The sequence below is a fragment of the Daphnia carinata genome, chromosome 4, assembly GCF_022539665.2.
Source record: "Daphnia carinata strain CSIRO-1 chromosome 4, CSIRO_AGI_Dcar_HiC_V3, whole genome shotgun sequence".
In the NCBI taxonomy this organism is placed as follows: Eukaryota; Metazoa; Arthropoda; class Branchiopoda; order Diplostraca; family Daphniidae; genus Daphnia; species Daphnia carinata.
This window is the reverse complement of record NC_081334.1, coordinates 241,231-311,321: the sequence shown is the minus strand read 5'-3', so window position 1 is coordinate 311,321 and position 70,091 is coordinate 241,231. Positions and strand designations below refer to the sequence as shown.

At 41.9% G+C, this 70,091-nt stretch overlaps 8 protein-coding genes, 1 long non-coding RNA gene and 1 pseudogene across 9 annotated transcripts; 4 read left to right on the top strand and 6 right to left on the bottom strand.

The window, feature by feature from the left end:
* Positions 1-3,771: 3,771 nt before the first annotated feature.
* On the bottom strand, positions 3,772-4,266 carry LOC130695282 (uncharacterized protein K02A2.6-like). The gene has a single exon (XM_057518396.1). The coding sequence runs from the start codon at positions 4,264-4,266 to the stop codon at positions 3,772-3,774; it is 495 nt and encodes a 164-aa protein (XP_057374379.1).
* A 13,461-nt stretch (positions 4,267-17,727) lies between these two features.
* Positions 17,728-22,109, bottom strand: LOC132087722 (adhesive plaque matrix protein-like). The gene is made up of 2 exons (XM_059494970.1): positions 21,589-22,109; positions 17,728-18,715 (listed from the first exon to the last, which is right to left on the bottom strand). Exons 1-2 carry the CDS (start codon positions 22,107-22,109, stop codon positions 17,728-17,730), a joined length of 1,509 nt encoding a protein of 502 aa, XP_059350953.1.
* Positions 22,110-25,501: 3,392 nt separating this feature from the next.
* LOC132087901 (uncharacterized) lies at positions 25,502-26,209 on the top strand. The gene has a single exon (XM_059494969.1). It carries the CDS (start codon positions 25,502-25,504, stop codon positions 26,207-26,209), a length of 708 nt encoding a protein of 235 aa, XP_059350952.1.
* A 2,614-nt stretch (positions 26,210-28,823) lies between these two features.
* On the bottom strand, positions 28,824-31,997 carry LOC130695148 (neuroglian-like). The gene is made up of 5 exons (XM_057518278.2): positions 31,629-31,997; positions 31,247-31,338; positions 30,872-31,158; positions 30,304-30,786; positions 28,824-28,978 (listed from the first exon to the last, which is right to left on the bottom strand). Exons 3-5 carry the CDS (start codon positions 30,957-30,959, stop codon positions 28,824-28,826), a joined length of 726 nt encoding a protein of 241 aa, XP_057374261.2. The 5' UTR covers positions 30,960-31,158; positions 31,247-31,338; positions 31,629-31,997.
* Positions 31,998-34,648: 2,651 nt separating this feature from the next.
* On the top strand, positions 34,649-36,093 carry LOC130695152 (uncharacterized). Its single transcript, XR_009002280.2, has 6 exons — positions 34,649-34,705; positions 34,846-35,055; positions 35,142-35,213; positions 35,278-35,334; positions 35,461-35,635; positions 35,979-36,093. It is a non-coding gene; the product is annotated as an uncharacterized LOC130695152 (long non-coding RNA).
* A 193-nt stretch (positions 36,094-36,286) lies between these two features.
* LOC130695349 (trafficking protein particle complex subunit 10-like) lies at positions 36,287-40,528 on the bottom strand (annotated as a pseudogene).
* Positions 40,529-49,747: 9,219 nt separating this feature from the next.
* Positions 49,748-50,688, bottom strand: LOC130695350 (neuroglian-like). The gene is made up of 2 exons (XM_057518473.2): positions 50,483-50,688; positions 49,748-49,904 (listed from the first exon to the last, which is right to left on the bottom strand). The coding sequence occupies exons 1-2, from the start codon at positions 50,635-50,637 to the stop codon at positions 49,748-49,750; spliced, it is 312 nt and encodes a 103-aa protein (XP_057374456.1). The 5' UTR covers positions 50,638-50,688.
* A 2,892-nt stretch (positions 50,689-53,580) lies between these two features.
* Positions 53,581-54,923, bottom strand: LOC130695352 (neuroglian-like). Its single transcript, XM_057518474.2, has 3 exons — positions 54,880-54,923; positions 53,909-54,316; positions 53,581-53,617 (listed from the first exon to the last, which is right to left on the bottom strand). The coding sequence occupies exons 1-3, from the start codon at positions 54,921-54,923 to the stop codon at positions 53,581-53,583; spliced, it is 489 nt and encodes a 162-aa protein (XP_057374457.2).
* Positions 54,924-61,942: 7,019 nt separating this feature from the next.
* LOC130695149 (neuroglian-like) lies at positions 61,943-62,942 on the top strand. Its single transcript, XM_059494854.1, has 4 exons — positions 61,943-62,044; positions 62,118-62,284; positions 62,380-62,580; positions 62,665-62,942. The coding sequence occupies exons 3-4, from the start codon at positions 62,445-62,447 to the stop codon at positions 62,937-62,939; spliced, it is 411 nt and encodes a 136-aa protein (XP_059350837.1). The 5' UTR covers positions 61,943-62,044; positions 62,118-62,284; positions 62,380-62,444; the 3' UTR covers positions 62,940-62,942.
* A 71-nt stretch (positions 62,943-63,013) lies between these two features.
* On the top strand, positions 63,014-63,812 carry LOC130695146 (neuroglian-like). Its single transcript, XM_057518277.1, has 3 exons — positions 63,014-63,333; positions 63,409-63,619; positions 63,695-63,812. The coding sequence occupies exons 1-2, from the start codon at positions 63,096-63,098 to the stop codon at positions 63,522-63,524; spliced, it is 354 nt and encodes a 117-aa protein (XP_057374260.1). The 5' UTR covers positions 63,014-63,095; the 3' UTR covers positions 63,525-63,619; positions 63,695-63,812.
* The last annotated feature ends 6,279 nt before the right edge of the window (positions 63,813-70,091 follow it).

Here is a 70,091-nt window from a genome sequence, read left to right as displayed (position 1 = left end):
CCAGTACCAAATGGATGCGTGGCATGGAGTACCGTAATGCAGCTTGTATAGCCATGTCAACAATTCTGCAAACAAGAAATGATTGGAGTTACAGGAAACTCGTGTGCCTTCGTTTGTCCGTGTCTTATCCTACCAATGATTTTATCGCCTTTAGTCCAACCTTGCTTGACGTCATTGGCGAATTGGAATGAAGATTTTCAGCTCAAATATTCACATTTTCCAGAAAGCTTATGGCTAGAGATGGTCAATGAAACCCAAAAAATGTTCTATTTTGGATATGGTAACAATATGAATCTTGCCTTTCCCTTGGACGAGCTCAATCCTATATTTTGCAATGGAAGAGGTCCTGACTATGATAATCCGTAAGCAACAGAATTATCTTTTTAAGTCTTTATCAAATGACTGTGTTGTTAAATTTCAATGTTATACAGATCTAATATCAACATTAATGATGTCCTTGGAAATTACTCTCTTACTTTGGTTGATTCATTAGACACCCTTTTGATAATGGGGAATATCTCAGAATTCAAAAAGGCAGTCCAGCTCGTCATTGAAAAGGTTTCTTTTGAACAAGATTCAACTCTTTTACCGTATACTACAATGGCGGCATCAGCAAAATAAATTCTCTTAGGTTTTCAATGAACTATAGCGACATGGGTATTCTCAAGCGATGGTAGATTTGCTCAATGCCATCCCTTGGCACACCAACAGTAGATCAACGTTAAACCTGGTGATAGCACAAAATCTATTGCCACACATTAAATGGATTTATGCCGAAATTGCTCTTCGCTTCTGCATCCAAAATCATTTTTAATGATAGCGGAGTGCTTAGTGCAATACAGCCGGTGTAAAAGCCGGTGGCGCCGCGATGATTCCATCCTGAGGTTAGTTGTTTTGTGCTTGTTGCTTCTTTATTTCTCTGCTTTCTTAAAGACTGGACCCAAGTGCATGGTGTATCAGTGTGAAGAAATTTGTTAAACCAAATATTTAGATAGCGAAATGCATTCAACAACTATAAAATAATTAAATGAATTTTTTTTATTTATATTGCTTTGAAATGAAAGGAAGAACATGGTCATCGCAAGTTTTCAGTGTTTTTGGCCTGGTGAACCGGACCAATAATTTGGTGGAATCGTGGCACCGGTGGCTGAATGACCGCATGGGAAAATCCCATCTTAATGTTTGGGATTTCATCTGTAAGTGTGGGCGTTAGCACATTTTGAAATGCATTTAATATGTACAATTCTGGAAGAGAATTTAAACAATTCATATTTTTCAGATTTTATCAAGGAAGCAGAGGATTCTAAAGCTCGTGATTACCTAGCCGAGTCAGAAAATCTACGAACAACCAGAAGACAACCCCTTTCGCAGCGAAAACGGAATGAGGTCATATAAAAAAACGAAAAGGATTTTATTGAGGGTTCCATCTCTATGCGGGATTTTCTAAAAAAATCCAGTCATTTAAGTGAGCCAGACGTAAGTTCGCATTTAATTGGTAACTTATAATTTATCTTAATGGCGTTGAATTATATTTTCAGCTGATTACACAAAACCAAGCCGACTCGACTGAAAGGGCAACAATTCAACCCAGAAGGCGATTCTTGGCTGGAACTGTTAGAGCGCCTGCAATTAACCACGCTTCTCCTACAGTCGAGCCAGCCGACAATGATCATGATCCTTCGGCTGAAGCCGAAATAACGCCTGTAACCAGTCGCCCACGCCGTATCGTTCACGTACCCCGTCACCTGTCAGCAGACGGTGATTCCCCAATTACGCCTCCCAGTCGACGATGTACCCGCAGAAGACAATAATAAAACCTGTTTTACTTATTGTCTGTCATATCGCATATGGAAGGGGGGCTATTGCTATGTTGAATAGGGGGCATTAGTTAAGGGGGCATTAGTTAGGGGGGGGGGGCAAAAGTCGGGGGGCAACTGTTGCAGAACCGGGGGGGCATTTGTTAAAGGGGGCAATCGTCGCTATCCCTTTTTAAAGTGGCTGCTACCAGTGGTTAGAAGAACTAACATATTGGAATCCATCTGAACATGGTGATATTGGTTACTAAACGTTCAAGCATATCAATATTACTAGTATTGTTACACAAATATCGCACATTTAAATTTCGTTATAGTGAACTTGGAATCTCTTACGTACATTCTGACAATCGGACAGTCGGAAGCCATGAGGCTGAATTGTCATTATCTTGCTCTAAAATGGTTTCGTATCCTTGTTTAAATCACTTGCATTCATGGTACACTTTCAAAGTTCATTTACTGCTAGCACAAATGTTTTAGTAATATTTGAAATTCGTTTTAGGTAAGAAAATCTTTTTTTGGACTATTGTGTTGCAGGATAAAGGCCCATAAGCCTCTTTTATTCAGACTATAGTTCTTTTTCACACGATGGAGCCTAGCACGGCACCCGTATTACAAAGAAATATCTCAGCAACAAGAGCGATGTTCCCAGTTTCACAGTCTTAACCAGAGTGTCCGCTCGAGAGATGGTGAGGGTAGGAGAAAAGGGGTGTCACCAGACGTGACATCTAGCAGGGGGAAAAGGGACTTGTCGTAATGTCAGCGGGGTATCTGGGGTATCCCCGCCACATTCGGCCTTTCCTGGCTGTGACCTTGTCACGATTCACATACATAATAAAGAATACATAACACCACAATAATTTCACCCGTGCTAAAAGGCACTGAACAATCATAACAAATTCCACACAAAATAAAGGTTCCTGCCACAATCTTACTCGCTCAAACGAAAAAAACAAAATCTGATAAACTAAACTAAACTTATACCTAAGCTATACCCAACCCATTCAACACATAAACCTTACCATTCCCTTCTCATGCATTCGATTCCTACATCTGGGTGTGAGTTCAAAATCAAGATCAACACAACTAAACAAAATAGCTCACGGATGGGGGAAACTATGGGTGGTTGGAGCAAAGCGCTATTTAAATTAACGGAAAACAAAACAAAAAAAAAAAAAAAAAAAAACAAAAAAAAAACAACAACAAAAAATAAATAAATAAATAAAACAAAAAAAAAAAAAATCGAATAGTGAATTCCGAAAACAGATGACGCAAAATCAATATCAACCATCAAAACTATTAATTCAGATCAAAACCTTCGAGGATAATGGGGAGACGGGAAATTCGTCCGCTTCTTGTCTTCACTGGCGGCCGATTTGGGAATTCAGGGACAGGTACATGCTGGGCCGGAATTTCTTCTATGACTGGATCAACGGCAACTTGAGTCATTTCAGTTTCACCTCTATTTTCATTGTCGTTTTCACTTTCGGTTGGTTCGTCGAGTTCGCTCACATGCCACTCGTCACTTCTCGCTCGAAATGGCTTTAATTGCACAACATGAGCGTTAAACCTTCGTACCACTTTCCTCCTCCTTCTAGATGGCAACTCTTCCATTAGATATGTGGTTTCTGCAACTTTCTTTACGATCTGGAATGGCCCAATATATTTTGGCAAGAACTTCTTTGTCAAACCTTTTTTTTTTAACATCCGACGCACTAGCACAAGGTCACCTTGATAATACGGCTTCGATGCCTTTCTGCGGGCGTCGCAGCAATTTTGTCCTGTCCTGACGATGGATAATGTTAAATCTGGCCGCCTTCCTCAATTGTTCCACACGTTTGATGAACTTTCTCCTTGACACTGGTCTATCTTCTGGCCACTCAAACAGATTGTTATCCGGTCTATTAAGGAGTCGTCCATAGACAAGCTGAAACGGCGAATGCTTCGTCGTTGACTGTTAAGCAGAGTTAATGGCGAATACAGCATCCGACAGCCGCTCGTCCCAATCTCGATGGGTAGGAGAAATAAACCCAGAAATGGCTCTGGCGGCTGTGCGGTTCAGCCTCTCCACCAATCCATTCGTCTGGGGATGCTCTGCAGTGGCGATGACGTGGCGAATCTTCCATTTGTCCAGCTCCATGGCTAGCTCACTGCTAGTAAACGCTGATCCAGGGTCAGAAATAATTCTGCTCGGCACCCCATGTCGATTTATGATCTGCTCCCTAAGTAGCTTTATCACGTAACAGGTGGCTGTACTTGGTACCGCTACAGCCTCCACCCATTTCGTGAGGTAGTCGATGGCAAACAGAATGTGGAGATTCCCGGACGGTGTCTCCAGCAGCGGGCCTTGATGATCGATGCCGATGAGGTCGAATGGTCTAGCCGGCGGGGGGATGGGATTCAAAAAGCCGACAGGGACACCGGGGGGAACATTATGAAATTGACAATGCATACACGACAATACATACGCTCGCACACTAGATTCCATCCGCGGCCACCAATAATTTTCTACTACACGGGCAAGAGTTTTTTCTACACCAAAATGAGATGCATCTGCTTTGTCGTGGCAGTTACTAATTAAATCCCTGCGTAAAATAGAGGGGACCAACAAAAGCAATTTTCTACCCACATTACTTTTACTTTTTTTGTACACTACCCCCTTTCTGACGGCGAAGTCAGGATCTTTTTTGTTAGTGAGAGCGCGATTAGTAATTGGGCGTAACTCTTTGTCGACTTGCTGTAAAAATGCAAGCTCTTTAGCTGTGTATCCATCAGATTTTAACACACAGCTTATGCGATGTTCTGTCGAGGATGTCCGGCATTCCTCCCTTCCGCCAAGATTCCTCGAGAGAGCATCAGCGACCAATTTAAATCATATTCTTATCAATTTTAAAGTCATATTCTTGTAGGCTCAAAATCCATCTTGAAAATTTACCACTCAACTCTTTTTTCTCCCACAACCATCTGACGGCTGAGTTGTCTGTGCGGACTGTAAAAGGCCGCCCATACAAATAACACCTGAATTTCTTTAAAGCCCACACTAGAGCCAAACACTCAAGCTCATTCGAATGATACTTGGCTTCCGCGTCAGAAAGCGCTCTACTGAGAAAAGCAACAGGTTTTACCTCACCGTCCGCTTTTTGAGCAAGGACGGCCCCTAATCCGAAATTACTTGCGTCCGTATGGATCTCAGTTGGAAGGTTTTCGTCGAAATGCACCAACACCGGTTCTGCCGACAATAGTCGGACAAGGGTACGAACGGCCTTTTTCTGCCTCTCCTCCCAATTCCACTTGGCGTTCTTTTTGAGCAGAGTCACAAGCGGAGCAGTCAGATGTGAAAATTCTGGGATAAATTTTCGATAGTATGATGCAAGGCCCAGGAATGCCCTTAGTGACTTCACCGAATTCACTTCCATCCTCTCCAAGGCACTTACTTTCTCCGGATCTGGCCTTATTCCATCCGCTTTGACGATGTGACCAAAATGACTTACCTCATCTGCTGCAAAAAGACACTTTTTCATATTAAGGACCAAGTTGGCCTCGCCCAGGGCTGTCAAAACCAAATTTAACCTAATCTGATGCTCGTCAAAATTTCTCCCAAAGACGAGAATATCGTCCAAATAAACCAGACATGCGGTCCATTTTAGCCTATTTAAAACCTGATCCATTAATCGCTGAAATGTGGCCGGCGCGTTTGCCAGACCAAAAGGCATTCTATTGAATTCAAATAAGCCATCGGGCGTTACGAAAGCTGTTTTTGGACGATCTCTTTCCGCGACTGGTACCTGCCAGTATCCGTTAGCTAGATCTAAGGTGGAAAAATATTTTGCACCGGCGAGTCTATCAAAAACATCGTCCATCCGCGGAAGCGGATAAACGTCTCTCTTTGTTACAGCATTAAGCCGTCTGTAGTCCACGCAAAATCTGTGCTCGCCGGATTTTTTTTTGACAAGGACGACCGGCGAAGACCAAGGGCTATTTGATGGCTGAATTATCCCACCCTTTAGCATCTCATTCACCTTTTCTGAGATTACCTTTCTTTCAAACTGTGAAATCCTATACGGACGGCTAGTGATTGGACGAGAGTTACCGGTATCGATGTTGTGCTGAATCTTCATCGCTCTGCCTAGCTGGGTCTTTTCAGTAGGGAGACAGCGACGATGCTGGTCCAGCAATGCGAAGACTTTTTCCTTCTCGGCTCCCGATAGATAAGGTCCCGTGTTGACGTCCTCACGAATGGCCGCTCGTAAATATCCGCTAACCGCAGCGCAACTCATTCGCACTGGCCTTGCTACTCCGTCATTTGAATCCTTTTCCTCTTTCTGTTCCGTTGGAACGACGGCAATTTGAGCGTCTAAATCGAGATCAATGGACATTACACAATTTCTCCGCTTTATTGTTACCGGCTTTGATTCCAAATTCATCAACGGGACTCTGGCCCTCCCATTCTTGAACGAAACTAAGGCGGAAGGCACCACCCAGGTTTTCGAGGGCTCTGCTGAAAATCCGAACCGCACCATGCCCGTTCCGGTGAAATTAATTGGGACTGATCCTTTTAACATCTGGAGCGATTCACCCGGAACTTCAACGGCTTTATTGATCCTAAATCTAACGGATCCTTTCCGTCGCACCACCGGCAAATCTCTAGCCAAATCCTGAAAAAATTCTTCTGATGGCAATGCTCTTTTTACTTCATCCGGAATTGATGTGTTGGTCTTGTCAGTATCAGCTTCCTCTTCTACATCTTTTATAAACACTGGAACAATTTGGTTATCCTTACAGACTAAATTTATATTGGCTTTCACCAGCCAATCTACGCCCAAAATCAAAGGAAAGGGGGCCATTTCGACAACTGCGACATTTTCAAGCAACACTGTAGTGTCTTTAAAACGAATTTGTAAAGGGATCTCATCTACAACTCTTACAGCCTTATTATCTATTCCCCTTATCCCTGGAAGAATACGAATACCTTTATTCTTGACAATTCGTCTTACTACTGGTAACCTTACTGTTGTTATGCTGGATCCTGTGTCCAGCAAGGCGTCTGTCTCACCAACTCCTTGAATGTAAACGCGGATGACAGGCAGTTAAGTTGGTCTGGACGACTCGTCAATGTGCTTCCCCGTCAACGCTGGCCTTGGCCAGCCGACGGGGCCTGGCCGTTTCCCGCCCCACGAGGGCAATTTCTTCTGATATGGCCGGTCGCTCCGCACTGAAAACAGGTACGATTGTCCGGCTGACGCTGTATTTAGCGCTGGCCTCCTCCCAGGGTCAATCCATTCAGTCGTTCCGTCAATCCAGCGATCTGGTTTCCCATTGACAGCAGTGCCGATCCGACATCAATTTGTGGTGCTGCAGGAGGAAGGGGTGTCGGAACCGGTGGTGGATGCATCGGCACTGGTGGCAACGTATACGGCTGAAAAAACGGATTATTTGGGGGAATGGGGGACACATTTGGCCGCAATGTAGAGAACAATGTCTCAAGGTTTCTTAACCTCGTCATGAACTCGTCGACGTCTGCCGGCGTGTCATTCATCATGGCCGCCACGTGTTGCCAATTCGCCAACCCACCTATCAGATACGAAACCTTCTGTGCATTTGTCAAGACATGGGGGGAAGATCAAGCAAACGAGATTTTTCTACTGCATACGCGATCCCTGGTTCCCCCGCTTTCTGGACCCTTTCCTCGATCAGCTTATACCACTCCGATGGTGATAGACGTTGTGTAAAGTTAGTCCCCAGCGCATTGGACCAGTTTTGCCAATTCGGATTATTGGCGCCCGATTGCAAATGCCACTGAAGGGCAATTCCTCCTAGACGCCTGACGGCGACTTGTCTCTTCTGAGCATTTGTCCACCCTTCCACATCGCCGGCCTGATTTATGATACGGACCCAATGTCTACCAGACTCTCCCAATTTACCCTCAAACATGGGGATTGACTCTACAACTGCATTATTTACATGTGCAAGCGCTGCACCTGCTTGTTGCTGCTGAGCAGTTACCAGTGCTCGCAAAGCTGCACTTTCTTGCTGCAAGGCCACTAGAAGATTCATTAATGCATCGTGACGCCCCTGATACTGTGCTCGATCCTGAGCAGCGCCATTCGCAAAATTTGCGAGAGCTTGGGCTAGGTCAGGATCCATGTTTAACTGTTCCGGTTCTTCTCTAACAGGCGAGATATCAAAATTCAATCGACGTGAAGGCCTCTCTTCACTTTCTGAATCGCTATCGGGGATCAATGCAACGACTCGAGGGGTGTCGACCACTGGGATCAAATTTCTTGAGGCACTTCGCGTCCTAATATGATAATCTACTGGGGCAACTACAGCAAGCCGTTTCGGCGGCATAAAATAAAATATAAAAAAAATTGCTTAAGTGTCTGGGCGACCACGCTATACCCACCGGCAACGAGGGAAGTTACGTAAGACCACGTTAATCCCAGGCGATGGTTCTGCTAGCAGTTCACAAGTGTGAATCTTTTCTGAGGCCTGTATCCCTCTTCTGACACCAATTGTTGCAGGATAAAGGCCCACAAGCCTCTTTTATTCAAACTATAGTTCTTTTTCACACGATGGAGCCTAGCACGGCACCCGTATTACAAAAAAATATCTCAGCAACAAGAGCGATGTTCCCAGTTTCACAGTCTTAACCAGACTTGCCGCGATCGCGATCAAAAATTGATCGCCGATCTGATCTCCGATCAAAAAATTGATCGCCGATCCGATCTTTTGAAAAAGATCGGAGATCGGATCGGCGATCCCAAAAAATTGATCGCGATCCGATCGTTTTTAGCGATCAAACTTTTCGCCATCTAGCTGTAGATTTTCAGCCGCAGGGTTCTATTTCACTGCTATTTTTGCGAATGCCAATTGAAGGAAACTGTTTAGTGTTCACCCTCAATGGCCGCCAGTGACTGTCGCTGTGACAGCCAATGCTATTTTCGCGAAACAGTGTAAATTTTTACCGTTAGATGCTGCACAAAAATGATCGCTAAAAATGATCGGCAAAATTTGATCGCCGATCCGATCTTTCGCAGTTTGATCGGATCGCCCGATCCGATCAAACTAAAAAGATCGGATCGGAGATCGCGATCGGAAAATTGATCGGCGCGGCAAGTCTGGTCTTAACCAGAGTGTCCGCTCGAGAGATGGTGAGGGTAGGAGAAAAGGGGTGTCACCAGACGTGACATCTAGCAGGGGGAAAATGGACTTGTCATAATGTCAGCGGGGTATCTGGGGGTATCCCCGCCACAATTGAGATCTTGAAAAAGAAAAACAAGGTTGATCCATCGCTCTGAGTTTCTTTACCATATAGATCTGGCTTTACTTGAAAGCCAACATTTTGTTTGTTTTGTAGTTTCAGTTCTGCAGCTTTTGCAGCTTTTTTTTTTTTCGGCCAATTAGTCAAATCATAACCGTCCTGTTCATTTTTTGGGGGGTTTTTCCCTACTTCTTTTTGTCATCGTCCACCGATTTTTATTCTTTCAATCGCCAGCTTTTGCCCTTCCACATATTGTGTATTGATCTTTGTATACCTTCCCGCGAAAAAAGAATTGTTTGTGAAAGAAAAGCAGGTCAGTTAATGGTCACCAACATTACAGTTTAACTTCAACATTAATAGTGCACTACTGATCTGTGTTTAAAAACGAGCATGAGGAAACAACATTATGTTATGTGAGAGAGCGCCTTGGTTCATTCTGAGGCCTGGATGACGCCATATAGCCGATGTATTTGCGAACATAACACAGCTGCCGAAAGTGGACGGGGAAACAGCTAATATTTTTATATGAAACCCTCTTTCCCCTTTCTCCGTGGAAATGAATTTGAATAAAAGCTCGACATGCACGTGTTAACAATAACCTCTTTTTTTTCCTTCTTCGAAGCCGATATTGTCATTCATTTGGTTTCTGGCTGCTTTGTTATTGCTTCTGCCCCTAACCGGGTATGGCACCCTCCCATTAATGGGATTATTGAATACTAGTAACCAAGAGTCTGTAAGCAATTACAACTCGAAACGTCAAGCGCTGGTATGGGAGTGGCCCCCCATTCCAATGCGAAACTGAGTAGAGATGTAAGAGCTATCAGCTGATGTCAGGATGGATCGAATCAATAGCTGTACTATATGATTCAGTCCATCATGGCAGGTCTGGAGGTTACGAATAGTGTGTCAGTTCAAGTGCTTAGCGCAACCTTTTTGGCTATTTTCCCTATAACTAAAATTAAAACTGGCAAAACGATACTGATATCTCTGCCGAATATTTTGAGCAAACCATAAAATTGAAATTTAACATCGGAAGTAATAATTGCCATCAGCGGAGCATATGCAACCTGAAAAAAAAATTTAAACTGCTATTCAATTACAAATGAAAATGGATTTTAACCACATAAACGAAACGATGCCTATGAAGTAACGCAATAAATCAATGCGGTTCTGCTAGTAACTGAATATAGCGTATTTAATGATGTAGTTCTTATTCATCCTAACGAATAATTTTGTTCAGAAATGGTAACAAAACTTGAATCGCCTTCATCCGCTTTATGTGATGCAGAATAAACAAATGAATTTTGTAACGACATTATACCTGTATTCAACATTTCATTTATAAACCACGTTCGTATTGTGACAAGTAGTTAAGGCATAAATACGTGGCAGGGATAAATACTCATTTTGAAACGAGGAAAGCAAATAATAAAACAAATTTCATGATTAGTAATACTTTGGTCGATCTGTGTAATAGCGGGGTGTGGCGTATGTTGTTGTGTAGTAAGCTGGAGCCTCGGTGTAGTAACTGGGAGCGCCGTAAGTGGTAGTGTAATACTCTGGCGCTTTGGTGGTGTAGTAGTTGGGGGCTGCAGTCTGGTAGTACCTTTGAGTAGCGTAGTACTTCGTTGCCTCGGTGTAGTAGATGGGAGTAGCATATGTTGTTGTGTAGTATGCGGGGGCTTCAGTGTAATAACTTGGTGCAGCATACGGTGTGGTGTAGTACTCGGGGGCCTTTGTAGCATAGTATTGGGGAGCCTCAGTGTAGTAAGCTGGGGCTGCGTAAGTTGTGGGGTAGTATTCCGCTTTCTTGGTGTAATATTCAGGGGCTTTAGTAGTGTAGTATTCGGCAGCCTTTGTGGTGTAGTATTGAGGGGCTTCAGTGTAGTAAACCGGAGCAGCATAAGTAGTGGTATAGTAGCGTAAAAGAGCGAATTGGGACAGCGTTTGGGCTAACAGCCTTTCTTATGGGGAATGCGTGTAAAGCCGATCTGCTAATTTCGGACAAAAACCCTAATTCATTGGACATTTCTACTAATTCTGGACAGTCTTATTTTTAAAAACTAATTTATTCATTCGATTCAGTTTTTAATTCTGAATCGAATAGCTTAAGACACCGAAGGGGGTGCAATAGAAAAATATTGCGAAATTTATGTTTCAACAACCAAAACAATGAGCTGTCAAAACGAGACTTCATTTTTCAGGCCTGGTAACTTGCAATTGAAATTCACCCCAAAAACATAAAATATGGATTTTTAAAATTGTATTAAACACTTCGCTCTTTAAGTAGCCAATAGGTTATAGGTTCCACGGTAAAAACGAAAAAATAAATGTGATTCAAATTTTCGAGAAAAAAGCATAAGCACTTCCCGTAAACACGCCGTAATGTCCGAAATTTTAAACCGAAAAAAATTGTTTTTAACTTGCCCTATCCTACCAAATATCGCCGTAAGAATGTTCGTCGACTGTTTCGTAACAATGCGTTAAAATTTGTTACTAACGTAGACATATACTATTCATTTAATTGCTGACTGATTTTAGTCTATTTTCCCATAAGTTCCCATGACGCTAAATCTGGACAGCAGACTATATTGATTTGTATAAGTTGTATACCAAAAATTACAAAACGTTCATAGCACAGTCATAAGGCTTTGGCGTGCAAGTTTGAAAGTCGGTGGTTCAACCCTACATAGTGACTGATTGTATTTCTTTGCTTATATATTTCAGCTCACTCTTTTTAACCATACGAAATTTTTTTTTTCAAGAGAGATTGTTAATTCATTTTAATCATCCAAAGCTAACATTTTTCCAATTATTATTACTTCCCTGGGTTCGCCTAAATTCCGGTTATAAATCAGAAACTTCATCACCTTAGCCAGCTTACAATATTCATCTAACCTGTGATTGCAATTTTCATATTTTTTACATAAGCTCCCATGGCACTAATTTGGGACATCAGACAATAAACTAAATAACGTTGGTAGGTTGTGTTTCTATTATCAATCAACAGTGGCTTAGTCGTACGGTGTTGGAACACCAACTCGAAGGTTGGTGGTTCAATACCAGTTGGGGCTCTTGTGCAAATGTTTTTTTATTACTTGTAATTTTTAATCTTATTTTGTGAGATTTTATACAATCGCCAAAGACACTTTAAACAAACGCAATATCAACAAATCTTGGTATTAATAGATTCGTTTAAATGTTCTCCACAGGGCTGTTAAATATTTTATGAAAATCATATGACAATATTCATCTAACCAATGATTTAAATTCTTATATTTTTTACATAAGCCCCCGTGACGCTAATTTGGGACAGTAGACTACATACAAGTAGACATGTTATGCTTTTCAATAGTTTTATACTAACCATGGCATAATCGTAAGATGTTGAATTGCCAACCAAAAGGCTAATGGTTCTATACCGTATGGAAACTATACAACAACTTGTATTTTCTTATTTTTGAATTTTTTCGTATTTGATGAGATATTTTAAAATCAATAAGAACATCTTAAACTAAAGCAATATCATCAATACTGGTATAAATAGATTCGTTTAAGTTTCCTCTACATGGCTGTTAAATATTTTATGAAAATCATATGAAAATATTTATATAATGGGTGATTTTAATTCTTATATTTTTTACGTAAGCTCCCGTGACGCTAATTTGGGACAGCAGACTACATAAAAAAAGACATGTTAAGCATTTTAGTTATTTTCTGTGAACCATGGCAGAGTCGTAAGATGTTCGATTGCCACCGTTAAGGTTAGTGGTTCTATACTGTCAAGGCACTATTTGTAAGTTTCGTTTTCCCCATTTCCTCATTTTTCCCTTTTTTGTGAGATATTTTGAAATCACTAAAAATACCTCACACTACTACAATATCAATAATATTAGGATCAATAGATACGTTTAAGCTTTCTCTACATGGCTGTTAAATATTTTATGAAAATCATGTGAAAATATGCATCTAATCGGTATTTGCAATTTTTATGTTTTTCACATAAGGCCCCCATGACGCTAATTTGGGACAGCAGACTACAAACAAAACGACACGTTATGCTTTTTGATTATATTTTGTTAACCGTGGCATAGTCGTAAGACGTTCGATTGCCACTCTGAAGGATAATGGTTCTATGCTGTCCACAAACTATTTTTAAGTTTCATTTTCCTCATTTTTCCTTTTTTTTGAGATATTTTAAAAGTCACTAACGATACATCGCACTACAAAAATATCAATAATATTATAATCATTAGATACGTTTAAGTTTTCTCTACATGGCTGTTGAATATTTTATGAAAATCATGTGAAAATATGCATCTAATTGGTAATTGCAATTTTTATATTTTTCCCATAAGGCCCCATGACGCTAATTTGGGACAGCAGACTACATACAAAAACACATGTTATACTTTTTAATAATACTTTATTAACCGTGGCATAGTCGTAAGACGTTCGATTGCGATTCCAAAGGTTAGTGGTTCGATACTGTCACGCACTATTTTTAAGTTTCGTTTTCCTAATTGCTCATTTTCCTTTTTTTGCGAGATTTTTTTTAAATCACTAAAGATACCTCACACCTCTACAATATCAATAATATTAGGATCAATAGATTCGTTTAAGTTTTCTCTACATGGCTATTGAATATTTTATAGAAATCATATGGAAATATCCATCTAATCGGTGATTGCAATTTTTATGTTGTTCACATAAGGCCCCATGACGCTAATTTGGGACAGCAGACTACATACAAAAAGATATTTTATGCTTTTTAACTACATTTTGTTAACCATACCGTAGTCGTAAGACGTTCGGTTGCCACCCTGAAGCACAATGGTTCTATACTGGCAACACACTATTTTCAATTTTCGTCTTCCTCATTACCTTATTTTTCCTTTTTTTGTGAGATATTTTGAAATCACTAAAGATATCTCACACTACTTCAATATCAATAAAATTAGGATCAATAGATTCGTTTAAGTTTTCTCTACAAGGCTGTTGAATATTTTATGAAAATCATGTGAAAATATGCATCTAGTCGGTAATTGCAATTTTTATGTTTTCACATAAGCCCCCATGACGCTAATTTGGGACAACAGACTACATACTAAATGACATGCTAGGCTTTTCTGTCAAGTTGTGTTAACCATGGCTTAGCTGTACGACGGTGGGTTACTGACATAAAGGTTGATGGATCTATACCGCATTGGCACCACATTTAATTTTTTTATTCTCGTTTTTGAAATTTTCCTATTTGGTGAGATATTTTTGAAATCACTAAGAACACCTTAAACTAAAGATATATCAATAATATTGGTGCCAATTGATTTGTTTTAGTTTTCTCTGCATGGCTGTTGAATATTTTGTGAAAATCATGTCACAATATTTATCTAATCAGTGATCGCAATTCTTATGTTTTTTACATAAGCTCCCATGACACTAATTTGGGACAGCAGACTACGTTTTAAGACACATGTTATGCTTTTCAAGATATTTTTATTCAGTATGGCATAATCGTACGATGTTGGATTGCCAACATAAAGGCTGAAGGATCTATACTCTATGGGAACTATATATAAGTTTTTTTTTTCCTTATTTTTGAATTTTTTGCCATTTGGTGAGATATTTTGAAATCACTTAGTACACCTTATACTAAAGCAATATCATCAATACTGGTATCAATAGATTCGTTTAAGTTTCCTTTACATGGCTGTTAAATATTTTATGAAAATCATGTGAGAATACTTATCTAATGTCTGATTGTAATTCTTATCTATTTTCCATAAGCTCCCGTGACGCTAATTTGGGACAGCAGCCTACATACAGAAAGACATGTTATGCTTTTGAACTTCTTTGTGTGAACCATGGCATAGTCGTAAGACGTTCGATTGCCAGACCAAAAGGTTAATGGTTCTATACTGTCAAGTCATTGTTTTAAATTTTTTAATCCTCCTTTCCTCATTTTCCCCGTTCTTGTTAGATTTTTTAAAATCACTTAAGATACCTTACACCACTGCAATATCAACAATATTGGGATCGATTGATTCGTTTAAGTTTTCTCTACATGGCTATTGAATGTCATATGAAAATCATGTAAAAATATGCATCTAATCGATGATTGCAATTCTTATGTGTTTTACATAAGCTCCCGTGACGCTAATTTCGGACAGCAGACTACATACTAGATGACATATTATGCTTTTGAAAAATGTTTAATTCAAGATGGCATAGTCGTAAGACGTTGGATTGCTAACCAATAGGATCGTGGTTCTATACTGACCAGTCACTACTATTTCATTTTTTGAATTTTCCCATTTTTTGTGAGATATTTTTAAATCACTTAAGATACCTTACACTAACACAATATAAAAATATTAGGATCAATGGATTCGTTGAAGTTTTCTCTCCATGGTTGTCGAATATTTTGTGAAAATCATGTTATAATATTCATCTAATCGGTGATTGCAAGTCTTGTGTTTTTTGCATAAGCTCCCATGAAGCTAATTTGGGACAGCACACTACATACTAAATGACTTATTATAGTTTTCTGTTACAATATGTCAAGGGTGGCATAGTCGTAAGACGTTGGATTGCCAACCTGAAGAATCATGGTTCAACTCCAGTTGTAGAAAATCAAAATTTACTTTTGCCTAAATTGTTCACTTTTTATCACATTTTGTGAGATTCTTTTAAATCTTCAATGACGCCTTGAGCTAACGCAATATCAACAAACACTGGTATCGATAGAATCGATAAGCTTTCCTCTACATGGCAGTTGAATTTATCATGAAAATCATGTGATAATATTAATCTAATTAGTCATTGCAATTCTTATGTTTTTTACATAAGCCCCCGTGACGCTAATTTGGGACAGCAGACTACATACTAAGTGACATATTATGCTTTTCAAAAAAATTTATTAGCCATGGCGTAGTGGTAAGACGTTGGATTGCTAACACCAAATGGTATGGTTCTATACCGACAGTGCACAACATGCGAAGTTCAATTAAATCGATTTGCAATTTTTCCCTATGTGTGAGATATTTTGAAATCACTAAAGACATATTCAACTAACGCAATATCAACAAACATTGCGATTAATAGATTCATATAAATTTTCCCTACATGGCTGTTGTTGTTTTTCGTTGTTGTTTTACATCATTCTTGATTTTTTCACATTTCGTGCGATATTGTTGAATCGCAGTTTGTAAGAAAAATTGCAGAAAAAAGAAAACTCATTAAGAATTTTTTACTTCGTCACTATATGTTTACTGCTGTATGATAGTTTCCTAGCGTTCTGCAAAATAGCTATTCAGTTTTAACTTCTATCTGGCATTGAACTGCAGTCCTTATTATCATGAGTCTAATGCTTTACCTCTGAGCTACCAAACTTCTGATGATAAAACTTCTATTTATAAATACTATTTAAATGTTACCCCAAAATGCAGACAAAAATATTACTTTTTGGGGATTTTATTTGACATGATAGGCAGATATCGTCTATCGTCCCTATAAATACATCGAATGTATTAATTAAACACAAGATTATATTTGAGCTGCTGAGAATTGAACCTCAGACCTCCGTCTCACCATCCAGGCATTCATCCACTGTGCCATGTCGTAAGATAAAATATGAAAATTACCGCCACCCCACGCCCTTCGAAAACAGTGTCCAGAATTAGCGCTTTCGCTTAAAGCACAATCAAATGGGACTATGACGAGAACAACAAAACAGTTTTTTTTTGATTTTTACTTAAAACCAATGACTTATTAACAAATTTCTTCTACGACAAGTAAAAGGAACATGAAAAGCGTGAAAAACCACTGAAATTTCTGAAAAAAACTACAAATAAACTTGTGTCCCAATAAGGGACAACAGTTTTCGAAAAATTTCTCGTTTAGTCACTGGTAAAATGAAATAAAAAATACGGAATTACCTTTAAAAATATAAAAAGTTTATTGGCTTTGAAGTTACGAAAAAAAAAGTGAAAGAATGTAAATTAATTTTTTAAAAAAGCTGCGTGGATGAACCCAGACTAGATTCTAAGTCCCTAAAGTATTTTTGCGTTATTTCTATGAAAATGATTCAAAAAACGGATAAATATCCTACATCAATCGATTTATTTTTGAATTCTGCGTCGATTGATGTAAAAATATTGAAAAAAAGTTTTTTTTTTTTTTTCGAAAATATCTGTGTCCTAAATTAGCGTCGGCTGTCCCAAATTAGCAGGAATGGGGGTTTTTTCTGGTTTGTAATATTAGAATAATACTAGCATTTAATGGGACAGACTTGTACTTAATCTGTAGAACTTAACTTGCTCTACTGTTTGATATAATTATTTAATGGGTTTCTTCAATTTTACCTTAGAAATTTCCTGTGCCGTCCAGGTGTCAGCTAACAAATCGTACGCTGTTTAGGTTTTTCGCCCGCAAGCAAAACGCACAGATTTCAATTACCGTTTTCTCGAATATTGTTATGTTTTAAATTTTGCCCTTTTGATAAATTGCGTAACCCCCCTTTTAGTTTATAATTCGCCTATAAGATGTCCCAATAGAACCCCTATCAGTATACCATTCGTGATGCGACGAAATGTATGTTTTTTGTCCCAAATTAGCAGGAACCGGGCCTGTGTCCCAATTCGCTCTTTTACCTTACTTGGTTGGCTCGGTATAGTAGCTTGGGGCAGCATACATTGTTGTGTACTCGGGAGCCTTTGTAGTGTAGTACTTGGGTTCCTCGGCGTAATATGCTGGAGCGGCGTAGGTTGTGGTGTAGTAAGGAGCAGCCGTTGTGGTGTAGTAACTAGGAGCCTCTGTGTAGTAAGACGGGGCACCATAAGTTGTGGTGTAGTAGGTAGGTTCCGCGTAGTACGAAGGAGCAGCCGTTGTGTAGTAACTTGGGGCAGCGTAAGGCTTCGGGGCTTCAGTATAGTATGTCGGCTCAGCGTAGTAAGACGGGGCAGCTGCGGTGTAGTATGCTGGAGCTACATAATATTTGCCTGCTTCTGTTGTCGTGTAGTAGGCAACTGTAGTGGTGGTATAGCTGGGCGCAGCATAATATGTAGGGGCAGCTTCAGCTGAATAGCTCGGTGTACCGTATGTCGTTGTGTAGTACGTCGGAGCAGCATACGTAGTTGTGTAGTAGGAGGCTGTAGTGTAGTATTCCGGCGATTTGGACGTGTAATACTGTGGAGGTTTTGTATAGTAGCTGGGAGCAGCATATGTTGTTGTATAATACTCGGCCTTCTTTGTTGTGTAGTACTCGGAAGCCTTGGTGGTGTAGTACTCGGAAGCCTTGGTGGTGTAGTACTCGGAAGCCTTGGTGGTGTAGTACTCGGAAGCCTTGGTGGTGTAGTACTCGGAAGCCTTGGTGGTGTAGTACTCGGAAGCCTTGGTGGTGTAGTACTCGGAAGCCTTGGTGGTGTAGTACTCGGAAGCCTTGGTGGTGTAGTACTCGGAAGCCTTGGTGGTGTAGTACTCGGAAGCCTTGGTGGTGTAGTACTCGGAAGCCTTGGTGGTGTAGTACTCAGGAGCCTTGGTGGTGTAGTACTCAGGAGCCTTGGTGGTGTAGTATTCAGGGGCCTTGGTGGTGTAGTAGCTGGCCGTGGTGTAGTATTCGGGAGCCTTGGTGGTGTAGTAGCTGGCCGCAGCATACGTCGTGGTGTAGTAAGGCGGCGGAGTGGTGTAGTACGCAGAAGAAGACGACCCCATTGGTCCACCCATGGCCTGTCCAGCCATCAGAGAGACAACGGCCAACAGCAGCATCGCGGCGTAGTTAGCTGAAACAAAATACATACACATAAATCTCATGCTCCAATCGGATACTGCGCAAACGCACACAAATTTATTACAATTGCTTGCAACCAAAATAAATCATAGGTTTATCCTACGACTATATAGAAAATGTAACATTGAATTACCCATAATTACAAAGCTGGAAAACACGAAGTGAACTACAACCGATGGAAATTGTAGTCCTGATGTTACTGAGTCCAAATGGTTTACTACACTGATCAAATTATGGTTGTCTCTCATTTTATATGCGTCCAAAGTTACCCTGTTTCGATTCATTAGCCCTGCGGTTACGACACGTGCACCTGGCAGGTAGTGACGTAACAGCTAATATTCTTACCCCACCTTACGGTTTGGCGTTTTTGTTGCTATGACACGCGCTAAAGGTGCGTGTTGTTCGTGAATTAACAATGTATGCTCATTCTATACTTAATACAATAAAAACGTCAACATTAATTTCTCGTTAATGCATAACGCATTAAAGAGAACACACAAGACAACACACATACACAAGAGAAGTGTAAATGTGTTCCAACAGAATTATCTTTAAAACAAGTTGAACGCTTATTTTATTAAACCCGTGTTGCGAGATGCTTCTCTCACTGATTCATTCCTATAATTTGGCTGACAACGAGGAAACCACAAATGGATGTGATTTGTGTAACGGCTAATGAATGATGTCATCTTTTCTTTTCCGTAGTCGGTGATTATAAGAAAAGCGTCCCATGTACATCCCCAGACCTAAATTATTTGAAAAATTCACGTTTCATCCATCCAGATGCAGATTCAGAAATTCATGTAGTGCAGGAAAAATCCAATAGGTAAACCAACGTTCAAAAATCCTTTGTGGAAATATTCATGGTGGCAACTGGGTGGGTTGTAATTACGAACAAACATTTGTCTACTAGACTTGATAAGTCCTGGGATGTGGCGTAGGTCATTGTTTTCCAAAGCGGAAATTTGGAAAGCGTGATTATTGAAGTATTATGGCCCACTAGACGCAATGAGCTGCATATACAGGGCTACTTATACGTGTATATGAATGCCAAAAATAACTAATGACGATCCTACATTGGCTTTAACTTAAATTTTCACCTGACAACTACAATAATACCCAGCCAATGCGGGAACACATTAGTGTCAATGTTGGCCGCCAGGTGATATGGAGTATTCTTGCATATCGTTCACGGTGCGTGATGCCACGCCCTAATTCGTGAGTGAGACATAATAATTGAAAATTTTAAAAATTTCCTTAAGTTTTTTGTTTTATAATTACCTTGGATGTCATTTATCGCTATTTTCTGAATACAGTTCATTTATTACATTGCGCAATAGTTTCACAGGATTTAAATGGGAGGTGTTTTATGACGGAAAATCCACGTTTGCGTTAGCAACCTGTTTTGGTGCCGTAATTCACGGTATATAATAGTTGCGTGAACATCTCACAGTAGCGGCACTTGAACAATGACTGGGTATGGCACCCTCCCAATGGTGGGACTAGTACCAAGAGCCTGTAAGCAATTACCAACTCGAAACGTCAAGTGTTGGTATGGGATTGGCCACCCATTCCAATGCAAAACTGAATAGAGATGTAAGAGCTCTCAGCTGATGTCACGATGGATTGAATCAATAGCTGTACTATACGATTCAGTCCATCCGGGCAGTTCTGGAGGATACCAGTATGTCGTTCAAGTGCTTAGCGCAACTTTTTTGGCTATATTTTCAATAATTAAAATCAAAACTGACAAACCGGAACTTCTTTTTGCCGAATATTTAATAAGCATTTCCTTGCCGTAGAAATGTCAGCGCGAAATTAAGAAATAGCCAATAACTGTGTAATTGCAAACTGAAAACAAAATTAACATTTCGTTTTGTTATTCAATTAAATACCGAAAGATAAATGGATTTGGACCACAACTCAACAATGCTTGTTGACTAACGCAATGAATAAATGCGACTTTGTGCTAAGCGTCTATATGAATACATTTATTGCAATCGTCTGAATAACTATGATATATTTCCCATAAATTTCTTAATGCATAACTGTATTCAGACATTACGATGTTGTACGAACACCAACGGAAATCGTCTTTATCCGCTTTATGTAATAGAAAATAAGAAAAAGTACAGATTGAATAACGACATATAGCTGTATTAAACATTCCATCTATAAACCACATTCGTACGGAACGACTAGTTAATGCATAAATAAATGGCTGTGGGAAATACTCTTTTTGGAACGAGGACAGCAAATAATAAAACAACATCTAATTATCTTTAACTATTGAGCCTGACCGACAAAACAATTTTCACGATTAATAATACTTTGGTCGCTCAGTGTAGTAGCTTGGCGCAGCATACGGTGTGGTGTAGTACTCGGGGGCCTTTGTAGTATAGTATTGGGGAGCCTCAGTGTAGTAAGTTGGAGCTGCGTAAGTTGCGGTGTAGTATTCCGCTTTCTTGGTGTAGTACTCCGGGGCTTTCGTCGTGTAGTATTCGGCAGCCTTTGTAGTGTAGTATTGCGGAGCCTCGGTGTAATAAGTCGGGGCAGCGTAGATTGCGGTGTAGTACTTCGGGGCCTCGGAACAGTAGCTCGGAGCAGCATACGTTGTAGTGTAGTATTCAGGAGCCTTTGTGGTGTAGTATTCAGGAGCCTTTGTGGTGTAGTAAGCCGGGGCAGTGTATGTTGTGGCGTAGTATTCAATCTTCTGCGTGTAATACTCCGGGGCTTTAGTCGTGTAGTATTCAGGAGCCTTTGTGGTGTAATATTGCGGAGCTTCCGTGTAGTAAACTGGAGCAGCATACATTGTGGTGTATTGTGGCGCCTCAGTCTGGTAATAGCTTGGGGCTGAATAATACTTGGTAGCTTCGGTGTAGTAAACTGGAGCGGCGTATGTTGTGGTATAGTACATGGGAGGCTCGGTATAGTAGCCTGGCGCAGCAGATGTTGTGTACTCGGCAGCCTTTGTAGTATAGTATTGTTGAGCTTCAGTGTAGTACGCTGGAGCGGCGTAAGTGGTGGTGTAGTATTCCACAGCCTTCGTAGAGTAGTATTGAGGAGCCTCTGTGTAGTAAGACGAGGCAGCATAAGTTGTAGTGTAGTAAGTAGGTTCCACGTAGTACGAAGGAGCAGCCGTTGTATAATAACTAGGGGTAGCGTAGTATGTCGGCTCGGCGTAGTAAGACGGGGCAGCAGCGGTATAGTAAGTTGGAGCCACGTAGTACTTGGGCGCCTCTGTCATGGTGTAGTACGACACAGTCGTTGCTCGGTGCAGAGTAATATTTCGTGGCCTCAGTGTAATAAGACGGAGAAGCGTACGTTGTGGTGTAATACTCAGGGGCCTTTGTGGTATAGTAGGCGGGAGCTTCGGTGTAGTAGCTTGGAGTGGCGTAGGTCGTTGTGTAATACACTGGTGCCTCTGTGTAATAGCTCGGTGCAGAGTAGTACTCGGGCGCCTTTATGGTATAGTAAGCAGGAGCAGCATATGTTGTCGTGTAGTAAGTAGGAGCAGCATACGTCGTGGTGTAGTACTCGGGCGCCTTTGTCGAGTAGTAAGCAGGAGCTGCATATGTTGTGGTGTAGTACGTTGCAGCTGCATACGTCGTGGTGTAGTACTCGGGCGCCTTTGTAGTGTAGTAAGTGGGTGCCGCATACGTAGTGGTGTAGTACGGCGCAGCAGTAGTGGTCTGGTAAGAAAAGCAGTTCAACAGCCATCTTGAGTTTAAGTCTACGTTGACAACGATCGTGAGTGACGTCAAAGATGCTGCTCCTATTGAATGCGTTTTCCCCGCTTTTAATCTTAACGATTAGATTTTGCCAAAATTCCAAAACGAATTGAAATTTTTAATTGCAGAAATTCAGATTGTATACCAGCTGACTGGCAATTTCTCGCTTGCTTCTCGTTTAATACTTTATTGCACATTAACCGACATTTAATCTGTATTACCCTTTTCTTTTTCTTTCCGTATAAAAAAATTGGATGAGTCATTAATGCTCTTCCGGTTGCGTGTGTGCATCAGGGCGTGGCACGTCATTTTAACGCCCTCGGAGCACCGATGATTGCCTAATCAAGCGTGTACACGAATGGAGCCCCGATAATAGGTGTACAGCCTACGTAATAATAAAAACGACTATTCCTTAAGTAAAAAACTAAAATAGATACTACTCTCAAACGAAAACTCACGCACATAATATTTACATGAAATTGTACCAATGGCAAAATGATCCGGATTGTCCGGCGATGTTCTCAATTGTGCACACCACTGGCCGAACACAAGGGAAATCTAAAAACTTGAAACGAAACATTTATTTCCCCACATTTCTTTTTTTACCTTGGCTTTAGCGTGCGTAACAAGCAATAGCTGGGCATGGCCAGCAGGAGGGGACGTTCTAATCCGTACCTAATACCCAAGAGCTCTATACTGTCTGATGTTCAATCTCTTTTGTAACATACAGATTATAAGACGGAATTTCTTTTTCCTGTTGCTATGTAGGCATTACGGAATCAATGGGAAGGGATGTTTTTCCCGCTTTTTAAAACTTCACAATCTCTCCCGATCAGGAACTCCGGCCGTCCTCATGATCTATAAACGGCCGATCCGATTTATTCTTTTATTTTCTTCTTAAGGCTTGGATGTATCAAATGTCCTTTCATATTTTTTTTTTTTCATGGATGCAATCCTGCTATATGACATTCAAGCAGCTGGAACGATTTCTGATGTCTGTTGCGGAAAGAATGGATTTTCATGCAAAAATACACGCGCTCTAATATGAATTTCTGGCCATTTTATAATGGAGATCAAAGTTTATAATAACAATTGCCCTGTTTTTTCTTCAATGTATCGATTTATGTGGAGAGAATGGCGATCGAAAAATGGTCGCTATACGAACTGGAATTTAGCAACAGGAAGCGGAGAAGATCAAACGACACGCAAATAACAAAAATGGCTATTTTCAGACAAAGAGCATCAAAGCGAAAAAAAAAAAACGAGGGCTAACTATAATGTGATTCGGCGTGAACGAATGCGTTCGAACATCCGCAACATTGCGCTATTTTTCAGTCTTTTGATTGTGGATTCCAAATGCTGGTTCGTACATAGCACACACACACACACAAAGAGTGACACAAGTATATCAGCCGGACCTAAAAAAAAACGTGTCGGTCCCACAAATTAGATTTTGTGTGTGTTTTTTTGTTCCTTTTGAAGTTTCTCGCTATAGATTAGGTAAAGCGGGATCTCACGTTCCAAAAACACAAACAACCAGCATCTTTTTTGGGGGTTTACGACATCACATAACACAGCATCCAGTTCACCACGTTATAGCCATTGAAAAAAATAATAAAAAAAGCTTTTCCTCGTGTAACTAAAAACTGGACAACGTACTTTGCATTCACATTAAAAAAAACAAAAAAACAAAGGGCCAGAAGATCGTCAAATGTTTCTATCTCAGTTGATGCAACCGCTAGTGACCTCCAACTGCATATACGAGGGGACTTTAAAATGAACGTTATGTTTATCAAACACACAAGACAATGAAACGACTATCGTGAGAATGGGGATGTCCTTGCGATTTGCTATATATAGAATGGCTGAACGATATAGTATTGATCGGTTTTATTTCAAACAAACACGATGCTGTAAACGAACCAATACGTCAATGTGCGCAACTATAGGGCTCTGTGCAAAAAAAAGCTGACAAGCTATAATACACATACTGTATGTTAGATAAAACAGTTTGGCGTGTATTATATTGCGGGATGACGCATGTGTTAACGCACAACGAAGGGGCCACATACGTTATCGCGTACTACTCGGAAAGCTATTACATAAATAAATTGCCTACATACGAAACGAAAATATAACGAGGGTACGAAGACGTTAGGTCAACCCCAAGTGGAGCGTGAATTCGTAGAAATAGAAGAACATCGTTGGGGTGCAAATATATTTATAATTGCACTTTGTATAAAAATGCAATGAAAAAAAGCTATTCAACGTGTGTATACCTGTTGGCTGTAATTGAAAGCGAACGTTGAAGTATACGGGAGCCGAGGGCTCACGATGCAATCACGGGCTTGTATATATATAGTTATCGCACAGGTGGAAGTCTGGCCACAGCGGGTCGTCACTTTGATCAATCACCGATCGAAATGAGACTGGTATATTTGTTTTTGCCAAATGGATCAAATGCGTGCGTGAGGCAACGGGAACGAAAGTGAAGGCGAACGTTCTGCAGCGGCGTCCATGTTGCAAGGGGTTGCAAACGGCCGACGATGAGTTAATAACACGCTATAAACGTTTATGCAGTTGTTTTAAATGTTGCTATTGTTGTAACCACATTAAAATATGTAAAAATAAGCAAAGGCATTCGGTGTAGCTGATATGAATAAATCAACAAGGTACTGAACTTTGTCCCGAAGTTAACACATAAATGATGAAACGTCTTGGACACGCCAGGACCGACACGATCGAATTTGCATATGTTATACTTTGCATGTTCTATATGCTCAGGGATATAGTCCTTGTTCAACTTGGATAAAAAAGGCGATACGTTCAGTACAAACTTCACACTGCCTACACGAAAAAGTTTGTCCATACCACGTGCTTTGCCTCAGCTTACTATACTGAGGCCCCCATGTATTACAAGACGGAGGGTCCACAATACTACACTACAAAGGCTCGTGAATACACCACAACCTATGCGGCAACACACTACTATGCAGAAGCCCCGAGGTACTACACCACTACTTACGCCGCTCCTTCTTCTTACACTGAGGCTCCGCTGTACTACCCTACAAAGGCTTCCGGGTACGCAACAACGTATGCTTCGCCAGGTTACTATACCGAGCCCTCTAAGTACTATTCCACTACTTATGCTGCTCCGGTGTACTGCACCGAAGCTCTCCAATACTACAGCACAAAGACCGCTGAATACTACACTACTGCTGCTGCACAGTCTTACACCAAGCAAGCTGAGTATTACACAACCACTTACGCAGCTCCAGTTTACTACGCTGAGGCCCCCACGTATTACAAGATTGAGGCCACACAATACTACACTAAGAAGGCTCCCGAATACTACACCACAACGTACGCTGCACCAAGTTATTACACTGAAGCTCTGATATACTACCCAACAACCTATGCCACTCCTAGCTACTACACCGACGCACAGAAGTACTACTCAGTTCCAAGCTACTACCAGGCTGAACGCTTCAAATACTATACCACAAAAGCGCCAGAGTACTACACTTACACTTACCACTTACACCCATCGCAGTTACTACACGAAGGCTCCAGCTTATTAGACGACAACGTATGCAACTCCCAGCTATTTTACTGAGCCACCGAAGTACTATTAATCGTGCCAATTGCGTTATCCGTGATGCCCGATGAGGTCGAGCTCGAAGAAAATTTTATTTAGTTTTATTATTTGCTGTCCTCGTTCCAAAATGAATATTTCCCTGCCATGTATTTATGCATTAACTAGTCTAACCGAATGTGGTTTCTAAATGAAATGTTGAATACAGCTATAATGTCGTTACCAAATCCACTTGTTTTTATTCCGCATCACAAAAAGCAGATGAAGGCGATTTCAATTTGAGTTGGTACAACTTTTTTCATTTCTGAACACAATTATGCATTAGGTTCTCGTTTTCTTCTGAATACTACACCACTCCGGCGTCCTACAACATCACGAAGGCTTCTGAGGACTACACAGCGAAGAAGGTCGAGTATTACTGCTCCAAGCTACTACACCGATGATCCAAATACTACGCAACGAAGGCACCGGAGTATTTATACAATGGCCGTGTGGGTATCCATCAGTCATCACCAAGGAAAATTATACTCTCTCGATGAGATTGTACAAGGGATATGCACTCGAGGGATATCGCGTTTGCAACCCTCTAGCAAACCAGGTGAATGGTTTCTCATTTAAAACGTTTATTGGCCTGGACGAGAATCAAATAAAAAAGTTTTTTTTCTGAATTCACGGAACTGTTATATATAATACTGGACTATCTATCCGATTCCATATACCGTTGCAATCAATTTTGTGTGATGGGTTTAGTACACTTTTTTCCATTTCGTTAGTTTAATGTTTAAAAAAATTTTATTTTCTTTTTAAATTTTATTATTATCACACGGTGTACAAAGCAAACGGACAAAAATACTTTCTCTATGTGAATTCGTTGGTATATTGTTTTCCTCTATTTGCGCCATTATGTTCGTCATCAATAGGAAGATTGCGCGTTGAGATTGTTTTCTATCAGTCAGGTTGGCGTTGTAGCGAATACAAAACCGACACAGCAGCGCCATACGTGAGCGTATCGCATTCACCAGTAACGAGGTTCAGGTTGGCATGGACGTGTATAGGCAAGACAAAAACCGTATCCAACAAAAAACACTCTTACGTATTTTTATACTGTACGCAATAACCTACCCTATACGCGGAACTCATCTTGTCCGTATAACGTGCAAAGGTATCAGATTATACTTTTCCAACTCCATTGACGAACTCTTCTTGTCACGCAAGTGCCCATTTCACACTTATTCGCATTGCCTCAAAGCAAAGCACACAGACGACCCACAAGCCACGGACAAAAAGAAAAAAACAATTGGGAAAGCCAAAAGGCAAAAGAGACGACCCCGAGTGCCCCAAAATGGGACCAGGAAACATTTCTTTTATACCTGAGCCGCGATTTCTGTTACGCAACGCTAGTTAGACATTATTTTCTCGTCTTTATTTCTAATAGACGCCTTCGTGGTACACGTCACAAGGAAATTTTTCAACAATAACGTTGGGTAACTAACGTAATCCCTCACCGTATTCGAGCACACGTAGTTTTACAAGTGTTGATGAATTCACCATGAGCCGTAATTGATTTGAATTCAGCACTTCCATTGCTACAACTACAGTCAAGGACTATTACGGATTATGCATTTTCCCTGTACATACTGTTATGATAAATTGTATTATTCTACAAGCTTGAAATACGCCTGTCATTTAGTTTGTGCGGCAGGATTGGTGGATAAACTCTGCGTACGTAGTAGCCCTGTTAAGCAATCAGCTTTCTTTACACCATTGGATTTCATTTTCGGACAACCACCTGATGTGGTTCTTGATTAATCGCCACGTGAAATGAGTAGTCTAGAGACATGAAAAAATAGTCATTGACATTCGATGTGTAATGAAACATTCCCGTGCCGAAGGCAGCACTGCATGGTGGCACCCGTGGTGTTCACTGGTCGTAATTTAATAAACGAAATGCAGTTTGCATTCTAATTTCAGCTTTTATAGTGAGGGTTGTGAGGGTTGCAAACTTATGTTCACGTTTCAAAATGCAATAATGAAGCAATCAAAAACCAGCTAATTTTAATTAGTTACATTTTTTCCCTCTTAGTATGATTCAAAAAGCAGACCGGATGTCCTTATTAAAAATAAACCTAGGGAGGTTACCTGAAACAGGTCTAACGAAATGTCCCTCACAGGACATTCAGTCCACACCACGGTCATAATGGGTACAATCACGCGGAATCCTATTACGACACGTGACACATACCTAGGTCGTGGCCGGACACGCCCTAGCCACCCCAACGTAAAGTGTGAGTGGCATCCATTTTATGCGGAAGTATTCAGCACAAAAATGGATACTGGTAGAAATGCAAGTATCTATCGATTTTCTTGCTTTCAGAATAATCAGAAACCATATATCAAGAAAACAAATAATGAAATATATGGTTTGCGTAAGTTTTGTAAATTTGAAATAACTCTTTTTCTCGTAAATTTGAAATAATGTATCGAATTGGTTAGTGTTTGATAAATGTTACCGTTTTCGCGTATTATGATCAATTTTTATTCTCAAAGATCAGTGCATTACACAGCGCCGTCGATGAAACACATTGAAGTTTGTTTCTGCAGTTTTTTCTAATATTCAGCATTCTGTACACCCTATTTATTCGCACACTAGCTTTTCACAGAACAGCGCAACATTTCCTTTCGTATCTTGGCCGTTCGTTAACGTAGGTCCCATTTCCGTCGTAAGCGATGTGGATAATATCTTACGTTTATCAGAACGCTGACGGTCATCGATGCATTGCGGAAGGTAAACTAGAAGAGGAAACAATAGCAACTTATCGTATTAGATTTTAAACGTTATCCATTAGACGGTTAAAAAGGATTTCACAGTCTTTCCACAATGTGCAGTGATCTCACACATACCTCACTGATGTAGCGGTGAACATTTATTCGTAGCCTCTCTTATTAATCTCAAGTTTACGCACCTATACCCAGAAAACTTAATTTTCATTTGTTTTGTTACATTTTGCTGGATTACTTTGCGTACCTCGGAAGAGACTTGATGACGCTTGCTACCTATCAGTTTGAAGATTGACGAGACTAATCAGCATTCGAACAACATTCATATTGGTTACTTTGGGCAAACTTACTTGTTGCCTTTTTCTTTGAATGAACAATTGCTTATTTAGTATCGCCAACGTCAGTTCTGTCATAGTGGCCAGTTTCCACAGTTTACAATGTATTAAATGTAGAAAATTAATTGTTCTATAACTAGCCAACCCACGGACGAGCCAACCCACGGACGAGCCATCCCGCGGACGAGACTGCCAGCTCGTCCGTCAGATTATGCCGTTCTCCGGCGATGGGAAAAAGGATAACACGGCCGTTGAAATGCACTTACGTTCGCTCTTGAAGTGGCTGTAAGTTGCTGATTCCTGTGGCCGAATCGCTGCAGGAAACTTTACCTTGAGAATAGCTAGACGGTTGTTTCCCTAACTTCTACACTCTACGACGGCAATATACAAAGAAGTTAAAAGAGATAAAATTATTTTGGGATAAAATACGCCAGTCAGCCGCTATAGGTGGCAATTATTTTGCTGAGAATACGAAAAGGTAACCAAATGCCGACGGCAATTATTTCCAGTCGATGGGTAAAGATACGATCTTAAATTACCCCGCGTTTTTCAAGATCACGTTTTCTGTTTTTCCTGTAACAAAAAACTTCAGTTCTGGCAAACATGACAAGCATCGATGGATGCGTGTCTCTCCTGCCAGTGATCAGGTTTCGTTTCCCAGTTAATGCATTGTTTAATTTTTGCTGGCGATTACCGAGTCGGTAATCGCAAACAAAGTGTGTCGATAAAGGAAAGTCCTGTTTTTATTATTGCCTAAATGTCGTGTTTAATTGCTCACTGTTTTTTTTTTTGCTGGTTCCAACAACCAAATATCATTACAGGTAAATGGTAGTACAAAAAAGAACGTAAGCTATTTAAAATGCATTTTTAGTAAACACGGACTATTAGGGAGTTTTCCATATCGCTTACAAATATCTTCAATGAAAAGCATCATTTGCAACGTTACGTTCTGGCCAAATCACCACATGACAACTTGTATAACAAACAAAAACGGATGCTTACCCTTCCTTTGGTTATCCGGTTTGATTTCCGACAAGGGGCCGAAAATGGCGCAATGGGACGCCAGTAAACGCGATAGGGAAAGTTGCGTCCGTTGTGTTCGATTCTCGGGCATCGGGTTCCACGTGACAACCAAATTAGTGGGCGAAGTGCCACAGTCCTCTACATTATCGGGATTCTTATTCGGCACATCTGGAGGCGTCGTGCACATGGACGAGTGGTCCGATGGAAGCGACGGTCCAATCTTATTGCGAGCAATGACACGGAACGTGTAATTGGACCAAGACCTCATCTCCACTTTGAAGCGCGTCTCGGTGGCTGGCACGTTTTCAAACAACACTTCCCAGCTGTCGGGCGTGAAACTCGTATTAAGCTGGATCGTGTACGTTAAGATGGGCGCTCGATTATCGCCCGAAGGTGTCCATTCGATGGCCGCGTCGCGGTTGTTGCAATGGATGCCTACCATTCGCGGCCGATTGGGAACGTCTGTCGAAGCAAAATAGCGCATCGTGATGAGCATTTAAAAAAAAAAACCGCATCGAGAACAAAGCGAAACTGGAGAAATCGTTACCTTGAACGATGAGGGTGGCCTTGGCCTCTGCCATGTCCAGGATGGTTTTTGCACGGCATGTGTAGTCGCCCGTGTCCAACTCTGTCATCTTCGCGATGGTCAGCGACGAGTCCTGCGACTGGACGAAGCGTGGCTCTTGCTCTGCTCCAAATCGATCAACTGGTTCGCGTGGAGCCACTCGATCGTCATGTTCAGTGACGAGTCAGCTACCGCGTTACATCGGAAAGTGGCCGTCTGCCCGGCAGCCACTTCATAGTCTTCGGATCCGTCCCTGATGACGGTGCGCTCTTAATAAATAAAGGCAGAGAATTTTAGACGTGAGGTTTTTCGTTTCCCCACAATGGAAGAAAATCATGAAATGGGCAGCTAATTAACCTTTCACGATCAGAGTTCCAATGGCATTGGCCGATCCGAATTTGTTGGTTGCATGACACGAATATACACCAGCGTCTGTAAAGGTCACATCCCTAAAAAAAGAATATAAAAAATAAATTCTATTAATAAAATATACGATGCAGAGTGAGAAAAACGTGCAGATTGATACGCAACACGCCCGCATGATTGGACCATTTCTTAAACAATAGCCCAGCTGTTTAGAGCGGAAGCGGATAATGCGGTTGGAAAAGAAGAGAGGGGAGGAGGACGTCACAAGCAGCTGAGCTCACAATACAATTTGAATATCGTTTTCTTCCGTTCAAAAAAGACGCCACGATAGGACGTAAAATTATTTTCAAAAACAAAACAAAAGACGGTATACCTAATTTCCAGATCACCGCTGTCCATAACGCGATAGCGGCCGCCAGTCAATTCCAATCCGTCGCGGATCCATTTGACGAGCGGTCTGGGTGAGCCAAAGACTTTGCACGTCAGATTGACGGCCGATCCGTCTACGGTGGCCGTGTCGTCCGGTGCGTCTTCGATGTCGGGCGCCAACGCCAACACGTTCACGTAGACATCCTTGTAGACGTAGCCGATGCTTTAGGTGGCGTTGCATCCGTAGTTGCCCGTGTCGCCCTTCTGCAGCCGCTCAATGACGATGCGATTGGGGAAGACTTTGCGGCGCGGGTTGACGGCCGCCTCTTCGATCGGTTTGCCATAATGGATCCACTTGATTTCGGGCGCAGGCGAGCCGCCGCCGCAGGCCTCAAAAGAAAATGAATCATTACTTGACCACAGTTGATTGTGACACAATGTTTTCACGAGGCAACGTCTAAGTGATTAGAATTGATGAGGTAATCTTGTTTTTGGACAGGAGGTAGGCAATGTTTGAAATGCTTTTTCACGTGCTGTCCACAATATTTTCTTGTTTTCTTCTTAACGCACATCGTTCCTTATGTGCCGTACGTTTATGAATCTATTTATCAATAGACGCCATTAGGACATCCCCTGGAAAATCCGTTCTATTGATTTGAATCTGTTTTGAACTGATAATCTGTTAAAGAGAATTAATATCTAAGAAAGGTATTTAAGGCACCACAAAACTTTGGAAAATTCCGGGAAAGTGTTTTTGGTTTATCTAACCGACAATAGCAGTATGCACTATCCAACTGAGAATTCTCTTTTTGTTCGTTCATTGTTTACTTTTATAACACGTTTCATCGTCTGCATGCAGCTTGAACGTTTCCAGATCAACAAATAATGAAAATAATTTTCGCTTTTCAAATTAAGGCGAAGTTCTACTAACTTTGATACAGACATTACCTAACATATTAGTACGATTCATGCCGACATGAAGCAGATTGAAAAGACGAGCACCTACCTTTCAACTCATGTTAAAACGAGTTGGTAAGCCGAAAAAATTCTAAGAAGCCATTCTATGAATCCAAAACGTATAACGAACCTAAAAATGTAATAAAATTCTAAAATTAAGCTGAAAAAAATGTTTTGGTGTGGGTCCCGATTCGAACCTTTGACCTTGACGGTCGTCTGGACGGACATAACATTAGAATTCACCGGAAGTTATTGTTAATTATTAATAACATAATTACGTTGAATTGATAATTTTACATTTTGATTTTTGCTTTATTTTATTTTATTTCTCACGTGCCGTTAATTTGTAAAAAGGTGATCATCGACCGTAGACTCGCGCCCCAAGTTCAGGTTCCATGTCCCATGATTCCATGTACAGTATGTTCCAAAAAAATCCGACTACCCCCCTTTAAAAAAAATGCCCCCTATCAATGTATAGCTAAGTTACTTAGTAGTTAGGGGGGTTATGTTAGGATACGGGAAAATGCGGAAAAAAAATGCAGTAGACGTTACCATAGAAACGAGACATGAATTAGCTAGTGTCTTGAATCTCTAAGAGGTGAGACAAATTGCCGGCAGGCAAAGCCAAAAATTTTTACAAATCTACTACAAATTGTATTTGCAGTAGGCTACGGGAGACAGACTTTGGGATGGGAAGTCTCGTTTCCATGGTAACAAATTTAACGAATCATGGCTTACGCGCCTTTTTTAAAATATTTGTTCTTATGCGTTAAATTAGCATAAAAACGGGGGTTCGATTATAAAACTGATACAGTTCATATAACTGTTTCGCGAAAATAGCGCAAAACAATTAATTTTCGGGAAATTTGATTCGTAGTTGTGAGTACCCGGCTAGGCCTAACGATACCACACCCCTTCTTTCTACAACAGTTAATGAACTGATGAATAACTAATGAACTGTGGCAGTTCTATAATCCAACCCCCGTTTTTATACTAATTTAACGCATAAGAACAAAGATTTTGAAAAAGGCGCGTATGCCATGATTCATTAAATTAGTTACCATGGAGACGAAACTTCCCATCCCGAAGTCTGTCTCCCGTAGCCTACTACAAACACAATTTGTGGTAGATTTTTAAAAATTTTTGTCTTTGCCTAACGGCAATTTGTCTTACCTCTTAGCGATGTAAGGACGCGAGCTGATTCATGTCTGGTTTCCATAGAAACGTCTAGTATAGTTCTTTCCGCGTTTTCCCATATCCTAGCATAACCCACCTAAAGTACTAAGTAACTTAACTAAGTGTTGATAGGGGGCATTTTTTTTTAAGGGGGGTAGTCGGATTTTTTTGGAACATACTGTACATTACTTCAATCCCTCTAAGCCTCATCTAGAGTCATTGATGATCACCATAGCAGACGCCATAACCACTAGGACTAGGCTATGGACGCCAAAGTTAATGTATTTTTGAACGACTTTTAACGTTCCTTCCGCACCGTAAGACCACTCATCCGGCAACGCTGGCTGATTTTTTAACGGGGTCGTCTGCTATTTTCTGAAAGCTTTGTTTACATTCATAACAGACTCAGAGAAAAATAGGAAAATCCGTTTCCAGCAACAACAATATTACTACCCGACCACTTGAAGGTATTGAATTATTTCACACCAAACGATTTCCTGTTCATCAATTCATTTTTCTGTTGGACCATAAAAGTCACGATGTTCTGCGGCTTTGCATCGGATGCCACGCGGTTTGCAACAGCCATGAGAACACTGTAAAGAATTATTTGTCTTTGAAGTGCGACATCCCAATTGGTACCTAAAGGGACGTTAAGGTTAGTCACCTCTTTTAATGAATTTTACCACTGAGATATTTTTAAAAAATCAATTTTAGTGGTATAGAAAGTTTTTACCAAATCATTCTTTTTCCATTTTAGACAAAACTCGATAAAAGACTGAATGGTGTCCTGAAGCTGCAAATGCCAGTAATTCTTAACCGATATGCAATTCCATCTGGCAGAGTAGCAATACTAGGGGATGTCATATAAAATTACTGTGAAGTAGAAAACCAACCGACCCCAGACGAATTGTTTTGGTGCAGCCCAGCATTCTTGGAGTTGGCATCATTGTAAGTTTTTTTTTGCAACCATATAAACTAATGTTCATTGGTTTCATGCAAATCATAAGCAGTGAGTTCTTTGAGGGATTTTAGTTTATATTTTTAATCGTTGAAGTCTGCGATTCGGTGCTGATAGTCGTTTTCTTTAGGATGGACAAATTCAAGGCAATACAACCAGGACGGTCGTAATTCAAGAGGGTAAAAAATTACTTTTGTTTAAAAAAAAATGAGTTTTTAAACAAATTTTTTTGGTACGGTTAAAAATTTACGACTGAGGTGTGGTACTGCTGGTAATCCAAGGCCGGAGGTGTCCTGGATGAGAGCAGACGGATCTCTTACACATACAGGATCATGGCAAAGTATTGTAGCCTAAATCTGTAGTCTGCTCAAGTTCCTTATAACTCATTATTAATTTATTTAACACGATGTGTCGTAAACGATGTAGCTAGTGACGTACTTGGACCAACATTTAATATAACCCAAGTTCATCGCGATCACATGGGAGTGTATCTATGCGGTAAAGTCATTTTTCATGTTCATTATTTTACACGTCCAAAAATTCGCTATGATTTGTTGAACAGAGGCTGACAACGGCATTCCTCCGCCTTCTTACCGCACCGTCAACGTGGAAGTTCATTGTACGTAAAACCAAAGGAAATGCTCTAATGTAAAGCCTTTTCGATAGCGTTATTTAAATAACTTTAGGAGAGTGACCCGAATCTAATTTCCAATTTGATTTCTCTACGCTGCATTTGCGTGCGGAGTTCCTCCTGTGATTCGTACTGAAAGTTCATCGGTTGGGTTGCCAACGGAAGTTCGGTGGTTTTGGAATGTGTGGTGGAGGCATTCCCCGAGTCTCTTTGCCATTGGGAACGAGCAGACGGCAGATCGATCGACAGCACACATAAGGCATTCCTGAGAGACTAAGGAAAATACAAAGTAATCCCTTTATTATTATTATTCCACGGAGCAAGTCAAATCCTCTTTGTCAATGTCGTTCAATATCTATGGGAATTGAATCGCTTCCGATTTGGTTTTAATTAAGAAAGAAATAATCTTACTCAACAAATTGAAACAACCCTCACTGTTGTTTAATGTTTTTTAAAACAAACTTTGCATTATTACCTGTTCTAAAAGGGGAAATAAGAATTGTGTTACATTTATTAAATTGGAAGTACGATGAGATGTGGACATCATTGTTGGTCAAATGCCAAATCAGCCAATTGATAATTTGATGCCTTCAATTTTGGTTTATCCCATCCAATTGTTTCTTTTCATGCAGGTTCAAATGACATTCAATCGTACTATCACAAATCTTGCCCTAACGCATAATGTGTTCAGCAATTACAATGTTGTACAAACACATACTGAAATCGCCTTCACGCGCTTTGTGTAATAAAGAATAAAAACAAGTAGATTCGGGAACGATATTATAGCTGTATTCAACATTAGATTTATAAACCACATTCGTTTAGACTAGTTAATGCATAAGTACATGGCAGGGAAATATTCATCTTGGAACGAGGACTGAAAATAAAACAAGATCTAATTCTCCCATATCGAACTTGATGGACGACGCAATTTTCACCATTAATAATACTTTGGTGGTTCAGTGTAATAGCTGCGAGTTGCATACGTTGTTGTGTAACAAGCTGGAGCCTCGGTGTAGTAACTAGGAGCAGCGAATGTGGTGGTGGAGTGACTGGGAGCGCCGTATGTGGTAGCGTAGTACGCTGGCGCTTTTGTGGTGTTGTATTTGGAGGCTTCAGGCTGGTAGTAGCTTGGAACTGAGTAGTACTTCTGTGCCTCGGCGTAGTAGCTAGGAGTGGCATAGGTTGTTCGGTAGTATATCGGAGCTTCAGTGTAATAACTTGGTGCAGCATACGTTGTGGTGTAGTATTCGGGAGTCTTCGTAGTGTAGTATTGTGTGGCCTCAACCTCGTAATACGTGGGGGCCTCAGCGTAGTAAGCTGGAGCTGCGTAAGTGGTTGTCTAATACTACGGTGTAGTAGCTAGGAGTGGCATAGGTTGTTGTGTAGTATGCTGGAGCTTCAGTGTAATAACTTGGTGCAGCATACGTTGTTGTGTAGTACTCGGGAGCCTTTGTAGTGTGAGTAGGCTTCAGTGTAAGAAGAAGGAGCGGCGTAAGCGGTGGCGGCGTACTTCGGGATTTCTGCATTGTGGCGTGTTGCAGCATAGGTTGTGGTGTATCCAAGGGCCTTTGTAGTGTAGTATTGTGGACCCTCCGTCTTGTAATACATGGGGGCCTCAGTATAGTACGCTGGGGCAGCGTACGGGGTATGGACAAACTTTTTCGTGTAGGCAGTGTGAAGTTTGTACTGAACGGTAAAAGGAACGTATACGTTCAATGGTAAGTCCAATAGAGGCGGAATTTTCGAAAGCCATTGACAATGCACGGACAGCTAAATAATCAAAGACGTCCAATTAGCCATCGAATTAGAAACACTAATTAACAATTTGAGGTACCTTGTGTTCGACAAAAGTTGTATCTTTTGATGCGGTGAAACTCATGTCTGTCCTAATCTTTAACGGATACGAAACCGTTTCAAAAGCGGCCATCGGAGGCAAAACAAGATCAAGTTCGCGCTGGAAAAGACTATCAGTTTTGGGCAAGTTGATCATCAGCCCCCTTGTAGAACACAATCGAAGAATTTTCTCCTGAATGCACAATTTAGAATTATGAGTTTAAAAAACAGTATTGGGTAATGCTGAAATACGTTTTGGAATGCCGTGCTGCCTGTGCGAACAACTAGTTCAACCTCTTGATCGGTTCCGGCAAGAAGATCATCCGGGGTTCTGATGACCGTGACCGATGGCATCACCTCAACGACGGTAATACTGATTTTAGGGCAACTCACGTTCTGAATGAACTCTACCCGTTGACTCCTAGCCAAAAATTGACTAAGAACATAGGTGCTAGCGTGATCAGCCTATTAAAGCATACGTATATGTCCCAATGCCAACTGTTTGGGCTCTATGTCACCTTCATTTGCAGGGTCAATCGGTTGACACCAGGCACAATATTGACATTCTGAACACTCAGTTTGTGCGTATATTCTTCTTTGATGACTGAAAGGTCGGTTGGTAGAAGCCCATGACTCACCTTACGTCTAGAAATTGATCGAGTTAGGCTTCCGAGTACGAGAACCGATTAAAAAAAAAATACATAAAAAATACTTTACCCTAGGAGCTATTGGGCACTTGGACATACAAGTGCAACCGAACTTAGACTGCCATCTTGCTTAAGATGAAGTTGTTCCTTAATCGGAATAAAATCCGATGACGAAGTGTTTGCCTTTGTGGTTAAAGCAGAAACACCTAGCTTTTCGATCCCCTTTGCGTCAAGTGATTTTTCCGCCACAGATCTTTTCCCAGCAGCTTTTGATTACTTGCTGTCGTCATTTGCATTCTTAACCGCTTTGACTGTTACGGTTGTTTCATTGCATTTTACAGGGCCAGGGAAATGGTTAACCCCTTCCACTTCCGCACAAAACCGAGCAAGGTTCCTTCAGGCTTGTATCGAACTGTATACGTATATCGACCAAATCCATCATGGAAGAGCAATTGATGGACCGGAACTCATCTATGAAAAAAAATGAAAATTTATAGCTAATGGAAACAACGCATGCTGAAAAACAACTAATACCTAGAGCTGATTGAAGTAAGTAGTTGAAATACTTCATACGAGTTTCAGCATTCAATGCTGGGTAGGCTGCGATATTAGAAGAAGCTTCAATGAATCTGTGAGATTTGGCAGAATAATTATACCGTAGCCACTTAACACCGCCTATAGATTAATAATTACCTGACTTTATCGCCGATTTTCTGAAAGACTTTTCAGCAAGCTCATTTTTGAGGCTGACCAAGTTGCAGGTAAAAACGGGACAGATCTCGGCCAATCAAGCGTGCAGAACGCAACCGACCAAAATGCTTAAAAATTCTCATTGCCAGTTCACTCAGTTCCTGTAATTCATTTAGGCTTTTATGGATTATCCTATATAAAAAATGTTTACCAAATAGTGCCTTGTAAATGCTTGGCTAGAGGAAAGAGCCTCGTTATACTTATCGACAGGCGTGGGGCAGACAGCCGATTCATCTCCATAATCCGTGATGCCCGACGACGCAATGACAACTCGGCGCTACCCACAGAAGCACCTGGAAGTAGACCACATTTGCGTCCCAGTTCGTAAAGCTTATCTTTCGCCAAGTTCCAAAAAAGTGTAAACGACTCCATGGACTGCTTGCTAGTTGCTCCAGCGTGAGATTGGCAAGTCGATAAAACCTGGAGGCAAGTTAGCAGAATTCATGTTGGGATCACACCATCGACCGTGCTGACATTGAGTAATTTCAGTTCGTACATATAGCTCTGCACATATGACAAACACCGCCGAGCAACCTGAAACATTAACCAATGTTAGATGTGGTAGAATTCAAGCAAAACGAAGATGAAGTACCTCGGCTGGTTTAGATGAAATAAGCAACAGAGCAGACTGTCTGGCAAACAGATAATTGCAAAAGTCGATAACCAAAATTGTGTGGTTTTGGATCTTTTGACGTAATTCATATTGAAAGTAGTTTTCGGATTCAGGCGTACGCCGGACCAGTTGTTGGGAGTTGCTTGAAAGGCCAAAAGCCAGCCCGGAGCATCTATAGAGGCCGTTAAGAACAAGCGTTAAGACTTGGCAAAGCCTAATTTAAATCACAAAAACTAACCACCAACAGCAGAGTTTAGAACAAACTGCGTGAACAGAGCGTCCAGTTCATCATACTGCACTAATGCTTCGTCGTATAACCCCAACATTTCAAATGTAAATGCAGGCTCTTCCTAATTACTGGTAAAAAAAAATATTATTTGAGTACAAGACAGTTATTTCCTGAGCTTATCTGTCATACCTGCAACAAGAAATAGTTACAGAAATTCCAGTTCAATTCATTGCAACGTTCCCGTTGAGTACGCACTGTTTCTTCAAACTTGGTTAGCGTCCGACTAAACGCTGGCTGCCATTAGGGCTTGCCTGAGACGAAAACAAACGTTTGCCAAGATTCCGATGACTTTGTTTCCCCCTTAACTGGATCTATGACCGCTACATACACCTGAATAAAAAATATCGAAATAAACGAATGTAACGCCAAATACTACGTTACCAACTACCTTTCTGTTGTTTTCCCTCCAAAGTCGTTTTTAACTTTGTCTAGCACTGTTGTTCGAGAAAGAATTTGTTTACTTTTCTTAGAATCAGAGTTCTCTACAAGGATTATGAGCCAGTCTGAATATTCCACTTTTTTTATCGGAATGAACCAAGTTTGAATGCTTTCTCAAACATTGGCTTTGTAAGTATCAACATCCTGTAAGATGAGGCAAAAAGTGAGTAGTCAAAAGAATTTACAGTGCCCTTGTTTCGTACTTACTGGACATCCAACCCAATATGTACGAAGAACCTCAGCTCCTAATAGTTTTTTAAAACCTTTTGACTGTTCTTTGAATCCATCATTGTCATTCTTAAAGGGCTCAAAAGAGGCACTTAAAGTGACTGCTCTTGGTGGATCCCTGTAAGATCTTTTCCATTCTACTGTTTCTTGAGGTAAGCCTTGTGCCACTGCAGATTCCAATGTACTGAAGAGTTGGGTATCTCCAGAATCTTTTTAATATTTAAATTCACATAATTTTGGATATGCAAGAGTTAAGTAGAAGTTGACCTACAAGTAATAACAGGTTGTGTTTTAGAAGACATGATGCACATGACACGTCAGCAAAACTTCTAGAAGCACACTCTAGGACACCATACGGTGGCTGTTGCAGAAATTAATTTCATCTATTGTGTCAACAAATTAAAATTAATTAATTTATACAACGATCACGAATGATAATTTATCATAGTATACCTTTCTCTCACCTATCCAACTATCTGTTACAGTTTCATACCTCATAACAGTGTCCTGCCATATACCCCCATCTACTGCCCTGATTCCATCCCCCCTCAATAGATGGCCAACCGGTAAGTAGGCGACGGGTCGTCTGCTCGCAGTCACGCAGGGCAGTCTGGAACCTCGCCGTCTACTGTGTGGTTGAAAGAAGGAGCTTCGCGTTATCGCTGGCTTCCCTTCGTGAACTTGTGTGTAATTGTGTTGAACTTGTGAAAGTGTTACCCTTATTAATACACTTCATCTTGCCTGAGCTTTGGAATTACCCATCTATCCTACCGTTTACGCGTCTACCTGTCTCGCTGTCCCGGCTTTTGGGGTCCAGCGCCGGCTACATCCGTAACAATTGATGTCAGAAGAGGGATCTTAGTAGGCCATCGAACGACTTTTACAAAGTCGCCCACATCGGACCCGTATGCCGCCCACGTGAGAAGAAAATTTTCGCGTACTTGGTCGCCGCCATTGTAAATTGTCCTTACCGACGCCGAAGGGGAGTGGATCCCATCCCGCCGCGACGTCTTTGTTGAAGCGTGGAGGAACGGCACAGTTAAATATTTCAACCCCTGTTACCTATAGCCACGGGCTTTTAAATAAACAATTCCAGTGCATGATTTTTCTGACTGTGTGTAGTTAGAATTGTATTTCTTTTTTTTTCGGCGTACCTTTTGCCCGCCCCGCTTTGTGTTGGGCGTTCCGTCTTTTTTTTTCTTCTTTCCCTTTTGGGGACGGCCTACACGTTTTTGTCGAGAGACATGTTTTTTTTTTCTCTCGCTCTTTTCGTCTATTTTTTTGTTGTTGTGAGCGACCATATCGGTCTTGTCGGCATCGTTTTTTTTTGTGTGTTCCTCTCATGTACAGAAGGTACCTTTTTTGTGACATTTTCTTTTTTTCTTTCTGTTTTGCTGAGCTTTGCTCGCAATTTTTTTTTCGCTCAACATCTTTTTTGGTGGGTTGACGATTTTTTTGGTCTTGAAGTGAGACCCATTGCGAAAAGTGCTTTTTGTTTGCACTTGGTTTTGTTTTGGGTTTTGGTGTTTTGTTTTCTCTAGGAGTTTGGAGTTTTTTTTTACTTTGATTTTTGTGGCATTTAGTCCCTACTCTTTTCGTTTTTTATTAAATCTCGCTTACGGTGGTTCTGCATGTCGGATTTGGATTCCGACATTACAGACCCCTTTTACGGTTTCGAACCCGAGTACTATCTTCGGACCCCGAGAGGAACTGCTCGTGATCCGTCCGCAAGAGCTCGTATCGTCCGCCCAGTACCGCGTCCGCCTATAACGAAAACGAGGTGTCAGAAGTCCGAATTTGTTCTCACGGGAGCAGAGCCAACACCGATAAACATGGCAGACAATGCAGAGCTAATTGTGGCTCTTAATCGGTTTGCGGAAGTCGCAGCGGCTGATGGTGCGGCGAGGCAAGATCAAGTTGCCCAACTCGTCGGCATCATCCACGCACAATAACAACAAAACAACGAGGCTATCCAAGCCCTTGCTGCCGCGATACCAGCTGTGCCAAATGCCCGCCCGTCGACAATTGCTGTCGGTTCGATACCGCGCTTTTCGGGTGCTGTAGGTGAGGAAGTGCAGGGCTTCATAGACCATGTCGAGAGGGTAGCCGGTTTATAAGGCTGGACCGCGGAGAACCGTCTCCTAGTGGCTGTGACCCGCCTTGAGGGTACCGCCTCCCAATGGCACGTACAGACGGGCCATCTTTATGCTACCTGGGCGCTTTGGTCGGTCGCGTTGGTGACCAATTTCGCCCGTACACTCTGGTTTTTAGAGTGGAGCTCGCTTGTGGAAGCAAGAACGCAAAAGTCGGGAGAATCGTGTCTTGAGTACGCGTTGGACAAGCGTCGGCTGTCAAGCGACCTGAGGCGGATGTCATCAAGTTGTTGTTACGAGGTCTCGCAAACCCCATCTACGTCGCAGCTCTAACGTCACCGGTACCGGCAGACTTCACGGCTTCCCTAGCACGACTCCGGGACCTAGAGCAACTTGGTGTAACTCCCCCGTTACCAAACGTACCCGCCCCAATGTTGACGACGGAGCCTGTTTTTACAGCGCTTCCGACAAATGTTGCTCCATCGACGCCAGATTTGGCCGCACTCTTCCAAAATTTGCAGAATTGACCGCTTGGTCAACCAAATTTCATCGTCACTGTCACGACTCAACGTTAATCCCGGACCTAGTGCTCCGCGGATGGGTAATGGAGGGATTGCACCAAGAGGTCCAGTACAAAGATTGTGCTATTCGTGCAATCGACACGGGCATATCGCCAGAGATTGTCCGGCAAAAAACGACGGGGTAGTGCGTCGAGGGCAATGGCGCCCTTGAAGGGATTTTTTGTCACTGAAAGTCGCCCAGCCTTGCCTCTTATCAAGGTCTGGGTAGAAAAAGTTGGGGAAGTCACGGCACTCGTCGACTCGGGCGCCAGCATTAGTGCGGTACGGCTAAGCGTCGTGCGGAAATTTATGGACCTTCATCGGAATTCCACGAAAACTAAATTGAGAGGCGTCGACAACAAGCTTGTGCGTGTAGAGGGAGCCCTACCGTTGAACGTTAAGTGGAAGCACAATTTTGTCAAACTCAAGTCAGTCACCGTACTAAGGACCGCTCCATTTGCGTTAATCTTGGGTGTCGACTGGATTGTAAATAGTAAAACCAACATTGTAGTAAGGGGAGGGAGAATTGAATTAGTCGGGGAAGGGTAACGTGAAGAGGAAATTAAGAAATCGGAGGCGCAGGAAATTAGGGAGGGATGTAAAATAGTGGAGGAAAGTAATGTAGAAGAAAAGGATGTAAAAAAGGAGGAAATAGGGTTAATTGAGGGAAATTTAAATAAAGGGTACAGGGAAATCGAAGGGGGCGAAGGAAAGAGGGAAAAGGAAGTGTTGACGAAGGAGGAAAAGAGAGTGCGATGGGCGGAAGAGGTGCATATAATTAACGAGGAAAGCAGCAGGGAGGAAACATTTTTGGAGGAAGAAGGGAGTAATGAAGAAGATTTTGACGTAAGCAACGGTCTGATCGAGTCTTTTGCGGAGGAATCGCCTTCGAAACGACGTGGATGGATGCCAGTTAAGGCAGATGGACACCAGGTGGTTCCCCCAAACTCGCTAGTCTTTGTGAAGGGAAGATTGTCGTCAGATGTCTCTGGTACGGCTTTCGTCAAGTTTAATTGTTGTTCGAAGCCGGGAAAGGAGTGGGTGATACCAGCCAGTGTCGTGACCGTAAATAGAGGACTGACGGAGATACCCCTTGTGAATTATTCCCCTGCGGAGTTGAGACTGAGGCGACGGCATTTCTTTTGTACTGTTGAACTGAACGATGACACCGTGTTGTCTATTTTGACAGACGGGGATTCTGAAATTTGTGCCACCGTTCTTCCAGTACGTGATGAAGCCAAATTCATCACTCAAGTTAATATTGGGGAGGGACTAGACTCTGGTCAACGTGAAAAACTTATGGGTATGCTTGAACGTCGACGAAAATGCTTTCCGAAATCAAAAAGGGAAATTGGGCAAACCACTGAAGTTGAGCATCATATTGACACGGGGAATGCTGGTCCGGTGAAGTCTGCAGCATATAGGGTATCAGCGTTCGAACGTCAGATTATTGCGGAAAAGGTTGAAGAAATGTTAGAGGACGGTGTTGTCGAAGAATCTTTTAGCCCGTGGAGTTCGCCTGTCGTTTTAGTTCGTAAAGCAAAATCTGGTGACTATCGTTTTTGTATTGATTTTAGACGTCTAAATGCGGTAACGAAACGTGATGTTTATCCGTTACCTCGCATCGACGATGTTTTGGACAGATTAGCAGTTGGGCAATTTTTTTCTTGCTTGGATTTGGCCAGCGGATATTGGCAGGTGCATGTGGCGTTGGAAGACCGGGAGAAGACAGTGTTTGTCACTCCAGACGGCCTTTGTCAGTTTACACGTCTATCGTTCGGGTTGAGCAATGCCCCGGCGACGTTTCAACGTTTAATGGACAGAGTTTTGGCTGGGTTGAAGTGGCATATGTGCCTAGTTTATTTAGATAACATCTTGGTTTTTGGTCGATCTTTTGACGAGCATTGGCACGCCCAGAGTTGGTGTTAACAGCTCTAGAGCGAGCAAATTTGATTCTGAACATTGACAAATGCGTTTTCGGCGCCACCAAGGTATCCCATCTGGGACACGTAATTGATGCGGAAGGTATTCTCCCGGAAGGAGAGAAAATGCGCACTTTGACTTCCATGCCTATTACAAATTTAAAATCACAACGAGGTTTTCTTGGACTAGCGTCGTACTATCGGCGTTTTGTCCCTGATTTTGCGTCATTGGCTCACCCTTTGCACGCTCTCCTCAAAAAGAATGCTGTTTGGCGATGGACGGAACGTCACGAAGGCGCAAAGAGCAGTATTGTACCGCGTCTTACGACTGCTCCTGTTCTGGCTCATTTCAATGACGCTCCGGAAGTTACTATTCAGACCGACGCAAGCCAAACTGGTCTTGAAGCAGTGTTGACGCAAGATGTTGGTGAAGGACATCGACCTGTGACTTTCATCAGCAGAAGGCTGTCGAACACCGAAACACGGTATCACACCAATGAGTTGGAATGCTTGGCGGTGATGTGGGCACTCAAGAAGTTGCGTACGTATGTTTATGGGAGACATTTTTTCGTTAAGACGGACAGTTCAGCCGTCAAGTGGATGATGGGAAAAAGGGACTTAAAGGGGAAGTTTGCTAGGTGGGTGCTTGATTTGCAAGAGTTTATCTTCACGATAGAGCACGTGAAAGGTACGGATAATGTTGTTGCGGACACCCTGTCCAGGAACCCTGCCAACGGCATTGATTTCCTGCCAGATGATTGTCTAGCAGTCACTGTTGTAAAGCATTCTTTTAGTGATTGAAAGAATGACTTTACGTTATTTAAGACAAATTGTGATAAGAAAATAAACTCGGAAGGCGTTACCACAATGTCGAATATATTTTATTCTAATAGGCCAAAGGATAACAAAAGAATATACAATTATACGATATAAATGGGAAACGGGAATATAAAATGGAGTTATGCGAGTTTAATCTTACCGTCACTGCCGTCGCGAAGATAAAATAGAGATGATAAATGTTATACGAAAAAATAGGATAATAAGGCTGCCGGTCGCACAGGAAGCGATGAGGAGCGCTCACAATAATTATTGAATAAGATATAAAATTGAACTCACTAGTCTTTAAAATTAAACAGCACTTGTAGCACTAAGAATGAAAAACTAGAACTGGAACTGGAATCAAAACAGGAGAGAACTGAAGAGAATTGAAGAGAACTGAAGATAACTGAAACACTGAAGTGGACTGACTTTTGGGAACAAAAGGGCATTCTTTTATACTTCCACAAGAATGAGGGAAACAGCATTTCCGTCAAATGACTCCGGATGCGGAATGTCGCACACGCATTTCGTATTCATGGAAATGCATGGCGCGATGTCTTACGCATCTAGCACATCCAATCAGCAACAAGCAGGATGTCAAATATAATATAAAAATAGATTTCGGCGAAAGGGCATCAACACTTGAAGTAGGACATTTATAAGACGTAGTTTATCAAAAGAAGGGCAGTGAACGTAACATATAATTATATTGACAAGAACAACAAACAGACACAATATAATTCAAAGATTGTATTTTCTCATGGCTTCGTTACACTGTAAAGGAACCCGAAGTGGGTTACGCATCAAAAGAGTTCGCCCTCTTGCAACAGCAAGACGGCCAGCTGAGAAAAATTTTCGTAGCCTTAGACACCCTTACGCCCTGTAAAATATCCCAAGATTTTGTCATCCGTAGTAAAATTCTGTATAAAAAAAACAAACACTCTGGTAGGAAGTTGCTACTTGTTATTCCCTCTATCCTTCGTAGAAAAATCTTAGAAGCATGTCACGATTCTCCTCCATCTGGACATCAGGGTATGGAGAGAACTCTTTTTGAAATTAAAAGTCGATTTTGGTGGCCACGGCTGGGTAGAAGTGTAAAAATATTTGTACAATCATGTTCTTTCTGCCAAACACACAAACACGCAATTGGTCAGGTGGTTGGTCGGCCCATCGAACCACCATCTTCTTCGTTCCAGCTTATCGGAATTGATCACTTGGGCCCGTTTAAGGTTACTGCTTCTGGCCATCGTCATGTAATTGTCTCCATAGACAATTTGTCGAAGTGGGTCGAGGTGGCTGCTGTTCCTGACACGTCGACAAAATTTGTTACGTCGTTCCTCGAGACGAACATTATCTTTCGCCACGATACACCACAACGTATTATTAGCGACCAGGGATCAGCCTTTACGTCTCAGATGTTTGCCGAATGGGTAACACGCTGGAATATAAAACACATTTTGGCCACTGCAGAGCATCCGGAGACCAACGGACTAGTTGAACGAGTTAACCGTACACTAACCCTTGCATTATGCGCCTTCGTCAACGCTGAACATACAGACTGGGACTTACATTTAGCAGCCGCAATGTATGCTATTAATACTGCCCGCCAAGCCACAACCGAGGTAACGCCGTTTGAGTTAGTGAATGGTCGTCCACCAGTCCTGGCCATAGAAAATCTCTTTCCTTGGCCAAAGAACGAAGAAGAACCACGTACCACTTCTTTGTCACGCGTTTCGGAATTGAGGTCGTCAGCTCGTTTACGCATTATGGAAAAGCAGCAGAAAAGTAAGAAAAGAACAGATCGAGTTCGAAAGCCGGAACCCGAGCTTCTCCATGGGGACCTTGTCCTAGTTCGACGGAAGCCTAGAAAGAAAAATTCCACAAAAAAATTTCTTCCTAAATTTGTGGGGCCGTTCCAGGTGGTGCGGAAACTATCACAAACAACCTACCTAGTCGAAGATCTGCCCGCGCAACGGAAGAAATCATCGTATAGGCGTTTTAACGTCCACTTATCCAACTATCTGTTACAGTTTCATACCTCATAACAGTGTCCTGCCATATACCCCCATCTACTGCCCTGATTCCATCCCCCCTCAATAGATGGCCAACCGGTAAGTAGGCGACGGGTCGTCTGCTCGCAGTCACGCAGGGCAGTCTGGGACCTCGCCGTCTACTGTGTGGTTGAAAGAAGGAGCTTCGCGTTATCGCTGGCTTCCCTTCGTGAACTTGTGTGCAATTGTGTTGAACTTGTGAAAGTGTTACCCTTAAAACCCTTAAAACACTTTGTCTTGCCTGAGCTTTGGAATTACCCATCTATCCTACCGTTTACGCGTCTACCTGTCTCGCTGTCCCGGCTTTTGGGGTCCAGCGCCGGCTACATCCGTAACATACCTAACTAAACACCATCGCACTTATTGTTATTAAATCGTTTTAAGATAGCTTTCTACGTAGAACAAGAGTGGATGTCTAGAAATGCTTCGAACGAAAAACCTAAATAACTACCACAACCAAATAAACATATGCGTCCTGATCTTGATATATTAAAATAGTTGTGAAATAAAGGAAAACGAGGAGGAAGAAAGAAACTGCCCATTCGTCTGCTAGAACTTAATTTCTGCGTTGCCAAGTAATTTATCGTTAATAATGTAGCGAAGTGCCATTCTAAGAAAATATTGTAAAACATTAGAAAAAGGATCGAAATTCAAGGAAATGAAAAAGATAACATACCATACATTAATTTTGATTTTTTTCTTAACATAAAATTGGAATTGTGAAAATAAGAATAAATATAATAAAATGATATGTGGTAAACAAGCACAGGACGAATAAGAAAAGTCTGGCGCGCAGAATTCGATCAATGGGGCGTGGTAACCAATCATATCAAGCCCCTATTTGTGGTTTCCAGGCGTAGCATATTTACTCTGTCATTTTGTTAGCTCTTTTTACTCTAGTTTTGTTTAGAATTAGAAACTAATCGATTGCTGTTGTAGATCTTGATGGGAAGTACAAGGTTCATTATTCCATTTATTGGTTTACCAGCTAATGCAAAAATTAAGTTAAGAGAACCTACTTAGAGAAGCGACATACGTCAACAGCGAAATTTTCGGTGAAATTCACAGGTTAAAAGGGTTGAGTACCCCAACCTAGTAGTGGGAAGGTCGAAGGAAAGGTAAGTATAACAAAGAGACTCTGCGATGCCGACCTTGCTCTATAGAGGTCACCATTAGAGATAGTATCAATAATGGTGTGCACCCATCCATACCCTGATGGGAGCTTGTCTACCTGCAGCTTTCGAGCTATAGATCAGGCAAACCTCTACTTCAGAGTTACATACCCGCTGATCGGAGAACGAAGACTTCAGGAGTACACAACCGCTAACAGGGGCACCTAGGTTGGATTGGGCGAAGACTTCGGAATTACATAGGTGCCAGTAGGAAAATGAGGAGGGTCTCCGAAGAGTCTCTTTTTGCCTTGCAAGTTTGCTACCCTCGTTGAAAGATTTAATTCGGAAACACAAAATTTAACTGGGACAGTGTGTGTATCATTCGGTTAGAGGCAGAAGCAATAGCAAAGCTGTCAGAAACCAAATGAATGACAATATCGGCCTCGAAGAAGGAAAAAAAAGGAGGTTATTGTTAAAACATGCATGTCGAGCTTTTATTCAAATTCATTTCCAAGGAATAAGGGGAAAGAGGGTTTCATATAAAAATAGCTGCAATCACAAGCCTGCCAATCACAAAGAAAAATCATTAACTAAATTTAAAGAAAAGCATTTCACAACCCCAAATAGTAATGACAACATCGAGAAAGTCGGATAAATAATCTTTGGGTGTCATAACCTGGCAACATAACAGAACTATACAGTCGGCTACGTTGAAAGAAGAAGCAGTTTCTAATTTTTTATTTATTCGCTATTTTTTTTAAATCAAGAGTGGCGATACAACATAAAAAAACCAATAAAAAAATAAAAGGAAAAAATAGTAATCAGGTAAACTCAATGGCAAAAAAAGAAATGCTGAAAAGAAAAAAAAAACACGAAAAAAATAACAGCTCCAACGTGCAGGTTGGAAAACGAAAGCTGTCAAATGCAAACGAGCCACGCCTTTTTGCTTATGTTATCGATTCCAGTGTTTTGATAGATTCAAATAAATGTTCTTGTGTAGATCATGCTTTTGGTAAAGGACAGCAGACCTTGCACATCGATTTTTAAGCTATAGAAATTACATTAAACGAAATAGAATAAAAGCTTTTACCGGCTTCTCCTTCTCCGTAATCGTCCATGGATTCATTATCTTCGCTCTTGGGTGGCATTTTGGCACCGCTGCTCAAAGACGCTTTGCTGGGCGCCCGACTGCTATCGACTCTACACGTGAAAGCAAAACAAATATTCAGATTTTTACGGAATCGTCGATTTTTCAACGATTCAAACGTCTAGCTTTCGTATCTGTGTAGGCAGAGAGACGTTTATCGAGTAGAAGAGTGGAACAGCTAGTTCATTGGCTGTACGGGGAAAAGATAGGTGTATCGAAGAAGCTCCTAGACTAAATGGTTAAGACGGTATTTCTATTCTTAGTTATTGTGTTGTATTACTTTACCGTACAGACCGTCCGGGTATTTATGTGGTTGGTACGGACGGTCTGGTGAATCATGTTGTGTTGTGTTATTGTACAGATCGTCCGGGTATTTATGTCGTTGGTACGGACGATCTGGGTATTGTTTCTTGGTTGTACCTGTTCGTGGTACTGGAAGCCAAGGTTGATAGAGTAGGACGTTGGTAAAGACGTCCGATTAGACTCGCCATTTGTTACTAAAGTTATGTAAACTAGAAATATCTGTTTAAAGATTTATTTTCTAAATAATAAAGACAATTACTAGACAGAAACGTAACAGTATATCACGAACTCGAAACTGCGTTAGAAATCATATGCTGCGCTAACGTACGGTTGAGAGTATTCATGGAATCCAGCATCTTCGTTGAAGTCCTTGCGTCCGTGAGTGGCCTTCCTCTCATGGGCGCCAAATTTTCCACCTCTGTTTCGCTTAATGATGCAGACGAGGACCAAGACCAAGAGCAACAATGCAAGGGCCAGCATCATGCCGATAAACCATGCGGTAAAGGCTACGGCGGATGATCATTGTATATAAGGTCCATCTGAACATTTGAAAATAAATTAAGCGCAAATTTCGTATAGTTGATTGGGTTCCAGGTCGCGTAAAATGATGAAATTTTCGTCAAACTCATCTTCGCTTTTAATGTAGATGGTCTTGCCCTTGCATCTGAACTGGACAAAAAAGTGAGATCCCGGTGGCCATCGACTGCCGGATACCAAAACTCTGTCGTCTTCGTGATGATCAGCGACGAGTCCTGCAACTGGACGAAGCGTGGCTCTTGCTCAAAATCGATCAACTGGTCGGCGTGGAGTCACTCGATCGTCATGTTCAGCGACGAGTCGGCTACGCGTTACATCGGAAAGTGGCCGTCTGCCCGGCAGCCACTTCATAGTCTTCAGGTTCATCTCTGATGACGGTGCGCTCTTAATAAATAAATGCAGCGAATTTTAGACGTGAGATTTTTCGTTTCCCCTCAATGGAAGAAAATCATGAAATGGGCAGCTAATTAACCTTTCACGATCAGAGTTCCATTGGCATTGGCTGACCCGAATGTGTTGGTTGCGTGACACGAATATACCACTGTTAATTTCGGTTTACGCCTTTCGTCGGTTAGGGGCAACTACTATCGAGCGGTGTTTGCGATTTTCGCAAAGGTAGTCTCTGGTTAACGCTTTTCGTTCGTTAAAAACCAACGAAAAACGTTACCGCGAGTGATTTCCGCAAAGGAGCATTTGGTTAATGGTTTTCGTCGGTTTTTTTGTGTGAAATACGGCATTTGTAACCGATTTCCGCATTATAACCCTACAGTCATACATTGGCAAAGAAGACTAAACAGCATCCTTTATCGAAGTGAAAGCTTAAAATTTTTTTAACATTTGTTTTACTTGACTATTTTGACAACGTAAAGGGCCATATCATTCTAAAATCCTCCTGGAAAATGATAAAGTAAAGTTTCCTAAATAAACTTAGCAAAAGGTCAAGAACTTCAAACAATTTTTTTTTTAAACAAACGGTATTTTTTAATGCTGATATTTTCTGGTAGAATCATATATTTTGTACTTATTGATCAAAATCGATAAATATTTAGTGCCTATTAATAGTAATAAAAGGCATACAACAACTGAAATGTTACAGTTACGGATTTGTTTTCAAAATATATCTCTTTTTTTCACTCTGAACAATGAAATAGTATCGTCAGCTAATCCCCCCCGCCCTCCCATTGTCTTAGCAATTTACACGTCTGAAATTGGATGTTCAATAATTCTTACATTTATAGGAAATACAAGTTTGGTATAAGTTAAATTAAACAATCAATTTCATATCCTAATGATCTTTGAAGGCAGCTCACAACCCGTTATAATAATTGGCAATCGAAAACAGTTTAATAGTTCTCTAAACATTGGCAGCACTGGGAGATGGTTTCATCTTCTTTAAACGGGACAGGAGTTGTTTTTATTGTATAGCTCATGGAAAAACGATATAGTGCGTAATTTGGTAAGTAACATTTATGTTTGTCTGAAAATACCTGTTTCTTTTCCATTATTCTGTTCTTTTTTTGTTTTTTAAGGGTTCTCTTATATTTTGTTTTGTTTCCTTAAGAATATGGAAGAGGTTACTAAAACCATTATAGTCGAATTCGATGGGAAAGAAGAATACCAATTGGAATTCATCAGTACTTCGTCCACTTTTGATCTACAAGTGATTTGACGTATTTCAAAGCTAAATCAAGCAGATTTAGTCATGTGTCCCAGTGTGCAGACTTCGTCTTTAAAAAGCAAAGTGAGAAATTCCCAGGTCGATGGGTGACTTTGGGTGACCACTCACCAGTAAAAAATATGTGCACATTGCAATGCATGACAAAGCCTAGCTGTTCAAGAGTAATCTACCAGGATTTACATCTAGATATTTGTAAGTTAATTTTAGTTATTGTCAAATGGCATGACATTGAACATTTTTCTTAGAACAGCTTCCACTAAGAGGAACACAAGGGCACGAGAGGGTGCAGAAGAACAATTGACAATAAGTGAGAACACCACTTTCACTGTTCGTGCTACAACATCTCTGATAGAAAGTGATTCCAATTTTCTAGGGTCATGTGCAGGTATTTTCAACGATAGACAAATTTTATATTTGCTATGCGTTCCTTCTTATATTTTATTATTGTAAAAGCATATGAAGTGAGTCACCTTACACAAGGAACACACATCAATGAAAGATTACAGCCAGGTCTAGTGATCGCAGAGGAAGACGTCAATTTCCAACAAGCAGAGTCTTTGTTAGGTGGAACTAGTAAACAGGGTGTTATTGAAGTGGTTCCAAGGCAAGTACAAGCCAAACAACAATCAAGTAAGTATTATACTTTATCATAAATCATATTGAATATTAAGTTATTATAGTTTCAGGTCTTGAATTTGCTTCAAAAATTCATCGACAAATAGTCAGAAAAACATTTAGTCTACCAAGGTGCTTTGGTATATCTGTCGACAACAAACTAAAATCGAAGAAGCGGTTAAATCATTTACATCTACAAGCAGTAACGGGAGTTCTAGGGCTTGCCATTGCCGAACATACTATTGCACCTGATACTGGCACATTAAAATGGGTTGTTGTTATTTTGGTGATCGATTTCTTGCTGAATGTTATCGGATAATAAACCTGGTTGTTTCCACAACAATTCTCTATTCTTTTTTATTTTACATCCATTGAGGTTATGGGTGCATTTTTAAGTGCAAATAAAAATTATTATATGGGTCAATTTCGGTTGTATTTTATAACGATTTTCGTAAAAGCAACTTACCGAAAATCGTTTGAAAAAACCCGACGATTTTCGTTTTCAGAAAAGTACCGTCGGCTTTCGTCGGTAAAATCATGCGTCCCGTGTCCGCCGGTTTCAGACTATTTTTCCGTACGAAAACCGCTAACTAAAACTAACAGTGTACACCAGCGTCTGTAAAGGTCACATCCCTAAGAAAAGAATATGAAAAATAAATTCTATTAATAAAGTATACGATGCAGAGTGAGAAAAACGTGCAGATTGATACGCAACACGCCCGAATTATTGGACCATTTCTTAAACAATAGCCCAGCTGTTTAGACCGGAAGCGAAAAATGCGGTTGGAAAAGAAGAGGGGGGAAGAGGACGTCAAAAGTAGCTGGCCTCACAATACAATTTGAATATCGTTTTCTTCCGTTCAAAAAAAGCGCCACGATAGGACGTAAACTTATCTTTAAAAACCAAAACAAAAGGCGGTATACCTAATTTCCAGATCACCGCTGTCCATAACGCGATAGCGGCCGCACGTCAATTCCAACCCGTCGCGGATCCATTTGACGCGCGGTTTGGGCAAGCCAAAGACTTCGCACGTCAGATTGACGGCCGATCCGTCGACGGTGGCCGTGTCGTCCGGTGCGTTTTCGATGACGGGCGCCAACGCCAACACGTTCAAGTAGACATCCTCGTAGACGTAGCCGATGCTGTTGGTGGCTTTGCATCGTAGTTGCCGTGTTTCGCCCTTCAGCAGCCGCTCGATGACGATGCGATTGGGAAAAACTTTGCGGCGCAGGTTTACGGCCGTCTCTTCGATCGGTTTGCCATTGTGGATCCACTTGATTTCGGGGGCAGGCGAGCCGCCACCTCCGGCCTCAAGAGAAAATGAATCATTACTTCGACCACAGTTAATTGTGACACAATGTTTTCATGAGGCAACGTCTAAGTAATTAGAATTCATGAGGTGATCTTGTTTTTGGACAGGAGGTAGGCAATGTTTGAAATGCTTTTTCACGTGCTGTCCACAATGTTATTCTTGTTTTTTCCTTAACGCCCATCGTTCCTTATGTCCCGTACGTTTATGAATCTAATTATTAATAAACGCCATTAGGACATCCCCTGGAAAATCCGTTCTATTGATTTGAAATCTGTTTTGAATTGATAATCTGTTAAAGAGAATTAATATCTAAGAAAAGTATTTAGGGCACCAGAAAACTTTGGAAAATTCCGGGAAAGTGTTTTGGTTTAATTATCTTAAAGAAAACAGCAGTATACACGATCCAACTGAGAATTCTGTTTTTGTTCGGTCGTAGTTTACTGTTTTAACCAACTTGGTCTCCGTCTCCTAGCCAACCGTTTGGCTCTCGCATTGAGCCAAACAGTTGGCTTAAGCCAATGGTTTTACGAAGCCCCTTCTAACCAAAGCACTTTTTTTTCTTGCGCTAAATCGCTTACACACCGGCTTTGACCAGAGTCATAGAGAATATGGTAGATGATCTCCATGTTATAACTGCCATAAGGAATTTCTCGAAAGTGTCCTCGAGTTTGACGATTCCTCCCAACCACCCTCCAACCACCCCACCCGCTTAAGAGCCAATGAAAACCGGTCCCCGTGCAAAAAACCCTGCCACCTACGCACTACATGTTTAACTGAATAATGAAATTCTCATTCCGCCATTGTAAAAACCCAGAAAGCACATTGTTTCCAAATAAGGTAGGGGGCTGTGTGAGTAAAATGCCCAAGAAAAACAGGAAAAGATGCATTTTTCCTCATTGTAATTCTAATTACAATAAGGTTAATCATGTACAGTTTACAATTCTGCCACTAGAGGGCAGTGTTTTTTGCACGGCACATCGTGTGTCTTGGGGAAATTCCCTTATGGAAATTTTAACATGGAGATCATGTACCATACTCTCTATGACTCTGGTTTTGACATTTAAATTTCGTCTGCTGGGGTGACTACACTTTTTTTCTATTGGCCAATTTTGGTCAAGTAGCCCCAGGCAATATCGACTGGCGGCAATAATGGACGCCTTCAAGGTCGGAAATTTGAAACGCTACTTTAGCCATTAAGCTTTGAATTTGCATATAAAAATACTAATATAAATTAATTCCAATTTTATAAAAACATAGCTACATAAGAGATCTACATTATTTCGGAAAAGTTATGCTTTCTAATTACGATAAATAGCCGAACGAGAGGCTTTTTGAGTAAAAATTCAAAATTTATTCGCCATTATGGCAGCTTTTAGTTAGTTTTTTATTGTTTTGTAACCTCAGATAATCTAACTAATTGGAAATAATGGGTATTAAACAGAACTACAACATCCCAGAAAATGAATAGTTAATTTAAATACTAAAGATGCGTAAGTAATTAAATTTTCGATTTATTGGTAGCGTTAAGTAGCAAAATCTTTCAGCATATTATTGAATCCGCAATTTCACCAAAAGAAAACAAATTTGGCTGTGAAATGACGGAATTTTCTAGAGATTCATAAAAACATATGATTATGGATAAAAGATAATGATTCGAAAGGTTTTTGAGTTATTATTTTACCTTTTAAAAAGTAAAATAATAAAAGGCAAAATAATAACTTTTACCTTTCTAGACTAAAAAATTGCATTTATCCGTCCTATTGTACAGTCTCTGCCCGTCAAAAGACCCGTTTTAGTTGCCTGCCCACTTATTTCTTGCCTCTGTCCTTCAACCCACTTTGCTTCCCAAGAAACCCGCCGTTGTTGCCCGTCGACCCCCTCTCTGCCCGCCAAAACGCCTGCCGTAGTGGCCAATAAAAATAATAAATAAAACTAATAAAATTAATAAAATTAATTAGAATAATAATAATAAAATGCCCTGCCCGTCAGCTTACGTGCCGTTGACCGCCAAGCCCGTAGACTGGAAAATTACCCGATTCCGCAATTTCACCCGCAGTGTAGTCTTCCAAATGCCCATCCCACCAATTCACTATAGCAGACGGCGGTTTTGACGCCAGCCAATTACAACAAATGCACAGCGTGACAGGCTCCACCTCCAATTTCCTTGTTGTTTTATAGAGTATAGACTAGTAACGTTGGGCCCGTCCAGGGCCGGGGTATAGGTGGCGCTAGCGTATCCTTACGCTATTTCTAAGAAAATGATTCCACTCCATTTTTTCGCCCATCTACTTTTAATTTTTTTGGCAATCAAGGGTTCCCCTGTCTTACCCGCCAACCCACTCATTGATTCTGCCCGTCCACCCCCTCACTTTCTCTGCCCGTCAAACCACCCACTGCCCGTCAACCCATTCTCTGCCCGTTAACCCACTCTCTGCCCGTCAACCCACTAACTGTCCGCCAAAACGCCTGCTTTAGAGGCGCATCTACATTTTTTCCATTTGCCCGTCCTTTTGTCCAGTCGCCGTCCGTCAAACGTCCGCTATAATTGCCCGTTCACCCACTTGTTGCCTCTGCCCGCCTTTCCTCGCCCGTCAACCCACTTTGCCCACCAAGAAATTCGCTGTTGTTGCCCGTCGACCCACTCTCTGCCCGTCGGCCCACTCTCGGCCAGTCGACCCACTCTCGGCCCGTCGGCCCCTCACTGCCCGTCAGCCCCCTTTCTGCCCGTCGACCCACTCGCTGCCCGTCGGCCCCCTCACTGCCCATCAGCTCCCTCACTGCCCGTTGGCCCCCTCTCTTCCAATCGCCCACTCGCGTGGGCCCCTTCTCTGCCCGTCGACTCACTCGCTGCCCGTTGGCCCACTTGCTGCCCGCCAAAACGACTGCTATAGTTGCCCATTCACCTTTTCATTTGCTTTTGCCCATCTTTCCCTCATAGTCTCAGCCAGGAAAACGCCCGCTGTAGTTGCCCGTCCACCCATATTTTCCCTCTGCCTATCTTTTCTTGAATAGCCTCTGCCCGTCAACCCCCTTTGCCCACCAAAAAACCCGCTGTAGTTGCTTGTCTTCCACCGTACAGTCTCTGCCCGTCGGATTACCTATTGTAGCGCCCACCGGTTTTAAACCAATACTAAAAAATTGCATTTATACGTCCTAGTAACGTTGGGCCCGTCCAGGGCCGGGGTATAGGTAACGCTAGCGTATCCTTACGCTGTTTCCGAGAAAATTATTCCACTCCATTTTTTCGCCGTCTACTTTTAATTTTTTTCGCAATCAAGGGTTCCCCTGTCTTACCCGCCAACCCATTCATTGATTTTCCCCGTCCACCCCCTCACATTCTCTGCCCGTCAAGATACCAGCTGAAGTTGCCCGTCGACCCCCTCTCTGTCCGTCAAACCACCCTCTGCCCGTCAACCCACTCTCTGCCCGTTAACCCTCTCTCTGCCGGTCAACCCACTATCTGCCCGCCAAAACGCCTGCTTTAGAGGCCCACCTACATTTTTTCCATTTGCCCCACCCGTTTTAAACCAAGTCCGTAGACTAAAAAATTGCATTTATCCGTCCTATTGTACAGTCTCTGCCCGTCAATTGACCTGCTTTAATTGCCTCTCCACTTACTTCTTGCCTCTGTCCTTCAACCCACTTTGCTCGCCAAGAAACCCGCCGTTGTTGCCCGTCGACCCCCTCTCTGCCCGCCAAAACGCCTGCCGTAGTGGCCAATAAAAATAATAAATAAAACTAATAAAATTAATAAAATTAGAATAATTATAATAAAACGCCCTGCCCGTCACTCTTTGGCCGTCGACCCCCTCTCTGCCCATCAACCCACATTCTGCCCGTCAACTCACATTGTGCCCGCGAAAATGCTTGCTGGGGATATCTACCTTTTTTTCCCCACCCTTTCGTCACAGTCTTGGCCCGTCAAAACCCCCGCTATAGTTGTCCGTCCACTCATTTTTTGCTTCTGCCCGCTAATAAGCCCGCTGTTATTGCCCGTCGACCCTCTAACTGCCCGTCGGCCCTCTAACTGCCCGCCGACCCACTCGCTGCCCGTCGACTCACTCGCTGCCCGTCGACCCACTCGCTGCCCGTCGGCCCCCTCTTTGCCGGCGACCCTCTCACTGCCCGTCGACCCACCTGCTGACCGTTGGCCCATTCGCTGCCCGTCGACCCACTCATCTGCCCGTCCGCCCACGCGCTTACCGTCGACCCACTCGCTGCCCATCGAGCCACTCGCTGCCCCTCAGCCCACTCGCTGCCCGTCGATCCCCTCTCTGCCCGTCACCCCACTCGCTGCCCGCCAAAACGCCTGCTATAGTGGCCCATTGACTTTTCCATTTGCTTTTGCCCGTCTTTCCTTCGTAGTCCTAGCCCAGAAAACGCCCGCTGTAGTTGCCGTCCAACCACTTTTTCCCTCTGCCCGTCTTTTCTCGAATAGTCTATGCCCGTCAACCCCCTTTGCCCACTAAGAAACTGGCTGTTGTTGCCCGTCGACCCAATCTCTGCCCGTCGACCCACTCATCTGCCCGTCGGCCCACGCGCTTACCGTCGGCCCACTCGCTGCCATCGAACCACTCGCTGCCCCTCAGCCCACTCGCTGCCCGTCGATCCCCTCTCTGCCCGTCACCCCACTCGCTGCCCGCCAAAACGACTGCTATAGTGGCCCATTGACTTTTCCATTTGCTTTTGCCCGTCTTTCCCTCGCAGTCCTAGCCCAGAAAACGCCCGCTGTAGTTGCCGTCCAACCACTTTTTCCCTCTGCCCGTCTTTTCTCGAATAGTCTATGCCCGTCAACCCCCTTTGCCCACCAAAAAAACATGCTGTAGTTGCCCGTCGACTTACCTACTGTAGCGCCCACTCGTTTTAAGCTCGTAGACAAAAAAATTGTATTTATCCGACTTATTGTACAGTCTCTGCCCCTCAAAAGGCCCGTTTAGTTGCCTGTCCACTCACTTTTTGCCTCTGCCCGTCAACCCACTTTGCTCGCCAAGAACTCGCCGTTGTTGCCCAACGACCCTCCTCTTTGCCCGCCAAAACGCCTGCCGTAGTGGCCAATAAAAATAATATATAAAACTAATAAAATAAAATTTAATTAATTAAAAATTAATTAGAATAATAATAATAAAATGCCCTGCCCGTCAGCTTACGTGCCATTTACGCAAAGCCCGTAGATTGAAAAATTGCCTAAATCCGCAACTCTACCCGCAGTTTAGTTTTCCAAATCCCCATTCCACCAATTCACTGTAGCAGACGGCGGTTTTGGCGCCAGCCAATCACAGCAGCCGATGGCGGTTTTGATGCCAGCCAATCAAAACAAAAGCACAAAGTCACAGACACAGGCTCCACCTCCAATTTCCTTGTTTTTTTATAGAGTATAGACTAGTAACTTTGGGCCCGTCCAGGGCCGGGGTATAGGTGGCGCTAGCGTAATTAACGCTATTTTTAAGACAATCGATCCACATTTATTGTTTTTCCCGTCTACCACTAATTCCTATTACAAATTAGGAGTTTCCCTTTCTTGCCCGCCGATCCACTCCCTGTTTCTGCCCGTCCATCACCTGACTTTTCTGCCGGCCACGAACCCAGCTGAAGTTATCCGTCGACCCCCTCTCTGCCCGTCAAACCACTCTTTGCCCGTCAAACCACTCTTTGCCCGTCGACCCCCTCTCTGCCCGTTAACCCACACTCTGCCCGTCAACTCACATTGTGCCCACAAAAATGCCTGCTGGGGGACATCTACCTTTTTTGCATTTGCCCACCCTTTCGTCACAGTCTCGGCCTGTCCAAACCCCCGCTATAGTTGTCCGTTCACTCATTTTTTGCTTCTGCCCGCTAAGAAGCCCGCTGTTATTGCCGGTCGACCTTCTAACTGCCCGTCGACCCTCTTACTACCCGTCGACCCTCTCACTGTCTGTCGGTCCCCTGAGTGCCCGTCGACCCACTCGCTGCCCGTTGACCCTCTCACTGCTCGTCGGCCCCCTAACTGCCCGTCGACCCACTCGCTGCCCGTCGAACCCCTAACTGCCCGTCGACCCCTTCGCTGCTCGTCGACCCCCTCGCTGCCCGTCGACCCACTCGCTGCCCCTCGATCCCATCTCTGCCCGTCACCCCACTCGCTACCCGCCAAAACGAATGCTATAGTGGCGCATTGACATTTTCATTTGCTTTTGCCCGTCTTTCCCTTGCAGTCTCAGCCCAAAAAACGTCCGCTGTAGTTGCCGTCCACCCACGTTTTCCCTCTGCCCGTCTTTTCTCGAATATTCTCTGCCCGTCAACCCCCTTGCCCACCAAAAAGCCGCTGTAGTTGCCCGTCTTCCACCGTACAATTTCTGCCCGTCGGCTTACCTATTGTAGCGCCCACCAGTTTTAAGCCAAGCCCGCAGAATAAAAAATTGCATTTTCCCGACCTATTGTACAGTTTCTGTCCATCAAAAGGCCCGTTTAGTTGCCTGTCCACTCACTTTTTGCCTCTGCCCGTCAACCCACTTTGATCGCCAGGAAACTCGCCGTTGTTGCCCGTCGTACCACTCTCTGCCCGCCAAAACGCCTTGTAGTGGCCAATAAAAATAATAAATAAAACTAATAAAATAAAATAAATTTAAAATTAATTAAAATAAAATAAGAATAATACGCCCTGCCCGTCAGCTTTATGTGCCGTTGCCCACCCGTTAACGCAAAGCCCATAGACTGAAAAATTGCCCAAATCCGCAATTCCACCTGCAGTTTAGTTTTCCAAATGCTCATCCCACCAATTAGCTGTAGCAGACGGCGGTTTTGGCGCCAGCCAATCACAGAAGCAAGCGGCGGTTTTGACGCCAGCCAATCACGACAAATGCACAGCGTGACGGGCTCCACCTCCAATTTCCTTGTTTTTTTATAGAGTATAGATTGGCCGGGAATCGAACCGGATCACGTGCATGGGAGGCACCCATTCTACAATTGAACCATCAATGCTATGTATTGACACAATAGGACAAAACAATTCTACGCCATGACATCAATGTGATTAATAACAAGCGCTGATTGGCAAATTTAACTTTTACCTGTTCTCGAATAACTAAGGAAAAACAAAGAAATTAACCCACGATACGATGCCGAATCGTGTAGGCAGATAACATATATTCTAAAGACCATTAGTGATTGCAGGGGCTACAATGAGGCCAACGCCTCGTTTTACGAAACAGTTAGAAGCACGAACTTTGATAACATGTGTGTGGAACGTCTTACTTGCACTATGTCTTTCTGCCTCAAAATTGGCAGCCCAGAGTTTAAACACGTAACTAGTCGCTCGCTAAGCTTTGTTAAATTGCACCACGAAACGATGAAAACCAAAAAACTAACCTGTCAATTCAGTTTCTCGTTGTGTGGAGGAGGAGGCGTACAGCTGAATTGTTCAGTCATGAGTAGATCATTCTTTAAATCCGACATCTCTGATCAGCTTTGCTGTTCCCTACGATCAATGGAAATAGGAGATATTCTTAATAGGATCAACAGTTATTAACACTTTGCAAAATGACGATCACAAAGATAAAATACAACTAGAAATGACACACAATGAGAACCTGAAGTTGCTAGACACACTTCAACCTTCCAACTCAACAAACGAATGTCTGTCTGTGGAACATTTACCCACTAGCATAGCCTATCATACCTGGAGAAGACTGGAACATCGATATGATTTCCGACTGGAAACAGTTATCCATCCTCATACCGAATCAACCCACTTTCAAACGCTATCGTATCAAAGGTAAAATTCATTTATTTATTCATTGAAAAATTGGATGTCGTTCAAACTCTTTCTCTCTCTTTTGTATTTCCAGTCGTGGCGTTCAATCAGGTTGGTGAAGCCAACGTGGCAGCTCAAGAAGATACCGGGTACTCTGGAGAAGAGCTGGAGAGGCACCGTCCAATTTCACGTTGAACCAAATTATTGACGAACAAAGCGCCATCCTTTCGTGGAATCCAGTCAACACGGACTCTGTGCAAGGTAAAAAACTAATCGCTCCCTAAGGGTCATTTTTTAAAAAAATACTAACAAGCTTTTTTTTCTATCGATTTTTTTTTTTTTTTTTTTTTACATAGGTCACTTCAAAGGTTAGAAAATCGAAACGTGGACAGAGAAGGAAGGAGAAATTCGGGCTCGTGAAATGATCAGCAACGCATCGAAGGCGTTCGTCAACAAGTTGGTCATTTGGCCGCATACGGTCAATCTCGTACACGTCATTAACTCGGCTTACCGAGGTCCGGCCAGTGACATTCTTTCATTCAAGACGCCCGAAGAAAGTATGTTTCTTTTTCTTTATCACGTTTTGAATGACCTGACAATCGCACGAATGTAAACAACAGAAAAATTCATTTGTTTTCTAGGGCCTGGACCAGTGGACTATTTTGAAGCTGCTCCCCTTGGTTCCTCAGCTTTCTATTTGATCTGGAAGCAACCTGAAGAACCCAACGGCAATCTGCGTGGTTATAAGATTTTTTACGAGAAAGTAGAAGGCACGAAAATTGAACCCCAGATCGATAGGGAACCGCCAATCCGAGACCCGACGCAGACGCGAGCCAAATTGGCCGGTCTCGAACCCAACACGAAATACCGCCTTCACATTAAAGCTATGACTATCGCTGGCGAGGGTGAAGAGTAAGTTCATTTTTTGAAAAAAAAAATTTAAAAGAAAATGGAGATGGCTAATGTTTTTGTGCATTTCCAAAGTTACATTGAAAGGAGCACTCGCAATGGCAATTCCTATCCACCCGATCAGCCTCAATTCACATGGAACCAAGTTACGTTGGACAACGGTATGGCGGCCATCAAAGTCGTCTGGCATCCGAATGTCGATGGCCAACCGGGATCTCACTGTTTCGTCCAGTTCAGACGCAAGGGCGAGACCATCTACATTAAAAGCGAAGATGAGTTTGACGAAAATTTCACCATTTTACGCGGCCTGGAACCCAATCAACTGTACGAGATCCGCGCCGTTGTCGTCGACGGTGATTACTTTACCGAAAGTGACCCCGAAGAGGTGGAGATGTACGCCGGTAAGTTGCCATAAAGTTGTAACAAAATTCACATAACATTTGTCTTTAATGTCAATGGATTTTCAAAATGTCCAGATGGACCTTACATCCAAGGATCATCCGCTGTAGCTTCGACCCGATGGTTTATCGGTATGATGCTGGCCCTTGCATGGTTGCTCTTGGTCTTGGTCCTCGCCTGCATTATCAAGTGAAACAGAGGTGGAAAGTACGCCGTCCATGAGAGGGAGGCCACTCACGGTCGCAAGGATTTCAACGAAGATGCTGGATTCCATGAATACTCTCAACCGTACGTTAACGAAGCATATGATTTATAACGCAATTTCGAGTTGGTGGTATGCAAATGGTTTGTTTTCTCGTGTAGAGTCGGTAGCAATCGGGCGCCCAGCAAAGCGTCGTTGAACAGCGGTGCCAAAATGCCACCCGAGAGCGAAGATAACAAGATAATGACTCCATGGCCGATTACGGAGAAAGAGAAGCCGGTAAAAGCTTTTATTCTATTTCGTTTAATGTAATTCCTATAGCTTGAAAATCGATGTGCAAGGTCTGCTGTCCTTTACCAAAAGCATGATCTACACAAGAACATTTATTTGAATCTATCAAAACACTGGAATCGATAACATAAGCAAAAGGGCGTGGCTCGTTTGCATTTGACAGCTTTCGTTTTCCAACCTGCACGTTGGAGCTGTTATTTTTTTCGTGTTTTTTTTTCTTTTCAGCATTTCTTTTTTTGCCATTGAGTTTACCTGATTACTATTTTTTCCTTTTATTTTTTTATTGGTTTTTTTATGTTGTATCGCCACTCTTGATTAAAAAAAAATAGCGAATAAATAAAAAATAAGAAACTGCCTCTTCTTTCAACATAGCCGACTGTATAGTTCTGTTATGTTGCCAGGTTATGACACCCAAAGATTATTTATCCGACTTTTTCGATGTTGTCATTACTATTTGGGGTTGTGAAATGCTTTTCTTTAAATTTAGTTAATGATTTTTCTTTGTGATTGGCAGGCTTGTGATTGCAGCTATTTTTATATGAAACCCTCTTTCCCCTTATTCCTTGGAAATGAATTTGAATAAAAGCTCGACAGGCATGTTTTAACAATAACCTCCTTTTTTTTCCCTCTTCGAGGCCGATATTGTCATTCATTTGGTTTCTGGCTGCTTTGCTATTGCTTCTGCCTCTAACCGAATGATACACACACTGTCCCAGTTAAATTTTGTGTTTCCGAATTAAATCTTTCAACGAGGGTAGCAAACTTGCAAGGCAAAAAGAGACTCTTCGGAGACTCTCCTCATTTTCCTACTGGCATCTATGTAATTCCGAAGTCTTCGCCTAATCCAACCAGGGTTCCCCTGTTAGCGGTTGTGTACTCCTGAAGTCTTCGTTCTCCGATCAGCGGGTATGTAACTCTGAAGTAGGGGTTTGTCTGATCTGTAGCTCGAAAGCTGCAGGTAGACAAGCTCCCATCAGGGTATGGATGGGTGCACATCATTATTGATACTATCTCTAATTGCAACATTTCCTTTCGTATCTTGGCCTTTCGTTAACGTAGGTCCCATTTCCGTCGTAAGCGATGTGGACCACAATATACTACGTTTATAAGAACGTCGACGGTCATCGATGCAACGCGGACGGTAAACTAGAAGAGGAAACAATAGCAACTTATCGCATTAGATTTTAAACGTTATCCATTAGACGTTTAAAAGGATTTCACAGTCTTTCCACAATGTACAGTGATCTCACACATACCTCACTGATGTAGCAGGTGAACATTTATTCGTAGCCTCCCTTATTAATCTCAAGTTTACGCACCTATACCCAGAAAACTTAATTTTCACTTGTTTTGTTACATTTTGCTGGATTACTTTACGTACCTCAGAAGAGACTTGATGACGCTTGCTACCTATCAGTTTGAAGATTGACGAGACTAATCAGCATTCGAACAACATTCATATTGGTTACGTTGGGAAAAGTTATCGCCAACGTCAGTTCTGTCATAGTGGCCAGTTTCCACAGTTTACAATTTATTTAATGTAGGAAATTAATTGTTCTATAACTAGCCAGCCCACGGACGAGACTGCCAGCTCGTCCGTCAGATTATGCCGTTCTCCGGCGATGGGAAAAAGGATAACACGGCCGTTGAAATGCACTTACTTTCGATCTTGAAGTGGCTGTAAGCTGCTGATTCCTGTGGCCGAATCGCTGCATGAAACTTTACCTAGAAAATAGCTAGACGGCTGTTTCCCTAACTTCTACATTCTACGGCGGCAATATGCAAAGAAGTTAAAAGAGATAAAATTATTTTGAGATAATACGCCAGTCAGCCGCTATAGATGGCAATTATTTTGCTCAGAATACGAAAAAGTAACCAAATGCCGACGGCAATTAGTTCCAATCGATGGGTAAAGATACGATTTTCAATTACCCTGTGTTTTTCAAGATCACATTTTATGTTTTTCCTGTAACAAAAAAATTCAGTTCTGGCAAACATGACAAGCATCGATGGATGCGTGCCTCTCGTGCCAGTGATCAGGTTTCGTTTCCCAGTTAGTGCATTATTTCAGTTTTGCTGGCGATTACCGAGTTGGTAATAGCAAACAAAGTGTGTCGGTAAAGGAAAGTCCTGTTTTTATTATTGCCTGACGTCGCGCTTAATTGCTCACTGTTTTTCTGCTGGTTCTGTAACGAAGTCATCAAAATACAACTTTTAATTACATTTTATCTTCATTGTTTGTTTTCTTTATATTAAAATTATATAAATTGTTTGTTATTCATTATCTTTAAAGTATACACTATAAATATAGTAATTCAAGTGTCATTGACATTTCCTTGAATTCTATTTTTATATTATACTTTACATCCTACTTGTTGTTGATTGGATGTTCTACATGCGTAGGACATCACGCCATACATTTCCGTGAATATGAAAAGTTGATGCGTGAGATATTCAATAACTTATATCCGGAGCTCATCTGTCGGAAATGCTATGTTTCCCTCAACATGTAAAATCTATAAAAGGATGCCCTTTCGTTCCCAAAAGTTAGTTCTCTTAGTTCTCTCTCGCTCTGACTCGTTCTCTTCAGTTCCAGTTCTAGTTCTCATTCCCTTCAGTTCTCTTGCCTCCCGAGTTCATTTTTTATTACTATTTGTCTTAATAACGTAAAGCCATCCTTTCAATTGCTAAAAGAATGCTTTACAGTTCCAATCAAATATCATTACAGGTAAATGGTAGTACAAAAAAGAGCGTAAGCTATTTAAACTACATTTTTAGTAAACACGAACTATTACGGAATTTTCCATATCGTTTACAAATATCGTCAACGAAAAGCATCATCTATGCCCATTTACAATGTTACGTTCTGGCCAATAACTTCGTGACAACTTGTATAACAAACAAAAACGGATGCTTACCCTTCCTTTGGTTATTCCGTTTGATATCCCTTTTCCTGCGTTTCCATTGGAAACCAGGAGACAAGAGACCGAAAATGGCGCAATGGTCGTCAATTACAAGGCTGTGCTGGTGGCTCAACGTTCCACAAACAGACATTCGTTTGTGGATGTTGGAAGGTTGAAGTGTGTCTAGCAACTTCAGGTTCTCACTGTGTATCATTTCTAGTTGTATTTTATGTCTGTGGTCGACATTTTGCAAAGTGTTAATAACTATTGATCCTTTTAATAATGTCTCCTATTTCCATTGATTGTAGGGAACAGAAAAGCTGATCAGAGATGTGGGATTTAAAAATTGACCTATTCATGACTGAACAATTCCCCACATAGCACAACTCTGCCGTCGGATGTCCGACTGTGATCCGAACATCCGTTAGATATCCTGCGCCATATCGGGTTGTTCCATGGATGTCCGTCGGCTATTAGAATTGAAGCCCGGTGGAGGTGCCAAAACAAGGTCCTGAGGACGTCCCTACAACAGCAAAGAAGAGTTTCAAATATTATTTCTTTTTCCGAAATAAACATTGTTTAAAAAAAAATTAACCATGTTTTAAATCGTTTTCGAAAAGGCCTTTTAGATTAGGATTCATCATGAAAAAGCTTTGTTAAGGATGACCATACGTAAAAATGTTCGTTATAAATTTGAACTCTCGTAAAAAAAAATTATTTTATTAAAAATTAGACCACGGCAAATGACATGACAAAATGTTAAAGACATTACATAACACATTGTGATATATTTATGTCATCAAATCTTACTCAATTTTGAACATACGTAGCCATGATAGAACACGTTGAAAACCAGCTCTTATAAATCACCCAACAAAGTAAACGGCTGGCAAACTCAGGCATGGGATCCTTGTTGTGTGTGAATGAAGGTTTTAATATTTTATATATGTGTCAACAAAGTAGGTAGAACACACCTGCATGCTCTGATAAAGAAGCTGCATAATATTTGACGCGACTAAAAGACGTTCAATATAACCGCATAGACCTTCTGTTAGTCCGGACAAGAGATCAAGTACTGCAATCATGAAGTCCTTGTCAGTTGCTTAAAACTGATCGGATTGTTGCATACTAGCCTGTTAATTTATTGGAAAAATAATAATTGTTAAGGTAGTATTATTACTGTAAGAATTAGTTGCTGCGACTAAGGCACGTACAATGTGCTGATTTAGTGTCTGCTACACTAAACGTAGCGGCGAAGTACTTGTTCGCGGTAGGGAAGAAATCCAGACTTCAATGCTGTTGCCACACTGGATATACACTAAAATGAGACCGAGAAAGTAGAGATTTGCAATGAGAAGACAATTAGACAGCAATGCGGTACTTCAAGTAATGGAAAGAGATCTTCGCCCTTTAGCACGTCCCACTTCGTGATTAGGGTAGGCGTGCGGAGATTGATGTAGTCAAGCTTGTTCAAATGGTGACCCCACAGAGTCTGCTATAGCATGCAGATAGCGCCGAAAATAATCAGTAAGTTCTTATGCTGATATTTGCTAAAAGCGTTGACAAACGTTTCCAGAATAAAGCCCAAGTAAGGTACTAATTCTGTGCATGCTTCTTCCTCAAGAGTGGAAAAAGCTGAACAAGCGGCCTGTTGAACTCGCTTGTTGCCATTCAGGATCCGTTTCAGAAACTATAGGATAATATTTAAAAATTTAAAGGATAAAACTAGAGAAATTTTTTATTAATTGTAGCAACCTCAGTCATTAGCGGTTTTAAACAGTGATTGTGTGGTTGACCTACAACCGAATGAGCATCGCAACTTAAGAGTCCAGCAAGTGATATGGCACGGACCAACGCTTTTTTCTCTGAGATAGTTAATTAAGAAGGGGACTAGCGCAAGAATAAGGTGAGCTACCATTCCTGTCATGCAACCTACAAAAGCAGATAATGTTGGTACCAATAAACCAATCGTAATAACAATAAAAGTGGATACATTTGGTAATCGCTTGAAGTGCCAAAATTCCTCCCAATCCACACAGAAAAGCGTATCCTTCAGAACTGATAAAAGAACAGGTAGCAAATTGTCTTTAAAAACATTTGCTAAAACGTCAAGAGTTGTTTGAGTTGTTTGTGTGAAAACGAGGAATATTAGGTAACCATTGACCACCAAGAATCCCATCAATACCTTAAAGAAGAACATGCTAAGTATTTGCTGAAATGTACATGTTAATGAAACTGTCCGTTGGACTTACCGATTGTGTTGAGTGGAAATTTCTGCCTCATTATGGGATCATTTTGGCTCGGGGAGCATAGCAACAAGCAATAAAAAAATACCTTTTGGGCCCTAATTCAACCAAACAGCTTTAAAAGGTATTTTAAAATGATATTATTGTAACAGTTTCACTGGATTTATGTATTCGTAGACAGGTTACAGCTTTACACGACAGCACTACACGACAACAGCACTAATACAGCTTGCAGCTACACAGACTTACTACACTGGACTGCCCCTTTAGCCGGCCGCAGACGGGCTCTTAAAGCCTATGACATCCGGCCAGATTGGTAAAGTCCATTGACATCGCACATTTAGGCCACTTAGCATCTGATGCTAAGCGCCAAAGTACATTGGCGCTACATCCCCCCTCCTACCTACAGAAACGGGTTCCTAGGGAATGACATAAAGAATGCCCATGCTTCACTAATAGATTCTAAATGGCTAACACATACAGGCCATACTCACTACTTTAACATAGGGCAAAGTAACTGAAATTTAACGGAGACAATCACTCCACTGCATGCGGGCCGGGCTCGCCTTGATCTTCATCTCTTGACTCCCGCACCTGCCTAAGACGATCCACCAATAGGGTATCCACGTGACTGCTCAGCCTCCGATACTCGAACCATAGGTACACCAGCAGCGGCACCGGGAACAGGCATCCAATTAACCATTCGAAAGGATAGCGCTTGGCGTTCCCTTCTTCTTCCCACTGGCGCCGCAGACGTTCCACTGCTTTCAGATGTGAGCTCGCTCCTGCTAGGTCTATCCGCGTAGGCGTTCGAAGGGCGGCTGGCGCTTCCTCCATGATGGAACTCTTTACCACCGGTTGCGATTGCTCCAGGACTGGTGCTAGTAGGCCGCTCAGCATCCCGGCGGCCTCCTCATCGATGACACTCGTCACATTCACCGGTAACATTTGTCTAAAGCTTGCTTGTAGGACCCAATCGTCCGACGTTGCCGAACACAATCTTGGAATTTTTATTACTCCCGCTGCCGGCAGCACTTGCGGTAGGCCTATTCCCCCTATTCTTTTCCCAGGACACTGAAGCACTATGGTTACATTATTTTTTCCTGCGTAACCCCATT

Excerpts from the sequence above, each read along its gene's own strand:
- LOC130695149 (XM_059494854.1), top strand. The coding sequence starts at position 62,445 with ATGATCAGCAACGCATCGAAGGCGTTCGTCAACAAGTTGGTCATTTGG. Across the intron at positions 62,581-62,664 it reads ATTCAAGACGCCCGAAGAAA|GGCCTGGACCAGTGGACTAT; the intron begins GTATGTTTCTTT and ends TTTGTTTTCTAG.
- LOC130695146 (XM_057518277.1), top strand. The coding sequence starts at position 63,096 with ATGGCGGCCATCAAAGTCGTCTGGCATCCGAATGTCGATGGCCAACCG. Across the intron at positions 63,334-63,408 it reads AGAGGTGGAGATGTACGCCG|ATGGACCTTACATCCAAGGA; the intron begins GTAAGTTGCCAT and ends CAAAATGTCCAG.
- LOC130695282 (XM_057518396.1), bottom strand. The coding sequence starts at position 4,266 with ATGCATTGTCAATTTCATAATGTTCCCCCCGGTGTCCCTGTCGGCTTT.
- LOC130695148 (XM_057518278.2), bottom strand. The coding sequence starts at position 30,959 with ATGACAGAGTTGGACACGGGCGACTACACATGCCGTGCAAAAACCATC. Across the intron at positions 30,787-30,871 it reads GGCCACCCTCATCGTTCAAG|ACGTTCCCAATCGGCCGCGA; the intron begins GTAACGATTTCT and ends TTGCTTCGACAG. Across the intron at positions 28,979-30,303 it reads ACCGGATAACCAAAGGAAGG|TTTACCTTCCGCAATGCATC; the intron begins GTAAGCATCCGT and ends TTCCTCTTCTAG.
- LOC130695350 (XM_057518473.2), bottom strand. The coding sequence starts at position 50,637 with ATGATGCTGGCCCTTGCATTGTTGCTCTTGGTCTTGGTCCTCGTCTGC. Across the intron at positions 49,905-50,482 it reads TTCCATGAATACTCTCAACC|AGTCGATAGCAGTCGGGCGC; the intron begins GTACGTTAGCGC and ends TTTCACGTGTAG.
- LOC132087901 (XM_059494969.1), top strand. The coding sequence starts at position 25,502 with ATGTATTACAAGACGGAGGGTCCACAATACTACACTACAAAGGCTCGT.
- LOC130695352 (XM_057518474.2), bottom strand. The coding sequence starts at position 54,923 with ATGGAGATCATCTACCATATTCTCTATGACTCTGGTCAAAGCCG. Across the intron at positions 54,317-54,879 it reads TATGACTCTGGTCAAAGCCG|TAATGATTCATTTTCTCTTG; the intron begins GTGTGTAAGCGA and ends CTGTGGTCGAAG. Across the intron at positions 53,618-53,908 it reads AGCGGTGATCTGGAAATTAG|GGATGTGACCTTTACAGACG; the intron begins GTATACCGCCTT and ends TTCTTTTCTTAG.
- LOC132087722 (XM_059494970.1), bottom strand. The coding sequence starts at position 22,109 with ATGACAGAGGCGCCCAAGTACTACGTGGCTCCAACTTACTATACCGCT. Across the intron at positions 18,716-21,588 it reads TACACGACTAAAGCCCCGGA|CTACTACACCACCAAGGCTC; the intron begins GTATTACACGCA and ends TGCTGCGGCCAG.